Genomic DNA, 72,089 nt, shown 5'->3' with positions numbered 1-72,089 from the left:
GTTTCACAGGATATATATATATATATATATATATATATATATATATATATATATATTTGCTGCGAATGGCATCTGTTAGGACTTAGTTTCATGCAATGATTTGCTGGACTGAAATGGGCATCTTTTTGTTAATTTACTCTGAATGGAGGACTGTGTTTGCGACCTCCAATCCATCCCTGTGAGAACCAATCAGAGACCAGCAATGGGCATGTATAGTGTGCCTCTTCCTGCCTGTTCCTGGAATTATTGTTGGGTGGCCTTGGGAACTGTAGGAGGTCACCCCGCGGAGACCGCTTCCCAGTCATTTAGCCAAACTTCCGCCCTCTGAGGTCCAGGGCGTGGTGACGGGCACAGCCACACTCTGGTTCTTCCTCCTGGTTGGCAATTCCCGCCCATCTCAGAGAGTAGGGCCACTGAGCCGAGCCGTGGACACGCGGTGCTGACTATGTCCTCCCGTGTTAAATATATCCTCTCATTGTCTCTCTCATTCTGTTCCTCTCAAAGAAAAGCTATCAATGTAACTATTTATGCATTCCAGAAATGCCCATAATCAGGTGTCCAATGCTGAATATTATGTTGCCGTAGAATGGCATTCTCTAAAATTAGCAGAAAATGAGATCGGCATTAATACGTTTGTTTCTTCAAGTTCTTCAGTTTTTGGAAACAAAGAATCGGATCTGTGTTTAGGGATTTGCATGATCAAATCATCCTAAGTTATAATGACTTGGAAATTGTAAGCCAAGGCATTTATCTGTCAATACATCTTTGTCCATTTTAAAGTACTTAGTTCCACTCCGGTCATTGTTTCCAATCCAGTGGGAGCCGTGGGACATTCTGAGAGCATCTTCTGACTGTGGTTCTTGGTCACCGGGACCGTGCAGGGAGTCAGAGTGGCTGCACCAGGACGATCACCAACAAGTCACTCTGTCTCACTGTCCTTGTGGTCATCACTTTGATGCTTTTTCTAGAAAAATATTGTCCTTTCCTAATTCTGTCCCTTAGGCCTGACTCCACAGCCTCAGATTTGCAGAAACGATTTCTGCTGGAAAAGAAATTGAATTAAAGCATTTATCACCTTTCCTTTCTGCGAAGGGCTCAGGTAACAAATGAGCCCCGTGGCCCACCGCGCCGGGGACAGATGGGAGGTGAAGCTGTAGAGCCATTTATTTTAGCTGCGAACTTGGGAGGAAAGCGCCTGCTGGGCTTCAGGCCCGGGGCCTTTCGGCGACGATGGCAGCCCCAGCGGCTGGGCCATCCACCCGTCTGTCCAAAGCGGACAGATCGCTGTTTCCTGACCCTTATTCCAACCATTCACCCAGGCCTAGGGAAACCCAACACTTCACATCACAAGAAAAACATGCTCTGATGGTTTTTGAAAGATAAAGTTAATGTTGCATATAATATCAGATTTCAACCTAATCTTATGAGAGAATGAGATGTGTTGGCCTGCAAGTAGAAAGACAGAAAAACAGTGCACACGATACAAACACTGTACATTATTTACTGAGAACTTCAGCTCATGTTTACAAAATCAGAGACCGGGTGCCACAGCTTGTGTGCATCTGACGGGTCCTGTGATTACTTCAGAAACAAAGGCAAATGCTCAATGGCTACTCCAGGGGCACAGAAACCTAGCCGCCCCGTTCATCATTCTCCTATAACATCATCTTCGCTATTCAGAGCACAAACTCAGGCAGGCGGCGCTTCCTTGCCAAGCACATAACTTCTACATAATTGTTCAATCAACGTTCAAATTCAACAATCCCTCATTTTCTTCCTTTTTTTGGGGGGGTTTGGTTTAGAAATTGCCACCCCCCCCTCTTTTTTTTATGGAGAAAGAAAAATGTTTTCCATCTTTTGACAAGATGTATGAACACTATACTAAATACAAGCCTGGTTGTCTACCTAGAGAGACATACACCAGAAATACACAGTCTGTTAAAATTATAACACACGTCAAAAGCATGCTTGTCTGCAAAGAGTGATAAGAAATCATGCTAAGATTCAGAAGAGAAAATTGTCACTGAGGGTACCGTGGTTACAAGGATTCATCGGAGGGAAGACCTGGAACTGAACTGGGAAGAAGTGCAATTGGTGTGAGTGGGTGGGTGGGACACCAGGTGGAAAGAACCATTGTTGTATCTGTGGTCATTTCCGTGGCTTAGCACCAGGGAAGTGGCAGGGCAAAGCTGGTGTTCTCGGTGGCTTTCTACTCTGTGGTCACTCAGAGGCCAAAGGCCCTTCCATGTTATGGCTCTGACATCCTGTAGGCTCCTACCAGTGTTAGAAATAAGGCAGAAGGAGAAAGATGTCAACCAAAAAATCACACACTTGTCTTGAAAGCCTTGATACAGACAGGACACATGCAACTTCTGCTGATGGCCCATGGATGTAGCCAGTCACCCAGCCACGCCCGGTGCTTGGGCCATGTAATCTCTGCTGACACCCACTTTCAGGGACAGGAACTCAAGGGCACGTGTGTGGACAGAAGCCACTGGCTGTTGGTGTTCTGGGGGTCTCTGCTTGGGGTTCTCTCTTCATTTCAATCCGAGTGCTCTTCCCTTAGGAACTGCATCCACACACAGAGATTCGTTAAGCCCTAAATGTTCTCTTTAGCTCAGAATTTCCTGGAGATCAAGGTCCACAGATCTACTCTTATTGAACCTGCCTCTCTGCTGCACACCCGTCAGACGTCTAAAATCCAGCTTGTGTACGCGAAACCCTTAGCTTCTTCAAAGTGTGTTCTCATCCCTGTCTTTTGCCCTGAAGAATGGATAAATGTCTTGCCAATTGCTTAACCTTGGAGGTGCAGGGGTGGGCAACAGTAGGTTTGTAGTTGTGAGGATGTGAAACACAGAGTTTATTCTTGTATTGTCATTTATTTAGTAATTATTGCATTATGTGTTATTAATTTACTTTTGCCCACCTCCTCTCAATCACTCACTCTTTTGTACCCATATGTCTTATCCTTCCCCTCACCCCTATTCCTTCATTTCCCCGTGGATTTAACCACGAACAGCCCACTGGCTCTACAGTGTCATCCCAGCTGCCCTTATGCCCTTCTACTCATCCATCATCATTTTCGCAGGGTGACATATCCCAAATATATAATATATATATATATATAATATATATATAATCTTATATATATATATTATACATATATATATATAATCTTATTAATCCCTGTTGAATCTGGCTACTGATGAATGTGAGAGAAGAAACTATTAGAACTATATAATGGAAGAAAAAAGAGAAAGCATATAAGTAAATATTTACTAAATACCAACTCAGTGTTAAGTATTATATTGTATGATTGAAATATAAGGGATTTTAATAAAAATAAATAATTTGGAGTTTATTCCAACCAATGGGCAAACTTAAATATTTCTTTTTTAAAAAATATGGTTTTATTGATTTTTGAGAGAGAGGGAGAAAGAGAGAGGGAGAGGGAGAGAGAGAGAAACATCCATGAGAGGGAAACATCAATCAGCTGCCTCCTGCATGCCCCCTACTGGAGATTGAGCCCACACCAGGCATGTGCCCTGACCAGGTATCCAACCGGTGACCCCTTGGTGCAGGGAAAAGTGCTCAATCAACTGAGCCACACCGGTCAGACCTTAAATATTTCTTGAAAGCCCTTAAATATTATATGGGAGTCATGATTATAGTTTGAATAACACTAATTAATGATGGTGTGCTAAGTGAACTCAAGTAAGGTGTGAAGGGAGTGAGATCAGTAAAAAGTTAATAATTTAATGTTGATATTAATTGAACCAGAAATATTTTGTAGTTTATTTTTATTAATAAATGAATATATTTTCCTCAGTGTACATTTTGCCCATCTTTTAAAAATAACAACAACATTTTTTAATTGATTTCAGAGAGGAAGGGAGAGGGAGAGAGAGAGAATCATTGACCAGCTGCCTCCTGCATGCCCCACACTGGAGATCAAGCCCACAACCTGGGCATGTGCCCTGACCAGGAATTGAACCCTGACCTCCTGGCTCATAGGTCAATGTTCAACCACTGAGCCACACCAGCCAGGTGCCCAAGCCTTTTAACACTAATTTGCAGGTGTGACTTCACATCACTTCAGGGCGGGTGCCGGTGCGACCTGCTGGTGTTGGTCTCTGAGCCGATCTGCTATGGTGCAGACAGTGATGGTGCCATGATGTGATTGGCCCACGTGAGCGAGTGAGTCTGGAAGGAGGTGGAGTGGCATACACTTATGCTGAGGAGGGAAATGATGGAACAGGAACAATAAAGAAAGTAAAAATAAAAGAAGAACCATTTTTAAAGTGCTCCTAATTTCAGTGAAGTCTATGATATTTAAATGCCACATCTTAAAATTCTGGAAAGGTGATTGGCATTTACTAGTAATATTTGTTGAGTTAATATTTGGCATCTTTCCTATGTTTTAGTCTGATGAATTTAAAGGTCAAAGAGATCAAGATTGATACGTTCAAACACCAAGCCAGAAGCCAGTGTCCCACAAATTATAAAGGCCCGAGTTGCTCAAAAAGAATGGAGCTGAGATTGGTATGGTGGGGAAAGGGCTATAGCACCTTACCTATAGCTTACTGCTTACTTTTCTCCAAATTCTCTAATTAACAGGAACAAAAACCCTGGGCTTTACTGAGGAGCCACTGGATTAACCATAGCGGAAAGGCATTCTCCCTCAGGGCTTTCCAGATAAGAGAATACAGGCCTACGACTGCCCTGCTGTCGGCCCAACTGTGGTTTGTGACACTTGCTACCCTGTGGTGTCTGGCACATCCTGAACGGATGCCAACCTCGTCGTGGCATTGATATTCTCGACAATTACACCTAACTGTGAACCTGGGAGCCCTGGCAATCCAAACATCGATGCCTAATTCCCTGTGTAGAGTGCAATGAAGGCATGGCTACTTTATTAAAAGGTAATTAATTTGGCCCTGACTGTTTGGCTCAGTGGAGCATCAGCCTGCAGACTGAAGGGTCTCAGGTTCAATTCCGGTCAAGGGCATGTACCTTGGTTGCAGGCACATACCCAGTAGGGAGATGTGCAGGAGGCAGCTGATCGATGTTTCTCTCTCATCAATGTTTCTAACTCTCTATCCCTCTCCCTTCCTCTCTGTAAAAAATCAATAAAATATATTTTTTGAAAAGGTAATTAATTTGGAAGCTGTCTTATGTTATGTGTTTCCTGAGGCCAGTTCTCAAAGTAAAGGCGGAGACACACTTTCTTTTCCTGTAGTTGATTCAATAACTGAAATATATAAAATCTCAAACAAAAGACAGAAAATGCCAGGTTGTATTGAATAGACAATGATGCCAAATAAATAAGAAATGTGTTGTGTTTGGTAACCAACCTATTTGTTTACCAAGGAAAGAAGTAAGACAATAGGGACTTGTGTGTGTCACATTCCCCCACCCACAACCCTACTGTTCGCCTCTGTGTGGTCACCAGTCCTTGCTTGCAGCAATATGCCAGGAATGCTACAGAAGTGGGGCAATGAATAAATTTGCATGGGTTTAAAAAAATTCGAGTTTCTATTGACTAAGGAAATGTCTTCCTAATATGTTTCCCAATGATTCTGTCACTCAGAGTCATAGTCCTCATTTCCTGTAGTTTGGGGAACTCACACATTATGCAGTTAAGAATATGTTAGGCCCTAGCCAGCTTTGCTCAGTGGATAGAGCATCGGTTTGCAGACTGAAGGGTTCTGGGTTCAATTCCGGTCAAGGGCAGGTACCTCAGTTGCAGGCTCGATCCCCAGGCCCTGTGCAGGAGGCAACCAATCAATGGGTCTCTCTCATATCAATGTTTATCTCTCTCTCCTCCTCCTCCTTTCCACTCTTTAAAAATCAATGAAGAAATATCCTCTGGTGAGGATTGACAAAAAAAAAAAAAAAAAAAGGATATCTTAGCATGTATTTCTCCAGTTTCTCAAGTGGTGTGACATCCAGGAGAAAACAAACCATTATTATCTGTGTTCAGCACTCTCACTAAGCCTCAACAACAACAAAAATATTGTCACAAATAAATATAAAATTCCACTTTCGTAAATACTTTTAGATTATGTGCACCAGATAGTATCCAAAATAGGAACAGACAATGTTAGCACTTTTTGTGGTTGTTACACGCATATTTTTCATGTGACACAGAAAGTTCACTTTTGCTTAAAAAAGAGACCAACTGGTTTACCTACCAGTATTTCTGCTCCATCACCCACCCGTTCCCTCCATGCCCAGCCTCCTGCGCTCGCCTGCCTTGCCATGGACATGCAGTATCGGTATCCACACATGAGATTTCACTCAAAACACGCCAGCACCTGAGGCTTTCTCCTTGATCTAGGAGCCATGAGAACAGCCATCGGAGGCCGGATTTTAGGGGTACAGTGTGAGGTGGTCGGATCAGGCCTCTCCAAACGCAGCAATCTTGGGTCCCCTTCCTGTTTATCCTGGTGACCATGGAACTCATCCCTGTACCTCGATAAACAGAAAGAGACTTTTATTTCATAATTTAAGGAGTCCTCACTCTGGGGTTTTCTCTGCATGGAAGGCTGCTTCTGAAGGTCTTTGCTTTGCTCACGGCTCTCGTAATCCACGGAGAACCCCCTAGAGCATGTCACTCGCAAGCCCTGCGCCGCTGGTTCTATTCATTACTCCCTGAGGCACCTGTCGCCCATGGTTAGCCTCTGAGCTCCATGGACCAAGGACATTGGCCATCTCTCACCCAGCTGAGCCCCAGGGCGTCGTCCATCTCTCACAGGTGCTCTGTGACCTGCGATGGCCTCCGGGGTCTGAGCCCCAGCACCCTATTCACACATGGCACCCCGGGGGCTGGTGAGAGGGCCGCCTGCCTCCACAGCCACATCTGCTCCTGACTTCTCTGATCTTCCCACGTCCGCCTCCCAGCTCACCTTCTCTCATCAGCCATGATGTCTGCTTCATGAAGTGATCCTTTTCTATTCTCTGCCTTCTCCCTCCCATGAAGATACTTAGAAATAACATGTGTCCCGACTCCCCCTTCCTGTCTTCCATCCACAGAAGATGTTTCATTTTGATCGTAGAACACTGCGTGCGGACTGTCCCCAGAAGTCTGGTGGGTTTGCTTTTAACAGGCTGTGACAGGAGCAGTCCTGGACTGACGTCCTGACCCGTACCCGCCAGGGCACCGGGTCCGTGTCAGTTTACACACGCGCCTGTGTGGCTCTCCCAGGAGTGATGGGTGAGGTGCCGCAGGAGCCTGCGAATGTGTCCTCCTTCCCTCCACTCAGCCGCCTAAGAGGAAGGAGGGGCAGTGCCTGGAGGTGGGCTCCCCCATCCCCCCGGGACCTGGGCTGGTGGTGCAGGCAGCAGGCAGGCTCTTCACTGAGCACCTTTCCCCCAAGTTCCGACGGGAGTGCATAGAGGAGGCAGCTCGGTCCAGCTCCTGCCTCAGCCCCCCTTCCCCGCCTGCTCTCACTGGTGGGAATCCTGTTTAGTTCTAGCACAGAAAACAGACCCCTGCCCTGCCCAAACCACCCCTCCCACATTGAAGGAGACGTTATATTTAAGGTGCAATTCATATATATATATTATTGATTTTTTACAGAGAGGAAGGGAGAGAGATAGAGAGTTAGAAACATCGATGAGAGAGAAACATCGATCAGCTGCCTCCTGCACATCTCCCACTGGGGATATGCCCGCAACCCAGGTACATGCCCTTGACCGGAATCGAACCTGGGACCTTTCAGTCCGCAGGCCGACGCTCTATCCACTGAGCTAAACCGGTTTCGGCAAGGTGCAATTCTTTACACTAAGCACCTACTTCGATTAGTTCCTATGGCGATTAAGAGGGATACAATGGAACATCGTTTTCTTATCTTGAATATTATTTTAAATGTAGGGAGGTGTGTTTCTTTCCAGATCCAGTCATAGGATGAGAAAGGAGGACGACACTACGGGAACATCCATGTCCCATGGTCCAGATTTTCACTCTCATAAATGGCTGAAGTGAGGTTTGCCATGGAAATGTGGGGCCTCCGTGCCACGCAGTTCATGCGATAGATGAGAGTGTGTGTGTGTGTGTGTGTGTGTGTGTGAGTGTGAGTGAGTGTGCATGTGTGTGTGTGAGTGTGCATGTGTGTGTGTTTGTGTGTGAGTGTGTGTGAATGTGTGAGTGTATGAGTGTGTGTGTGTGTATGAGTGTGTATGTGTGTGAGAATGTGTGTGAATGTGTATGTGTGTATGTGTATGAGTGTGTATGTGTGTGTGAGTGTGTGTGTATGTGTGTGTGATTGTGTGTGTGAGTATGTGTGTGAGTGTGTGTGAGTGTGTATGAGTGTGTGTGTGTGTGTGAATGTGTGTGAGTGTGGTGTGGGTGTGTATGGGTGTGTGCATGTGTGTGTGTGTATGTGTGTGAGTGAGTGTGTATGAGTGTGTATGTGTGTGTGAATGTGTGTGAGTGTGTGTGAGTGTGTATATGTGTGTGTGTGTGGTTAATGTGTGTGCATGTGTGTGTGTGTTGATGTGTGTATGAGTTGTGTATGTGTGTGATGTGTGTGATGTGTGAGTGTGTGTGAGTTGGTCTGTGTGTGTTGTGTGTGTGAGTTGTGTTGTGTGTGTATGTGTGTGGTGGTGTGTGAGTGTGTGTGTGTGAATGTGTGTGTGTGTGTGTGTGAGTGTGTGTGTGTGTGTGTGTGTGGTGTGTGATGATGTCACACACACTCTAAAAGGGCGGCCACAGAGCAGTGTTTGCACACTTGCTGGTTTTAGTGAGCAGCTGTGAATAAGATCTTCCCTCGGGGTCTTCAGTCACGTGCTTATTGCAGGAACAGCAGACCCGTGGCCAGCTTGGCCACAGCCGCGCGGCTCACTCGTGAGAGGGGCTTGGGGTTTCTGGGCTGGGGCACTTTGATAAATGGAGATAAATGACTAAAAGCACTCAGCCTTCCTAAAGCTCGAGCGAAATAGGGCAGCATGGAAGCCTCCAAGAGATTTATGTTCGCTGGCACACCAGCTGAGCACGCTGCCTGGTCCCCGGGGGAGGGAGGGGAGTGGGGGGAGCCCTGTGTGCCCATGGACGCTGGGCGTGTCCGCAGCTGCAGGAGATTTCAGGCCCTTTAAAGTGTTGCTGAGGCTACAGAAACCAGTGTTTCCAGGGCCAGTGAGCAGGGCCCTCGGTGCTCAGAGTGCCCCGCTGCACCTGGCGGCTCACCTGGCCGAGCTGGCTCTCTGGGCCTTCACTGGGTCGGTGGCCGACATTGGGAAACGTCCCTGATGTCGTTGTGTGGTGCCCAATATCCCCTGCACGTCCACGTGTTGCCGCCAGCGCCAGAGAACAGTGAAGCCCAGCAGAACATCGCCAACAAGAGCATGTCTGTGGCCCAGCTCAGTGCCTCTGAGGAAGCCATGAGGCAGGAAAGTGGCTGTGTCGTGTGCTGACAGGAGGGGGCGCTGCAGAGGGAGGGGACAGGCAGGAAACCCTATGTGTTGGGCAGCTTTGAGTCCTAATGATCTCGGCTCCTGGTTGTCCAGCCTGCACCATGGTGGCCCAGCCTCTATGCAAGCGGTTCTCAACCTGTGGGTCGCGACCCCTTTGGGGGTCAAACGACCCTTTCACAGGGGTTGCCTAAGACCATCGGAAAACACATATATAATTGCATTATGATTCGTAACAGTAGCAAAATTACAGTTATGAAGTAGCAACAAAAATAATTTTATGGCTGGGGGTCACCACCACATGAGGAACTGTATTAAAGGGTCATGGCATTAGGAAGGTTGAGAACGACTGTGACGTCTGGGAAGGAGAGGCGGCCAAGACACGCTGCCTGGACCCCTTGTACCCAGCACGGTCATCAGAAGGGTGCACTTCCAGTCAGCCCGGCCCAGATTCCTCATGTCGGGGATTTCCGTCCCAGCAGAGAGGCAAATGCATGGCTGGGCAGCATGGCTAGGGCTGCAGGTTGCAGTTTAACAGCGACACCAATGGGGCTGCTAGAGTGGCGACAGCGCAGAGACCATAGGACCGGCTCCTTCTGTCAATGCTCAATCTAACCATTTACACGTCACAGTCTCACCCCATGGGCTCACCCTTCACCCACATCACAAGTGCTTCCCAAACTTGTATCCCAGCGTCTTTCTCATTTTCCTACTTGAGGGAGACATACAGGTGGTGGTGAGAAGCAACACGGATCTCCCAGCTCCCCAGGTGTGAAGGGCTCTCCCGCTGGGGAGAAGGAGGTCCCCCTGCATTTGCATTGGAATCTGGGCATCCTCTCGCAGATTTACTCAGGCGAAGGGAAGAGTTCAGTTCCTTGAGGTTGTAGAACTGAAACGCCCAGCTCTAGGCCGGCTGGCTCTGGCTCCATGCAGGTAGCACACTCCGTCTTCAGAGGCAGCGGTGAATGGCTCTCATGCTCCCACACTCTGTTCAGGGACATCTCTGCCCCAGGAAGAGCTCATGGAATTAGGTCAGGGCCACCAGATGGTCTCCCTTCCTTAAAGTCACCTGTGTTCCACAACAGAACCTAACTGGAGCATGAAGTTGGCCATGTTTCCTGTCCTGGGGCGACACGGGCATGGCCCCCAGGAAGTGGGGATACTGGGACCATCTTCGAATTCCATCTTCTACATCTGGAGACGAGACCTATGTGGTGGCCACGCAGCGGCTTCCAGGTCATGTTATTGGTTCTGAGAAGCTCTTTATAGATTCTAGACACGAGTCCTTCGTCAGGTACATGGATTTCAACTCTGTGCCCCCAACCTATGGTTTGCTTTCATTCCTTAGTGGAATCTTCCATTAGCAAATGTTTCTGATAAAGTCAAATCTTTATTTTTTTTCCTTTCATAAGTAGAGCTTCATGTATTGTGTTGAAGTGTTAAAAGTGTCGTCTAGTCTACACCAAGGTTATGACGATTTTCTGTGTTCTCCTGAGAGAACATTATATTTGAGCTTCCACGTTGATGTCTGAATCATCTGGATTTCTCTCTGGTGTGGTGGTGCACAGCAAGAGTTAGGGTTCAACTTTTTTCTGTGTGGATGTCCAGTCGCCCAGTACCAGTCCTTCTGCACCTACTTGTTTTTAATTGAAGCATTGCCTGTGCTCTTCTCGTTACACTGTCATTACCCTAACACGGTGGTTCTATTGCCAGGGCTGGAGCGAGTTTGGGGGCTGCCCACCGTGTGTTGCTTGCGATCCTGCACAGTCACGGGGCAACAGACGCCAGCCCTGGTGACTCCACAGGGAACTCCTCAGGGTCGCGTCAGCAGCCAGTGACCTTGAAAGAGGATGTCATTTTCCTCTGGGACAAAAAGAGCAGGCTTTCTTACTGCAGCTCACAAAATAGGGGGGTTCCTGAGCTGAGGGTACCCGGGCCGGGACGCCAGCCACGCAATGGCATCCAAGGGCCACACCGCACCACTCCCCAGGCTTCTGGGCGGGCGACATCAGCAAACCTGTGGGCGCGCATGCTGCTGGCTGTGCCGCCAGCGGGAGGTCCTTTGTGGGCTTTGGCGGAGGTTACACATTCCTGTTCCACCGTTTTCCCAAATGGGGTCCAGCAAACCATCAAGTGCCACTATTCACAAAACAATGGCACTGCTGTGTTTAGTTCTCTCACCTTCCAATAGCTTTTACTACTTTTGTGAACTTTGTTTTTTGTTTTTTTTTAATTTGCCTACTTCTTTTCACGGTACTCACATCTCTGAAGTTAGCGTTATTTGCTCGTTTTAAAAGATTCTTGTAGACAGTTTTACTTAATGGCTTTTGTGAGGCATTTTAGGAATTTGAAATGGAAGGGATTAGCTGTCAGAGGACTTACTCGTTTCCTTTTATTTCTCATCCCACATTACTCCCAGCCTGCTCCTCTTCCGTGAAGAGGAGGCCACAGGGCTCTCCATGCAGGCGCGGGCAGGGCTGGTGTCAGCGCATCCACCCACCGCGTCAGGATGGCCACGGAAGGGAGCATGCGGGGCAGAAACTACCAGTTTACAATTTTTCCTTTTCTCTCCACACCTGGCGAAGCAGAAACCCATCTGTTTTTATTGTTCTGGGGGAAAGAATGGAGACCGTCGTCATATTTCTGCACTTTTTTTCCCCAAAACTTCCTCCGAAGTTTGACAAGGTCATGGAATTTCACTGAATGGACATTGCCTCTGCGGCATTGCCTCTTGCCGAATCCCTGCTTTTGGAGGAAAATTAAAAGTGGGCGGATGTGAGTATGTGGGTTGTCATGAGGCAGATTTCAAACTAAAAGTCACTCTTTCGAATCCCAATTGAATTCCAGCCCAAGTGTCCCACCTTTTCTGCTTGGACAGAATGAGGGGAGCATTTCTTTGTGGGTCCCACTGGCACTGACGGGGCGCTGTGACCCAGCGGCAAGTAACAGACGTCACTGCAGACCTAGCGAGGCTTCCCGGCTTGGGCCCCAAATGCAGAAGATAAAACTAATTGGCAGCGGCTAAAACGCACGTGGATTTGCCCCCAGGTACCCAGAGTGCCGGCTGCCAGACCTCATGTAAGTCAGGGGAGGAAGACAGGTGCACGATGCACAGGTGTCTCACGTGAGGATTTATTACCTCGCTCCAAACGCCTTTGAAGCGAATGTGTGCATCAGCTCAGGCCCCACAGTTATACAGCATCCTATATACTAAAAGGCTAATATGCAAATTGTCCCCTCGGGAGTTCGTCCGCTCACTATGATGTGCGCTGACCACTAGGGGGCGGCGCAGAAGGAAGGAAGGCCCTGGCCAGCAGCCAGCAGCCAGAGGAAGGAAGGCCCTGATCAGCCCTGATCCCCGGCCAGGCCGAGGGACCCCACCTGTGCATGAATTTTGTGCGCTGGGCCTCTAGTTAATCAATAATGTTGTATTACTAATAATCTCACCTTCTGAATGAGGAAACTGAGGCTCGGTGACTCTCTCAGGTCACAGGGGGCCCATATTGGGGATCGAATGGTCTTCTCCTCACTTTTCTAACTCAGTCTTGTGAGAAGTGGCCAGAGGCAAGAGGCCCTACAGAGTTCATCCTTCTGACACGAGTAAAAGGCAAGCCTGCACATCCTGACGTCACAGTTCTGTCTACACAAAGAGCTTCGGATGGCTAATGGAAGCTGATATGTTGGTTTCTTGGATCTAGCAATGACCCGGGAAAAGGGGGAGCAGGAAAAACATGGAGCCATTGACTCATTTCATGGGAAGAGGCTTTCCTAATAGAACCCCAAGATTGACAATGCTCCGTGTGCTGAAATAAAGGAATCGCCGCATTTATGTGCCGCTACCTGTGAGGCATGGGATTAGAAGGACATTTATGAAACTGCAAATCATAGGTGTGCGTCACAGGCCTTATTTTTCCTCATGAAGCTGGAATGAGTGGCGGCTGGCCCGAGCAGCAGCCCTTGGCGTGCCCCAACGTCTATCACACAGAGCATCCGGGACCCCGTGGCGCTGGGTGCACCCCACGTGAGCGAAGACTGCCCCAGAGCCCTGCTGTCCTCCGCTGTCCACATTCTCATTCAGCCGCTCCCTGTCACTTCCTCCCTGCTCTGTGTAGAAAGCCCAAGGAGCCAGGCTTTCTCTTTTCAAAAGCAGTGATGTAAATCCTGGATTCTCTCCTTTTTCTTTTTTTGCATCCTTGCCACGAAAGAGTGCTCAACAGGCTGCAATGTTGGCATCACCCGGCGGCTGGTTAAAGGTGCGCCTGCAGCTCCCAGCCGGACCTGCTGATCCGAGGCTGCATGCAATCAGGTTCCCCGCCATTGATTGCAACACAGTGACGCTGGACAGAAGCAATGCTTGGCCCTGGGACAAGCGCATGAGGAGTGTCTGTGTTAGAAGGAGGGCTGACCTGCACCTCGGACAGCAGTGTACGGGGCTCGGTCTCCAGGCGGTGTCTGGTGGCCATTGATTGACCATAGACAGAGCCCCCTCTGCGCCTGCTCCGTGTGGAGAGGAGATGCCACAGGGTGCTGCACGGTGGTGTACCGCCTGTCAGGGAGACATTGTGGCATTTTTTCATCTTAAGTTTCAAACCTCTGAGTCTCTGTGGGGAAAGAGCTTTTTTTGTGTGTGCTGATGTTTTTTCTTTAGTTTTTGCCCATGGAGTCTGATGTTGGCTGTAGGTTTGTCATATAAGGCTTTTATTATGTTGAGGTATGACTCCTCTATTCCCACTTTGCTGAGAGTTTTTATCATAAATAGATACTGGATTTTGTCAAAAGCTTTTCTGCATCTAGTGACCATGTGATCTTCGTCTTTCATTTTGTTGATGTGATGTATCACGTTTATTGATTTGTGAATATTATGCCAACAGCGGGACTTCTATAGATTGCAGGTGAAGCTGGGCTGTGAGTACCCTTCTCCCCGCTCATCCCCGGGTTGGTTTCCTGGTTTCCACATTCACAGCTTTGCCTCTGGGAAGGGTTTCCTTTCATTGTCTTTTTAAGACCTTGCCATTCTTTTTTTAAAAAAAATATAGTTTTATTTATTTCAGAGAGGAAGGGAGAGGGAGAGATAGAAACATCAATGATGAGAGAGAGTCATTGACCAACTGCTTCCTGCATACCCCCCACTGGGGATTGAGCCCACAACCCAAGCATGTGCCCTGACTGGGAATTGAACCATAACCTCCTGGTTCATAGGTTGATGCTCAACCACTGAGCCACACTCAGCAACAAGACAAGACAGGAGGGGCTGGGTAAGAGAGGAGGGAGCCCCTGTCACTAACTTGTCAGCATCACCAAGCACCTGGCGTCTCCATCCACCGCCACGAGGAACCAGGAGGGAAGTGAAGTCTGTTTTCATTTTCTGGAAGGTTTGGGGGAAAGTGCCGTGAACTGGTGGCCTCAGATGAAGACTTTCCCGATGCCGTATTGGTCTTGTCCTCTGGCCTGAATGGAAACACATGTGGTTTAATGCTCCACCGAGGACTTCCAGGTCTGGTGGGCGGCATCTCCGCCCAGCTGCAGGTTAAAGCCGCCCCGGGAGCTCTCACACGCACCCAGGCTGCCCATATATCCTGACTTATTGTTCTGGGATGGGGACCTGGCATTCGATTCCCATGGACATGCGTGCATACCTCTCTCTATATGTGCACAACACACATACATATGAACTTGTGTATTCTTCTTATACAACATATACCATCATCTCCTTACTTTCTCCCTGTGTAGAGAGGTGTGGCTCTCCCTCTGTCTCACTTATACATTTTCTATATAAATGCACACAGACACCAGGACAGCTGTTTATTGGCACCAGAATTCTGAGCCATTGTTGCTTCGTTTTTCATAAAAATTGCCAGGTGTGGGGAATGGCACACTCATAGAGAACACTCAGAAACGCGTGCAGATGGGGGGCCCGGGGGATCTCAGCGAGGAGCGCAGTTGCTGTCATTAAGATGGGGAAGAGCCCTAGCTGGTTTGGCTCACTGGATAGAGCGTCGGCCTGGGGACTGAAGGGTCCCAGGTTCTATTCCTGTCAAGGGCATGTACCTTGGTTGTGGGCACATCCCCAGTAGGGGGTGTGCAGGAGGCAACTGATCGATGCTTCTCTCTCATCGATGTTTCTAACTCACTATCCCTCTCACTTCCTCTCTGTAAAAAATCAATAAAATATATTAAAGAAAAAAGATGGGGAAGAGGTGGTCGGGTGGCTGGGGAAACTCTGAATCGTGGCTGTGGGTGGATGGCAGTGGTGTCAGCGTCGCTTTCCGGCCGCGGGAGAGGGTGGTGCGGGTAGCAGCGGGCTCTCCCTGGTGGAGAACACAACCAAGGGGTCCCGGATTTGAATCCTGGCTGCGATCTTCATGCCGGGGCCCTGATGGTAGTGAGACAACCCTCCTGAGCTCCGACTTCCTTCTCGGATGAATTCAGATGCGGGTTGTGAGGGCGATGAAGTGACATTACGGACGTAGGCTGTGAGCCCGCCGGGCAGCCCAGTACATCCCACGGGCCAGCGTCTGGTCCTCTCTCCCCTCACTCCCAGGATGCCTGTCTGCCCTGCAGCTCTCCGCCCTCCTCAGGTCACTGGGTCTGAGGGGTCGGGCACGTGCAGAGTCCCCGGGGCAGCACACAGCCCAGCGCAAGGCCTTTCCTTGTCTCCTTCTGTGCCGCGTGTGACACAGGCCTGGCTCACACATGGTGCGTCCCTCTGTCTCCTCGAAGCGCACGGCGGGTCACCGGGCTGCGTGTTCCCTGGAGAGCCGCCCGCGTGGTGCTCAGCAGAACCTCCGGGCAGAGCCACACTGGGCGTCGTCTGAATCTTTGTCGTAGATCTCGGTCCGTTTAGAATCACAGGGAACCCACAGGAGAGCGAGGTTGTCTGCGGGCCGCCTCCTGCTCGCCTCCCTGGTCCCTGCCAGACAGGTCACAGGCAGCCTTGCTGAGAGTTCCGCACCGCGGCCTGGTGTGGCTGGAACCCATCAGTGTAAAATCGCCTTTAAAAAGCTTCGCAGGCGCTTTGCGCAAAGACACGTGCTTTCATTTAGAGGAGGGGAAACAGGAGGGAAGGAAACGTGCGGCCAGGCGGCTCCCGCGGCACCTGAAGCCTGGCCGACGGAAGGCTCAGCCTCGCGGGGTCTGTGCGCGGCTCCCCGGGGGCGGCTGCTTCGTCTCCTTGTGGAAAGCTGTTCTGAGCAAAGTAAACACAAGCGGCGTTCCCGAAACTTCTCACCTTGGCAGGAACCACTTCACCACCCACGGCCAAGCGCAAGCTGCAGGCTGACGCACGGGGCCCCCGATGGCCTCTCTCTCTCTCTCTCTCTCTCTCTCTCTCTCTCTCTCTCCTCAGCCCCCTGATGGTTCTCTCTCCTCTCTCACTCTCTCTCTCTGCCCTCAGATTGTTGGTCTCCTCTCTCTCTCTCTCTCTCTCAGCCCCTGATGGTCTCTCTCTCTCTCTCTCTCTCTCTCTCTCTCTCTCTCTCTCTCAGCTCCTCTCTTCTCTCTCTCTCTCATCCTATGTCTTCTCTCTTCTCTCTCTCTCTCTCTCTCTCTCCCTCTCCAGCCCCTGATTGGTCTCTCTCTCTCTCTCTCTCCTTCTCCTCTCTCCTCTCTCTCTCTCAGCCCTGATGGTTTCTCTCTCTCTCTCTCTCTCTCTCTCTCTCTCTCTCTCTCCTGCTCACTCTGGCTGCGTGTGTCTCAGAACGCTGCAGCTTTTGATGAAACTGGGAGGACATTTATCGGGAAGAGCATGTGGCTCCGAGGACTCTGCAGACTCATGCACATGAGTGGTTGGCGCCCCATGTTCTCCACCCGTGGGGCTCGGGGGCGCAGAGGAGGCCACATTTTCACGCTCACACTCTGCTCTCCTGGCAGGAGAGACGTGGCTTGTGGATGAAGAGGGGGAGTGTGCGTGGACCGGCACCGACCCCTGAGGCCCTCTCCCGGGAGCCCCGCCACTCACTGAGGAAGGAGGACAGAGCACTGGGTGGGGGGTTCAGACCCGGGGCCCGGCCCCAGCCGCCCCTAAGGCGCCTTGTGGGACTTGCCGGCCCCAGGCCTGCTCGGGCGGCCCAGCTCCCTCCTTGAGGAGGAATGAGTCTCGGGGGTCCCTCGGGCCCATTGCTGCGGGAACCGCCCCTCTTCCACCTTCAGAGGACCCTGGACATCGTTTATTACATCTCATTGTCAGGGGCGGGGACACATTAGGGTGAGCCTCCTTATTCTTTCATTATGGCATCCCCGGGTATTTTGTGGGGGTTCAGTGTGGGTCTGCTTGTACACCCCAGGGGCGGCACCAAGTCCCCCTCTTCCTTCCCCTCCCCCACCCCCGGGTCCTTACAGACCGCAGAGCAGGCGGGACTCAGGGTTAGAAGGCAGCGACCCCTGGGTTTAAATCCCACACTTCCTACTCCCATGCGCACAGCAGACACTCAGGGAGCTGAATGCGAGACGGGGGCGGGGGTGTGGGGGGGCAGGTGAGGGGATCCCAGGGACTGGGGTGCTCCAGGGACAAGCACAGCAGGAAGCCACTGCTCTCCTAGACCTGAAAAGGAGAAGAGTGGAAGGGCATAGAACCTTCAGGTACCACAGAACCTGCGAGAACTCGAGGCCCGGGGAACAAGGCCCCAGCAGGACTGGAGTCCTAGAGAGAGCAGCTGTGGCCAGAACCCAGGGGGCCGGGAGGGGAGGGGACAGCCCCGGCCTCTGACCTGGTGCCTCCCACTGGCTGGACCCAACTGGAGTCTGAGGGCATGGAGCTGGCGAGAGGCCTGCAGAGTTCGGACTCCCAGGCACAGACCACAGCAGAGGAGGCTGAGGCTGGATTTCGGTGGGAAAACGGAATACAGTCGCCTCCCCGCTCCTGGGGACACGGATCCATCACGGAGCGCAAGGTGACAGCAAAAGCTTAATGCCACCATCTCTCAAGGCCTCATGGCAATTGCAAAGAAAATGCACATGAAAGTGGCTCCCTTGTGGAGTTGCTCAGTAAACAAGTAAACGCCACCATTACGTGGTGACTCAATGGACACGCAGAGGGCCAGCGCAGGGCAGCTGGTGCACGCACAGGCCACGGCGCTGGCGGTCACACTGCCGTGTCCTCTGGGCACAGGGGGCACGATGCCCGGCAATAACAGCGTGACGCTGTGAATGTGGAGCGGAGGTCATCGGCAGGACTGTGATGGCAGGCTGCTCGGGAGGTGGGCAGTGGCAGGGGGTGGGGGGGGGACCCTTGTGCACGTGGCTGCCGGTGAATGCCTGTGGAGGGGTCTGCCTCTCCCCCAAGCCTTCTATTCATTGCTAAACACTGAGCACAGTAACTAACAGAAAGAAAACGGATGCCATCAGGTAGGGAGTCACTGTCTAAGGGGGAGGAATGGCGGGCGGTGGGGAGGATACGGATCCACAGGAGAGGGCTTTGCTGGCCCCACCCGTGGAGGGAAGGGCGTGAAAATGACATTTATCAGAGACTCAACCTCATTTCGGAAGCCTTAGGCCATGATCATCACCAAGCTCTCTGATGCGTCAGGGGTGTCTCATGAGATCTTCCACTTGGAAGCTTTTATTCATTGAAAAATATAACAACAATCAAACATGTTAAATGAGCAACTATTTCAAAAAATCAGGGTGAGGGATTCTTTATTTCTAGGCATCGCTGCAGTGGAAGAAGTTCTGTTGCTGAAGCTTATTTTGATTTACTTTCCATATCTTGAAACAATTACCACTTTTTTAAAAATATATTTTATTGATTTTTACAGAGAGGAAAGGAGAGAGATAGAGAGTCAGAAACATCGATGAGAGAGAAACATCGATCAGCCGCCTCCTGAACATCCCCCACCGGGGATGTGCCCGCAACCCAGGTACATGCCCTTGACCGGAATCGAACCTGGTACCTTTCAGTCCGCAGGCTGACGCTCTATCCACTGAGCCAAACCGGTTCCGGCCAATTACCACTTTTTAAACATAATTTAATTATGGAAGCCAGGGTTGCTCAAACTTAGCCACGTGGCATTTCAGACAAAATGGTTCTTGTGTCGGTGCCGTTTTGTGCTCAGAGCCCAGCGGGAGGGGTAGGTGTGATCACAGCTTTGTTGTGCTGATGACCAAAGTTTACATTTATTCCCTGAAGTGAAGTAGGAAGATGTCTCTCCGTCATGGTGACAGGGGTTGGATTGGTTTTTGTCATTTTGTTTGGATTCTTCCGCAGCTCAGCTAAGAAGGGACTGTGACGCATCATGGTCTCTGCATCTCAAACCCAGTGATCCGGTGCTGTGGGCTCTGAGTGACAGACTCAGACGGCTGCCTCGTCTCACTGCGTCCAGGGGAGACTGACAGGTGAGCCAGGAAGCCCACGTGCACAGGTACACAATGTGCAGGACAATCGATGAACTCTGAAGAGTGCGGCCATGGACCAGCGTCCTAACTCGCAGCCTGGTCCCTCCTCCAGGGTCAGGGCCGTGAACAGGGAGGCAGTGCTTCCTTGGAGGACCCTTTTTGACAAGGGGTAGAGCAAGGGCAGTGCGATGTGCAGCGGGGGCATCAGACTGCAGTGTCATCTTGGAAGTTAGACCTTCGAGTGGCTCCTGGTTCTCTCCAGCCTCTGGACTCAGCGCCCAGGCCTCCAAGGTGCTGGGCTCGAGTGGAGACTCCGGGTCCGTGACTGCTTTGTTCTGGATTCAAATGGACGCGCCTGGGTTCCATATCTGTCTTGGTTCTGTGCACCGTGCACATGAACACAGCCTGTCTTCATGGGTCCACCACCCTCGTTTCACACACACACACACACACACACACACACACACACATGATTCAGCCCTACTACACACACACACACTCTATCTCACACACAAACACTCACAGGAACGTGATTCAGTTCCCCAGCCCTGCTATACACACACACTCACACATACTTGCATATACACACACGTGATTCAGTTCCCCAGCACACACACACTCAGACACACACACGTGATTCAATTCCCAGCCCTGCTACATACCCACACTCACACACACTTACACACACTCACACACACACGTGATTCAGCTCCCAACCCTGCTACATACCCACACTCACACACACTCACACACAAACTCACACACACACACACACACCCGTGATTCAGTTCCCAGCCCTGCTACATACCCACACTCACACACACTTACACACACTCACACACACACGTGATTCAGCTCCCAACCCTGCTACATACCTACACTCACACACACTCACACACACTCGCATATACACACATGTGATTCAGTTCCCCAGCACACACACACTCGCACACACACGTGATTCAGTTCCCAGCCCTGCTACATACCCACACTCACACACACTCACACACAAACTCACACACTCACACACACTTACACACACTCACACACACACGTGATTCAGCTCCCAACCCTGCTACATACCCACACTCACACACACTCACACACAAACTCACACACACACAGACACACACACACACACACGATTCAGGTCCCAGCCCTGCTACACACACATACTCATACAAACTCACACACACACACAGACACACACACACACACGTGATTAGGTCCCAGCCCTCTCCTCCAGCTGCCACCTGGATGGTGCCTGTCTTATAGGTAAGTTGCTGTCTGTGGATACCAATTTCACTCTGTATGTGGCTCGTTTCCTAGTTAAAGTCATAGTTACGGAGAGTCCTCTCTTATTTCCGAGTTACACTGCCAATGTTACAGAGTAAAGATAAGGAAGTAATCAACAGCATGAGAGCAAAATCTTTTACGTTTTTATTACCAATAATTTCTAGACATTCTTTTTGGGAAGAAAATGATGTCTAAGAAATGCATGCATGTCAGTTAATAATGAATACACTCACTTTAAGTTAATAGATCGAGTAGCATTATAATACAAAGTAATATATTAAATAAAACACTTTAGGGATTGCTATTTTTGCTTTTTTAAAATGAGCATTATAAAGATGGATTAAATGGGTTCCACAGCGCAATTTTATATTAATATATATTTGTGCACATGTACATTTATTTATATTACTAGAGGCCCAGTGCAATTCGTGCACGGCGGGAGGGGGGCTCAGCCCAGCCTGCACCCTCTCCAATGTGGGACCCCTTGGGGGATGTCCAATTGCCGATTTAGGCCCGATCCCAGGGATTGGGCCTAAACCAGCAGTTGGACATCCCTCTCACAATCCAGAACTGCTGGCTCCTAACTGCTCACCTGCCTGCCAGCCCGATTGCCCCTAACTTTCCGCCCTGTCAGCCTGATCACCCCTAACCACCTCTGCCTGCTGGCCTAATTGCCCCTAAATGCCCCCTGCCCCTGCTGGCCTGGTCACCCCCAACTGCCCCCCTGCCAGCCTGGTCATGCCCAACTTCCCCCCCTGCTGGCCTGGTCACCCCACGCAGCCTGCTGTTCAGTTGTTTGGGCATTCCTCACTAACCCCCCCCTGCTGGCCTTGTCTCACCACACAGCCTGCTGTTTGGTCATCCAACTGGTTGTTTTGGTCATGACGGCCCCTGGCTTTTTATATATTAGGATATTTTTACATTAAGTATATATTTAAGAAAATTTTCTATTTCCCCACTTAAATATACACAGAATCTTATTTCTTTTATAGATTTGAAACATTTCATTGGGGTCAAAGTCATTTGCAAAATGCTATTTAACTCTATGGCTGATTACTGGCTTTTGTCTCTAAAACATGCACAGCATCATGAAGGCACCCGAGACTGTCACCTGCAGCTCATCACACACCATCAGGCAGACCCACACCCTGGGGCGCGTCTCTGCCGACATGGACTGGCCCCTTAGATAACTTCTGTCCCTCCTGTGTTTCCTTGGGTAAGTGTCAGAAGACGTGCTTTGCATATAAATGCATATGGTGAATATAAAAACATACATTAACTGTTTTCCCTGAGTGTCATAGCTCCAGGGACATGCAGATATTCACCTCACATTCTGTTGGCCCAGTAGACATTGTCTATTGATGGGGGCACATGAATTTAAACTCCTTATCAGGAGAATTGCCAAGTCTGGAGGAGACGCGTGGGTCTTCTTTCTCCCTTTTTTTCTGCCTTGCTCGGGCTCTCTGCCCCTTTATGTGCTGTGAAGTGAAATTCCTCATCAAATACTCTGCAGACTGGAAAAGCAAACGTGAGCGGGAATTACCCCAAATTATCCCAGTGCCCATCGGGAGACGAGCCACGGAGATGCGCAGGCCTGACCTACTTTGCATCGTGCATGGATGAGAAGATTTAAAATTTACATGTTCTTGTCTCAGGGATTTGTATTCCCCAACTGAACACAGTTTAAAATAGGAGAAGTGTGAGCTTATTAGCACAGTAATTCTCTCTAAGTTCTCACTCCCTGGCGAAGGTAGGAAGTGCTAATGAATCAATTGCTCAACTAGGAGCGGCTCTTCCAGCCCATTGGCCCCGGGAAGCAGGCAGCTGCCGGCTGGCTGCCTGGAGAAGCGGCTTGTACAGGAGGTATCCCCCAAGCGGGCCCTTTGGGGTGCAGCCCTCCAGGTAAAACTGTATTTGTGACGGAGAGGAAGTCTTCAGTTTTGAAGGTGAACTTTCTCCAATTACATATTATACATAGAAAAAAGGGCCCAGAGTTGATGCTCACTTATTCATTCATTTCCCAATTATTTGTTGAGTATCTGGGTACCTCGCAGAGTTTTGTGAAGATGGGATGATACGAGTAAAGTGCGGAGAGACAGTGATGTCCAGGAAAGAGATGTGTGACTGGGCAGGTATGTTCCCTGAGGAAGACACGCCTTCAATAAGGGCGTGTGGTCATCACTCCATCCACATATCTGTGTGAGCTTATTGACACGCAGGCGCCGTGTTAGGGACGGAGGACACATGGACCTTGGTCACAGAGGACATGGCAGGCAGCAAGGCCAGGCCAGGCTCATGTGCAGAAATGGATGATGGGAAACAGCCAATTGTTTTAAATTGTGGATCAATATGATCAGCCCCAGTTTTGGGGAAGTGTGAGGTTGATGTGGAACGAGAAGTGTGAGGCCACCGACAGACAGTGGGTCCAGGAAGTTACAGCGATGCTTTAGAGGAGAGACCCTGAGGGCAGGTTAGATTCTAGAACTCAGGTTCACTAGCCATGTGAGCACCTGAACGACCCAGCCGCCTCCAACTGCAGCTCTCTGACCCCTCCCCTCACAGCTGCACCCAGAGGACCCTGCACAGCTGCACCCAGAGGACCCCTCACAGCTGCACCCAGAGGACCCCTCACAGCTGCACCCAGAGGACCCCTTACAGCTGCACCCAGAGGACCCCTCACAGCTGCACCCAGAGGACCCCTCACAGCTGCACCCAGAGGACCCTGCACAGCTGCACCCAGAGGACCCCTTACAGCTGCTCCCAGAGGACCCCTCACAGCTGCACCCAGAGGACCCCTCACAGCTGCTCCTGGAGGACCCTTCACAGCTGCACCCGGAGGACCCTTCACAGCTGCACCTGGAGGACCCTTCACAGCTGCACCTGGAGGACGCCTCACAGGTGCACACAAGGGACCAGGCACTGCGCACAGGGTCCCCTTTGCTGTGTTCTAAGGCCCCTCCGGTTTCAGTGACGCTTCTCCAGCATTTCGCCTTCTGCCCGGATCCTGCCTCTCTCCAGCCACTGAGCAAAGCAGCGGGTTAGCCTGCAGTTGGCTTTTCATCCCGCCTCTCTGTCTTGGACTCGCCCTGTGTCCCACATCCCTGCTGGGCCCGAAGGGCCCACCCCTAGTCCAGAGCCCCAACCTAGATCCAACTCACTGGGAGCCCAGAAACAATGCAAACTACAACACTGATATTGGAATGTCATGGTTACTAATTTACCTTGTGGTGTCCAGAGGAAAATGGTAAATAACAATTAGAGATTTTCCTCTGATTCCATTCAAGTAATGCTAATAAACATCATACAACCCACATCAGCCACTTGCCAAATGAACTACACAAATAACAAGACCAAGCCACCGGCTCCCATAGTTACAACTTCGTCTAATGGTCTGCAGTGTTATGAGCACTCAGCAAGCATCGTCCCTTGGAAATCGTACTTCCCCTCCTTTTCCCCCTTCAACATTGAGTCAGTTGGTTACCAGCTGGGCTTGCACGATATAACTCGTCATCCACAAACTAACCGAGGACTAATCTGTGTCTGGTGTTGCGAGTAACTGCTTTCCCCCCTCCTGGTGTTTCATTCCCAGGAGGAGGAGCTCCATTAGTGTAACACTTGGTTCTCTGTCTTTACTTAAGGTGCCCTCAGCACTGTGAGCATGACGGGACCCCTGTCTCGGAATTGCCGGGAGCTCCCAGTCCATGGCGTTTGAGACTGATGGCCAACCATCGAGTGTGCATGACAATGAGGGAAATGGATCACACGGCGATAAAACCAAGCGAAGGAACCAAAGAAGCAAGCGGACACTAAGTCCGCAGGAGAGTGGAGCTCTGGCCAGTATCAATCGCATGCTGGGATGACTGTGAGTGTCCCTGGTGATGCGCTGGGCTCGGACATGAAGCTCTGAGGTGCCTGTGCCCAGCCAGGTGACAGGGTCACGGACCCCGGAGGCACCTCCACTGACATGTGTTGCCATCCCTGCATATGCACAGACCTGCGCTGTGGCCAAGGATACAAAAAGAGACTCCCGTTCGTGTGTTAAGTACCACTGGGAGGAAAATAGAAATGAAGTCCTGACAAGTTTCTTTCTGTTTTTCTCTTTTTCTTTATTTGCATATGATATTGTAAGTAGTATAAAAGAATAACACACATTCAAAACAAGAATGATTTCTAGCATTGTGCTGACATTGACAAAGAGTAGAGATGGATAGACTTACCCAGCAAGGAGCAATTCTTTGGACCTATAAACAAAAGAAATGCATTTTGTTCATTAACAATGTCTTTCTTTCTAATCATTTTCCAACTTTTTTCATGTGCTTTTCATCACCTACTTAAAATACTATCTTCACATTCCAATCTAAAGTGAACTCAAATCTTTGATTTTCAAGATAATTCAACAACACACACATTACAGATAAGTTATATTGTGAGTCACAGAATGTTTGCACATTGGTATGTGTTAGGTTAGGTGGCTCAGGAGGCGGCGCAAGAAATAGAGTCCAGTGAATCAGAAAAGAAAGGAAAGGAAAAGGTTTATTCTGCGTCCCCGGGAGACCCACGTACCCCAAGGACAGGGCACGTGGATTCACACCAACAGGGAGGGGGGCGCTTTTTTTATACTGCGGTTGGGTGAGGGGCGGGGACATGAGCTGAGGAATTCTCTGCTGCAGGGAATGGGCGGAATATTCAGGACAAAGTTCTTATCTGTGTGGGGGTATGTGAATTCAGGGAGAAGAAGCTGGTATCTGTGTCTGGCACCTTGATCTGTGAGAAATTCCAGGGGAAGTCCATTATCTTGTCATGTCTGCATGTATCCGATCCTGGGCTCTCTCCGACCTAACAGTATGTAAAATCCAAGAAACAGAGTAACCTAAAGATGGAGTGTGAAATGATGGGGTGAATATTAAAGGTGAGATTGAAAGAGTAAAGATTCAGCCGCCATTTGGGTCATTTGGTGAAGCTGAACTGCACGTGAGGCTGTGGGGCTGCCTGGTTGGGAGGAGTGATTGCAGACACGCAGGCAGAGCGTGCTCGTAGGTCGGCGATGGACCCAGGATGCTACGTGGCCGAGGACCCAGACCTCGGCTTCTTTCAGCTTCTGGATGAGAGCAGGGCTGGTCCCATAACCTAGCAGGAGTCGAGCTTGCGGCTGGACTGCCGAGACGTGGACCCTGCGGTATTACGAGAATCTTGAAGAATGTGTTGGCACCGCTGTCTGCAATCAGATTGCGCATCAAGTACGACTGCCTTAGGAACTGTGAACACTCCTTCCCAAAGCCAGCACATTCGGCTGATAAGACACAGTATAATGCAGTGATTCTCACACTTCGGATCATCTGGGAGCCTTAACAACATACCAGAGTTCAGATTCCAAGAGGTGATGATTTCATTGTTAGGGGTGGGGCGCAGGCAGTGGTAGTTTCAAGCTCCCCTAGAGACGCGAATGTTCAGCCAACACCAACGGGCCTTGGACCCCTGGTTACTAGGAGAGGTTAGCGTCACCCTCTCTGGGCTCAGAGTCCCAGCTCACCGCGTTCTCGCCGTGTAACCTGCGGGAAGTTATTCCCACGGCATTCATCTGACTGAGCGCCTTCATCATGGAGAGTGGATACACTCGGACCCACCCAGGGGCTGATCTAAACTGTGAATCTGCATCTTATACAGTTCTGAGAACTTCCTGTAATAAAAAGAATACATAAAGTATTAATGTAAACTTAGGTACAGAAATAAATTTCTGTTGAGGATGGTAAAGTACCTACCTGCTAAGTACACATTTATAAAAGCCAACAAAGTGGGAAGACCTAACATAAAATTTTTCTTAGCTGCTTAACAGTTCTATATATGACAGGGTGGGGCAAAAGCCAGCTTACAGCTGTTCATATGTAACACAATCATCTATATATATATAAAAGCCTAATATGCAAAGTGTCTCCTTGAGAGTTGACCGACTGGGACTTCAATTGCTCGCTATGATGTGCGCTGACCACCAGGGGGTGGCATGGAATAAGGGAAGGCCCCAGCCGACAGCTGGCAGCTACTAGGGACGCTACCCATGCACGAATTTCGTGCACTGTGCCTCTAGTTAATAAATAATAACACATGAACAAACTGTTTTGCATCCTCACCTCTGTAAACCTAATTTTTCGGTTTTTATGCCCCACCCTGTATATTTTCTTTCTTTTTTTGCCTGCAGACTCCAGGCCCTCTCTTCATTTGTCAGGGACTCTGCAATGTCATTTTTTATTGGGACAACATAAAAGAATTCACCGTCCATAGCATGAGCCATCAAAATTTATTTTATTTTGCTAGTTTAAAAGAGTTTTCTATGCTATCATAAGTCCTTATTGTCAATGATAAATATTTAAATATCTAGGGAATATTTAATATCAGTATCATAATTAGGACTACATTCAAAGTTTTTTTAGATAAGAGATGCATGCATTCAGGGTATTTGATGTTTTCATTGTTAGTAACTGTTTTTTAAATCCTCACCTGAGTATACGCTTTTATGACCTTTGAAAGAGAGGAAGGGAGAGAGAGAAACATCAATGCGAGAGAGAAACATCGATTGCCTGCCTCCCGCATACTCCCTGACTGGGGATCAAACCCACAACCTAGACTGGGCTAATTTTTAAAACTCTCTTGAACTGGTTTTCTGGGTTTTATATCATCTTCATGAACGTCAGTGTTCCAGGCAATAATTAGCCAAAACCAGTAGCGCTGTGATTAGACAAGGCCACCTCAGGCTGAGGGGAGCAGAGTTGGGATGTGTTGAGGAGGCAGGGAGCTGAGCTCGCAGCAGCCTGTGACCTGCAGGGCAGCACGGAGCAGGGCTGAGCGAGGTGAGCTGAGGGAGCCGACCCAGGGCTGGGGTGCAGTGGCTGCTGCTGGAAGAGCTCAGCAGAGATCACCTGCCTTTGTGCTAAGGGGTCAGGTCTGTGAGCAGATCACCATGCATGAAAGACAATGGGGGGTAGGCTCAGGTGGTGGCACCCTGAATCCCACAGGCTTGCCTCCTGGCTCAGCACTGCCACATCCTTGTAAAACCTTGCTAGGAGTAATTCCACGTGGAAGCCACAGCCAATCACATGGGCATGTCCCACAGGCTAAATATGCCATCTCAACTCTGCCTTAGTCAGACCTCAAAAATGTGTGATGGAGCAGATGTCAAAGGGGGGGAAGCAATATTAGTGAATTAATGTTATTTTATATTCTATGTAATGTCTACATAGTGAATTCAGCAAACTCATTATTTTATACTAGAGGCCCAGGGCACAGATTTGTGCACTGGTGGGGTCCCTCGGCCTGGCTGGCAATTGGGGCTGATCGGGGCCAGCCGGGCAAGGGGAGGGACCATCAGGGGGCAGCTTCTGTGTTGAGCATCTGCCCCCTGGTGGTCAGTGTGTCATCATAGCGACCAGTCAACTGGTCATTCGGTTGACCCTTCATAATGGTTGCTTAGGCTTTTATGTATATAAATCATATTTTATTGTATAACAAGTACCTTGACTGTAATTGTATTCTATTTACTACTTAATATCAGTGTCTATTGTATTATATTTACTACTTAATATATTACCCTAAAGTTTTATGCCTTTAAATTGTCAAAGAGAAAATAGCATTTTTTGTCTTTTCCTGGGAAAAGGTTCACACACTCTGGGCTTCCAGACAGGCCTGTGTGTTTGCAGGAAGCCTCCTGCACTTCTCTGGCTGGCACGTACCTCAGCAATGATGCCGGTGCCCCCAACTTCACCCCCCACTCCATCTGTGCAGTGAAACCTGCTCCAGGGAGAGGCTGTGGCCTCAGCAGAGTGGAGGCTGCAGAGTGGCTGGTGTGACCTCTGCCCTCCCCACTCTGAGGGGGAAATGTGTGTTTTCCTGAGTCGATACTAGTGGACCAGGTGCCAGGTCATTGGATGCATGTCGCGATGGTTAAACCGTCACTTTGTCATGGCATTTATGTTCCCATTTGTATGCACGACCTAGGCAGAATGTTTGACATTAGCAAGGCAGATGCATAAGACGGGGTCTCCCACTCATTTCCACTGGAACACATTAACAGGTAAATGTTAAACATTTTCCCTCACAGATTTACACACACATCCTATATAATAAAGACATAATATGCAAATTGACCATCCCTCCAACACACAAGATGGCCACCCCCATGTGGACAGAAGATGGCCTGCAGGGGAGGGCAGTTGGGTGGAACAGGTTGGCAAGGGAGGGCAGTTGGGGGTGATTGGGCCTGCAGGGGAGGGCAGTTAGGGGTGACCAGGTTGGCAGGGGAGGGCAGTTGGAGGCAACCAGGCCAGCAGGGGAGGGCAGTTGTGAGAGACCAGGCTGGCAGGGGAGGGCAGTTGGGAGCAACCAGGCCAGCAGGGGAGGGCAGTTGGGGGGGACCAGGCTGGCAAGGGAGGGCAGTTGGGGGTGATTGGGCCGGCAGGGGAGCAGTTAGGCGTCGATCAGGCTGGCAGGGGATTGGTTAGGGGGTGATCAGGCTGCCAGGCAGAAACAGTTAGGGTCAATCAGGCAGGCAGGCAGGCGAGCAGTTGGTAGCCAGCAGTCCTGGATTGTGAGAGGGAGGTCAGATGGGCAGTCGGACATCCCTCAATAGGTCCCAAATTGGAGAGGGTGTAGGCTGGGCTGAGGGACATCCCCCCACCCCAACCATGCACAAATTTCATGCACCAGGTGTCTAGTATTAGAATAATATACATCCACAGTCTTTCAAACTCCCTTGATCCTTGGGAGGGAAAAAACAAAGTTTCTTCTCTTTTTTTTGCAATGTAATGCCAAGTTTAGCAGCTCATGCAAACTGTGAAACCGCACTGGAAGCCCAAAGGCGCCATGAGCGAGGGGGTCAGACGGAGAGCAGGGTGGGAAGCGGGGTCACCCCTCCAATGAAACCAGGAACTCTGCAGTCCATCACTTGTCTCAACATGAGACACGCACGGTCCTTCTCACGTGGGACTTCCTGAGGCACCAGGAAGGAGATTGTCTTCATTATCTCGTTGTTTCAAGGATAATTAACATAACGGTTTCCTTTTATAAGCTTTAAAGCAGAAAGATTTCTGTATCAAGGGCCAGAAACTTCCAAAAGTCATCATTATTCCACCTGCCAGTGAGAAATAGGGAGGTAAAGGATTGCTAAATGCAAAATAGCAGTTTACTTTAAAAAACAAAACACACTATATAATTAGCTCTCAGAGACAAGCATCCAGCACATGGGGGCTTCCCCGTGTGCTCCTCCTCCACGCCTGCCTGGAAAGCACGCTGGACCGCGTCCCTGGGAGAGGCCTGAGATGCAATGTGGGAAGAATCAGAGAGCGGCGGAGGGCGGCCAGCCTTCCATGAGGTCACCAATGCTTTATGGTCTTCAGGAGACTTTCCCGAACTCCAGAGAAGGTCGTATAAACGTGCCGAGAGCACATTAGTCACCCTCTCCCTCCACACTCTTGCTAAGAGCTGATTTTCAAAGAAAGCTTTATCACTAACTGTGTCATTCTTAAATCCTGGATTTATCACTTTCCCCTATTTGAGGCTCTTTTTGTCTTTTAATGCATATTAACTTTAAGTCTCTCTCACACACACGCGCGCAAACACATATGTGCACACATGTACGCACACACACATACTGGCACACAGCCTAAGACAATAGAAGTCCCATGGGGTTAAAATAAAATGTCATCTTACTCTGTGTTCTCTCTGCTATGTGTGCACACACGTGTGTGTATGTGTATGTATGTGTGTTTTAAGTAGAAAACTATTAAAATTTAAAAGGAAAGCCCACCACCAGCTTTGAATTAATCCTTTTCCAATTAGCAAAAGTGACGACTCCACAGAGGCTATACCTGCACAGCAAGCGGGGGCAAGTTCGAGTTCCGACACAGAGTGGGGCCATGTGACTCCAGCAGACACCTGTGAGCCACGGCCGTGAGCCTCCGTCACCTGAGAGTCAGGGTCCAGACAGCGGACCACATCCGAAGCTGGAAGAGAACATTGGGTGGATGATGTGGTGCTTAAAAATGCCCTGTGAAGGCTGGGCGTTTCCAGCCCGCTCAGATCCCAGGTGGGTCCAGCGGGTCCAGCGTGTCCACACCAGCCTGCGCCTGCTCCTCCCCCTCCTCCAGGTCTTATCCCCCCCCCCCCCCATCCTCCAACCCCCTACCCGGCCCATCAGGATTCCTCCTGCCTTTCAGAAAGGCTTTCTGGATTTTCCCAGGTCTCTATGATCACCACCTTCTTTGAGAAGTCACAGCCATCTGCCCTTTGCCTACATCCCCAATGGGTGTTGTAGGCCTAAGACTACAGAGCTAGAGGTTCAATGACTCCACACAGGCAAGTCCGGGAGGACGGGCTGGGTCATCCCCTGGGTTCAGCTGCTGGAAGCTCGCCTTGCACGTTCCCTGCTCACAGGGGTATCCACGTGGATGGATTTCCCAAACTTCAGCAATCCAGCCACGCTCCTGAGCCTCCGCTCCGTCATCACGGAGAAGGAGCATTGTGTCAGGGCTCATGCTGGTGTTAGAACACTCACAGCTCAGGACCCGCCGGTGCAGAGAGAGCTGCGCTGAAAGGAATCGGGGGTGGGGGGGACGGGCGGGAGTGCTGGGGTGAAGGCCGCTATGAAGGGCTCACCGTGATGGATGTGTGGCTTATCACGCTGGAAAAAGAAGCGGTAAGAGAAAAGGTCACCATTCCCCGTAGCACTCCTTGTTTTTTTGGCTCAACTTCCCCAATGAGTCAGGGAAATATTTCCCCGGTATCTGGACCTCACCAATTCTAACTCTGGGGAGAGCTTCAGACTTTCGGCTCAGGATTCAGAATCCTGGAGGCAGCAGGTTAACCCGTAAGCAACTGTCATGAAGACTTACTAAATGTGGCAGCTGATAGGTTTGAGATTTTACTAACTCAAAATATTTTAAAATGTGTGTTTGCTGTGTGTGGAGAACCGTGTTGCTAAGATGGAAATATATAGCTCTGCCGCTAATGAACCTGCAGTTTGGAAGGTCAAGCCTTTCAATGCAACAAGAAATGGTGAAAGTCAAGTGCAAATGAATTGCTGAATATAAATAGAATATGCTGCAAATCTGAATGACTTTGAGTGATCAAAAATAAGATCATGCAGCCCAACTCTTGCAGAGGCAAATGTGACATATGCAGAATGAGATGGTAAAGGCTGCATAGCTAATAAGGGAACCAGAGCTGGGCCCGGGCATCCTGGAGGGTGACATTGTCATGGGCTGTGGCAATCAGGGGAGCTTATGGCACAGGTGACATTCTGGCTCAGCTTTGCGAAAGCAGCTGTGCAAAACGGGGAGTAACACGACGTGTCCAGGCAACAGGACCAGTCACTTCGGGGCCAGACCAACAGTTTGTGTTTAACAATAGAATGTGAAAAATTTGGACATGGAAATACTCACCTGTTTTAGAAAATGCATTCTTCCCGCCACCAAACCTCCAATTCGCATGTTCCTAGCATGTTAGTAAGAAGATGGAATAAACCAAAGAATCTGGAAATGCTTTATTTTTAAGGTGAGAAGTTTACATTGAAGTTTTGTTTTTATCATGTTCTTGGAAATAAATATAACGTAAGTTTTAACAAGTCATATTTTTTTTTCACACTCCAGCCTAGAGTTTGGAGAACTTTTTCAAGCCTTGGAAACAAATGCTTAGGGGCGTCCAGGGCCTTGTGGGACCATTCACCAAGCTGCCTTGCTCTCTGTGGATTGCATCTTGGTGTCTGCGGAACCAAGGAACTTTCCAGACCTCCCTTGCTCACCTCTCTCATGGCCTAGATGCCTTGATAGGCAAACTGTGGCTCACCAGCCACATGTGGCTCTTTGGACCCTTGAGTGGGGGTCTTCCACAAAATATCACGTGCGGGTGCGCATACAGAGTGATTGAAACTTCGTGGCCCATGTGCAGAAGTCGGTTTTCGGCCTGGGCAAGTCTATTTTGAAAAGTACTGTTGATATTTGGCTCTGTTGACTCAGTTTGCCGACCACTGGCCCTAGAGCAAAGGACTGCTGGGTGAGCTTTCTATAAATATCACTGTCTCGAGTTGCTCCCAGGCTCAAAATTTTGACTTACTATTGACAAACTAAACTCCCAAATCTGGCTCCAACAGAAGTCACGACCTCAACCCTCCCTCACAGACCTGCTCCAGCCGGCAGACTTCCCACACGTTGTGTTACTCCCCGTTTTGCACAGCTGCTTTCGCAAAGCTGAGCCAGAATGTCACCTGTGCCATAAGCTCCCCTGATCGCCACAGCCCTATCTCTCACTGCTTGGCCTTTCCGAGGTCGCCCCCTGCTCTGACCCCGAGGGTCTGGCTCCTGGGCAGGTCCAGCAGGTGTGCAGAGCCAGCCCTCTTCTGGGCACGGATGCCCCACCCAGCTCTGCCCTGGGAATCGACGAGTGGGCTGTGAGTGTGTGCTGTACGGATGGGGGGACTGTGTGCTGTATGGATGGGGTGACTGTGCTGTACGGATGGGGTGACTGTGCTGTACGGATGGGGGGACTCTGTGCTGTACGGATGAGGGGACTGTGCTGTACAGATGGGGGGACTGTGCTGTACAGATGGGGGGACTGTGTGCTGTATGGATGGGGTGACTGTGCTGTACAGATGGGGGGACTGTGTGCTGTATGGATGGGGTGACTGTGCTGTACAGATGGGGGGACTGTGTGCTGTACGGATGGGGGGACTGTGCTGTACGGATGGGGTGACTGTGCTGTACGGATGGGGTGACTGTGCTGTACAGATGGGGGGACTGTGTGCTGTATGGATGGGGTGACTGTGCTGTACAGATGGGGGGACTGTGTGCTGTACGGATGGGGGGACTGTGCTGTACGGATGGGGTGACTGTGCTGTACGGATGGGGTGACTGTGCTGTACAGATGGGGGGACTGTGTGCTGTATGGATGGGGTGACTGTGCTGTACAGATGGGGGGACTGTGTGCTGTACGGATGGGGGGACTGTGCTGTACGGATGGGGTGACTGTGCTGTACGGATGGGGTGACTGTGCTGTACAGATGGGGGGACTGTGTGCTGTACGGATGGGGGGACTGTGCTGTATGGGTGACTGTGCTGTACGGATGGGGTGACTGTGCTGTACGGATGGGGTGACTGTGCTGTACAGATGGGGGGACTGTGTGCTGTACGGATGGGGTGACTGTGCTGTACAGATGGGGGGACTGTGTGCTGTACGGATGGGGGGACTGTGTGCTGTACAGATGGGGGGACTGTGAGCCTGTTTCCCAGGATAACCCTCGCTCATGCCTTTCGTCACATAACCTGTCCATTTAGCATGTATCCAGGCTTTCTGCATGTTTGGCGAAGTGCGTATCATTATTAAAACTGCCCTCGAATGGGCCAGGGTAGGTGGACGGCCTTCCATTCACCACCTGCTTCCTTCTGCACGGACTTGTGAGCAGGGAGCAGTGGTCTCTCTACCACAGCCAGGTCTGAAAGCCGATCACACTCGTCATCTCTCAATTCCAACCCTTACAAGTGCAACGGGAGGGTCCGTGGCCCCTCTCCTTTAGGAAGAAGGTGTAGGGCACTCGTGGGCGAGATGAATGGCGCTCAGACACAAACTGAGTCCTGGGAGAGGAGTCAGTGGGGTCCCATCAGCCGTGCCATAGCAAGGCAGGGGGGCCCGCCATCCGCAAGGTGAAGAGCATGGGAATGAAAGGTGAGGGTGTGTGACCTGTGAGGGCAGGGAGGCTGCGTGTGATCCATACCGCAAACACCAGTACTCCCAGCGGATTACCACGGAGGTCTCATTCATGTTGCAGTCTACAAGAATTTAGTTTCTCCACTATTTGCTTTTTTTTTTTTTTTTTTTTTTTTTTTTTTTTTTTTTTTGCCATGAACTGTCTCAGCAGCCAGGATCTCAAAAAAGAGAAGCCTGGCCCAGTTGGCGTGGCTCAGTGGTTGAGTGTGAACCTATGAACTAGGAGGTCACAGTTTGATTCCAGGTCAGGGCACATGCCCAGGTAGTGGGTTGTGGGGCGTGCAGGAGGCAGCCCATCAATGTTTCTCTCTCATCATTGATGTTTCTATCTCCCTCTCCCTCTCCCTTCCTCTCTGAAATCAGTAAAGATATATTTTTAAAAAGAGAAGCATGTTTAATAAGAAAAAATTAGTCATGAATTTCTGTCTTTCAAAAAGCTGAGTTATGAACACATAACTTACACAAATATTTTATCAACATTTACTATTTCTAATATCACTGGCCATGAGAAAACCAGAAGATGTAAACCTGCAGAAAAAGTATGAATTTATGCTCCAGACGTTAGTATTATTTCTAGAACATGGTGCCGGAGGAGAACTATGTTACATGGCAGATGAGAACGGTGTGTCTGCATGCTATCTGTGGAGTGTCTTGTTCCAGTTAGCTCAAATGACGGTTATTCTAAGCAAATTCCACTTCTTTTTATTTCAAGTCTTCTTGTGCATGTATAAAACGTGAAGCAATAGTGGGTAGTATGTTGGCTTCAGCAACAGAACTTTGCAAGCATAAAATGATGTCACTTTTCTTCAGATGCTTCAAACAGAAAATTGATTAAATCCAAATATGACTCCATTTTTTTAATGAGATTCTTGGAATCACAGTAAAATTTTGGAAGATTATTCTGTTGAGGTAAACTGTCTGACATGACTATGAATTCAATAACAGGCTCAGCTTTGAAGGAAACGATAGCTGTGTTCTCTGTGAGAATACAGTTCCACCTGGGATGGAGGACACAGTCATGGGAAAACAACGTTCTAATACATTAAGAAACCAGTGGGGCAGACAGTTTGCGCTGGTTGTAGTGCACACATAATTCATAGTTGTATTCACCACAGCCGAAATAACTCACCAATCAAAATAGACGTTATAGTATTTAACCATAAAAGACCCCAAATGGCCAAAGCAATCCCAAGAAAGAAGAACAAAGCTGGAGGTTTCACACACCTGATTTCAAACTATACTCTGAAGTGATAGTAATTAAAACCGTGTGTACTAGAATGAGGATAGACATGTAGGCCAAAGGAACAGAACTGAGAGCCCAGAAACATAGCCCCGCATATACAGTCAACTAATACTTGACAAGGGAACCAAGGATGGCCTCTTTGACAAATGGTGTTGACAAAACTGGATAACCACATGTAGAAAAATACAATTGGATCCTATTCACACCACTCACAAAAATTAACCCCAAATGGAGTAAAGACTTAAGCAGAAGACCTGGACCCATAAAACTCCTGGAAGAAACCATAGGAAAGATGCTCCTTGACACTGGACTTAGCAACAAACTTTTGGATGTGGCACCAAAAGCACAGGCAACAAAAGTAAAAATCAGTAAGTGAGGCTAAATCAAAAAGCTTCTGTACAACAAAAGAAACAATGAACAAAATGAAAAGGCAACCTATGGAATGAGAAAGAATGTTTGCAAACTACGTATCTGATAAGGGTCAAAATCCAAAATATAAAAAGAACTCAACTCAATAACAGAAAAATAAAATCTATAATAATAAAAGCGTAGTATGCCAATCGACCCAACAGCCAAACAGCAGAACGACTGTCTGGACGACCACACTATGACACACACTGACACCAGGCCAGCGAAGGTGGGTGCGATGCGATTGGTCAGGGAGCCCCACTATCACTGCACAATCGCCCTGCAGAGGGAGGCCCAGGCCACAGGCCGGCGGGGCAATCGATAAGGGTGTGGGCTCTGTGATCACCCCAAAGAGGGAGACCCAGGTTACCCAGCCAGTGGCACTGCAGTGGGTGGGCGGGGCCTCCGTCTGCGGGGATCATCAATCGTGGGGCTCCTGGACTGTAAGAGGGCGCAGGCCGGGCTGAGGGACCAACTGCCCCCACCCCCGAGTTCACAAATTTCATGCACCAGGCCTCTAGTCTGATTATAAAATGGGCAGAAGATCTGAACAGAGATTTTTCCAAATAAGACATACAGATGGCCAACAGGTACATGAAAATATGCTCGACATCACTCATCATTAGGGAAATGCAAATCAAAGCCAAATGCCATGTCACCTCTCGCCTGTTAGCATGACTCCCGTCAAGAAGACAAAAGAACGAGTTTTGACAAGGATGTGGGGGAAAGGGAATCTTTGTGCACTGCTGGTGGCACTGCACACTGTTATACTCGCTATGGAAAACGCAAAGAGGTTCCCTCCAAAATCAAATATTGAACTACTCTGTGGTCCTACTTCTGGATATATATATCAAAAGAAAATTAAAACAGGATATCAAAACGATATCTGCATTTCTATATTAATTCTAGCATTATTCACCATAGCCAAGATAAGGAAACAATCGAAATGTCCATCAATGGATGAATAGATAAAGAAGATGTGATGCAGACACACACACACACACACACACACACACACTCACACACGCGAGTATTATTCAGTCGTGAAAAAGAAGAAAATCCTGCCATTTTCAACAGCATGGATGAACATGTAAAATATGTTTTTATTAATTTCAGAGAGAGGAAAAGAGAGGGAAAGATAGAAACATCTATGATGAGAGAGAATCATTGATTGGCTGCCTTCTGCATGCCCCTCACTGGGAATCAAACCCAAAAACCTGGGCATGTGCCCTGACAGGAAATCAAACCGTGACCTCCTGGTTCATGGGTTGATGCTCAACCACTGAGCCACGCTGGCCAGGCAGTGTCTACTTTCTTTGATAACCATCCTCATTGGGGTTTTAGAACTGGTGAGCTTTGATGAACTGTTTATAAATCATCCTACGTGTTTTATAGTCACATTAATCTCTTCCATAAATGAAGTTGGTTTGTACTTTTTCCAATAGGTTAGAAATTATTCACTAAAACCATCAGCCAATGACAGCTAAGACGACACCCTTTGAAGCATATATGTTGCAATTACTAAGTAATAACTTGAAAATAGAAACATATTAAATATTTTCATTATAAAAGCAAGGGAGTAACTGCGCAAATCATGAGTTCATATGGTATGTTTGATATAATTTTGAAATTCTAGAACTGTGCTTTGGAATATTATAACTTAGGGGGAAATATTTTGATGGAGCTTTGATTTTTAATGGAGCAAGTTTCTATTCTGTACAAATTCAAATAATGTTAAGGTCTAAAATATTATAGCAATTATGGTTCCAAATGAATCATGAATAGACACAACGAATTTAATGAGTTTCTTCTCATGAAATATCTTTCAAAGAAAGACACACTTAATAGAATATGTGTTTATATGAATTTTATATAAGGGAATTAACATTAAACTCTATTTAGCAGAATAATTTTATAGAGACTACTTTTTCAATTATAAATATTATGGTTTATAGAAAATAAGACAATGAAATTTGTTACCAATGTCTAATTTATTGACCATAATATATTAATTTGAAAAATATTGAAGTCATTTTTATGAAAAAACTTAAAACTATTGAAAAAAATTATTCTTTAGCAAAATTCTGATGACTTGGTATTGGAATTTTTTTCTGATGACATGGTGTCAGATTTGCTAAGTAAAATTAAGATATTAGAAAATATACTAACATGAATGTTTTATAGGGTCATATACATGGTTGCATGCTATTTTAATTTATTAAAATAGCTTTATTTTTACAATTGTTTCTGAATAGAACAATTTTATTTCCACAAATATAAATACTTTTATTATAAAACTTTTTCAAAACTTATAAATTTATCACTTACTTTCAATCACAAATGTATCCAAGTGTAGAAGATAGATTATATATTTCTCCTAATCACGTGACCAAAGTGAGGAGGGGTCCTGGCTAACATTAGTCCAATCAGAGGAGCTCCCCCACCATGTGGACGGAGAGAGGCATCATGGGTTTGATCCTGCCTGTATATAGTCTGGCAACTTATTTATACTCTGCCTCCATTTGCTCAGGTATACGGTAGGCCAGCTATGGTGTCTGCCTGTGTTGTAAAGATTGCACTAATTAAGCATGTGAAAACTTAGATCCTGGTCCTTAGTAGGCACCCAATACAATAAGTTAACGATGCTTAAGTAAACTGCATGGACACGTACAGAAAAAGCCATAAACAGTTACAGGCTTTGAGCAGCTGCATAGCATTTCAACACCTACTTATTTCTGACGTTTTAATTGTCATTTAAACCCCCAAAATAGCTATGAATCCTTGCCAGTAAAGAAAAAGAAAAGAAGAGAATAAAGGGACAGATATTTATTTTTATAGTCAAAGTTACATAAATAACAGAAAAGGCTTTTCCAACTATACTAATGGGTTCAATGCCCAAAGCCCACACTTAACATAATCCCCTCATCCCCTTTCTTCACCCCAGAGATTCTATAAATACCTATAATTCAAGAAAATCTCCCAGCATGTCACCCACAAAACTAAACTAATAGGAAACACAGGGAGAATGGCTTGAGGTCTGCACGCACAACCGTTATAGAGCATCACGATATCCGTAAGTGATGCATGGCTGTGAGCATTCATCAGCGTCGGCGGCCAGGTGGACCACTGCGGGGCGTTGCATTTGGCGTGGCTTCTAAACATGCTTTTGTGAGCAGTACGAAGGCTAAACATATTATTAGAGCACTTGGTCTAATGAATATACTGGCATTTCTCATTTTTCAGGAAGTTACCAGTTAACTACAAAGTTAATGTTTGCTATATTTTAGTTGACATTAAAGCACTGAGAAGAAAAGGGTGGATTTTTTAAATGACATTTCCAATAGAAAGCCTGAAGAGTAATGAAATGGCTTAATGAGTCAGTGCCTGTGAGCTTGAAGTCCGTCATTATTTCATATGTAGCAGCCAGTTCAGGTGATTCAGTTGTATAAATACATAACCTCTTTGATGTTTTTGTATATGGAACAACTAGGATAGATCTCTGCACTTGATGAAGAAAGAAGCGCATAGGTTTCTACCCCAGACTCTTAGGAGTTCATTACCAGGGTGAAAAATCAGTGATCATTCCTCAGCTTTTAGGATTTGGTAATTTTACTTTATTTAGGGAAAAATGGACTGTTTTCTCTGTGAGTAGTAAACAAAACAGCTTAGTCACTTGGAGAGCAGGATAACGTCAAGGTTTAGAAGAACCCAGAGGCAAAGGGTACCAGCCAGCGTTGGTCCGTTATGGAAACTGCCAAGTTCCAGACTTAGAAATTCTTCTCTTTGTTGTTGATGTTTTTCCTCAGGGTATGTTTTCCCCACCAGATTTTGCTTATGGTTTTCATTTATGATCATACAACAAAATGTGGCTGCATTGTAAAGCATTAGACAAGAGAAACCTGAATAATTTCTGAAGGGGACAATTAAATGTGGGAACCAGATGAAGTATGAGTAATGATAGACAGCACACAAAAAATCTAGAGCATTTTATTATAAATAAATAAAGATGGGTATAAAGATATATTAGTCAAACAAGTTTATACTCAGAAAATTGTATTCATCTACAAAAATGAGAAAAAGTTGTTAGATTCCTGTGGGTTATTGGAAGCCACTTAAATTCCAATATTTCGAGGTAGCCTCCAAAAAACACAGAAATCATTCATTAGAACATGTAAACCAATTGATGGTTCATGGCCCATACATAGAAAAACCAGGAAGCATATCAGCCTATTAAAATTTTTATTTTACGTACTAGAGTCCCAGTGCACGATTAAATCACACCTGTGTAGGGTCCCCTAGGCCTAACCTGCCAACAGGGCCATGTCCACCATCCCACAAAGCCTCGCACGCTCTGCGGACGCTGCCAGCAGCCTGTGATGCTCCAGAAGGCCCACCTGCCACGGCCCTAGCGGGACCCATCAATGCACCTCTTTGTGAGTCCAGTGGTTGGTCGTGATGGACCACAGGCCTTTTATGATATCGATAAGTAGGCAGATAAACAACTAAGTCCAGAAAGCCATCTCTAGAACCCACCCACACCAGATTTTAAAAAATCAGCAAAGATTGTGTGGGAAAGGGGATAGGAAAGTGGCGAAGGATCTACCAAACATTGACATGGTCACACTCAGAAAGAGAAAGTCCCAACCTGAGTGTGTTACTAAGAATAAGAATGAGACCTGGTACATCAGAGCACTTGGTGTATTCAAAAAGGAGGAGATAAGAGGGAATCCCACAAGGGGCAGTAGTCTAGAGAAGAATGGAGGACTTGGGAGAGGGTGTTGCCCTCAGAGATTTTGTGATAAAGGGCAAGAAGGAAGCAAAATATGGAAATCACATATCCCGAAGAAGAAAAAGAAAATCACAAAATAGACCCATAATATCCCTCTTCTTCCTATCCTGTAAAAAAAAAAAAGCAATCTATTAAAGAATACACATTTCACTAAACTAACAGTAGAGGGTATTCCCAAAGCAAGGGTCACAGTACACCAAACAAGATCTTACCCCCTGGTTTGTACACAATCTTATTGCTAACCTAAGAAAATAAGACTTTATGAAATAAGCAGTTAATGGCAGATGATAGTCATACAAAATTATCATCGAAAGAATACAGAAAATGAGAAACAAAACAATTTAGCTAAGAATTATACTTTCAATAGTAAAGCAGATACAAAAAAAAATTGAAACATAACATCAAAAACTGAATCAAGGTACTTGAACGAGAATGATTACCCATGAAAACGGCTCAAGTCAAATATTTAAACAGTCAGAAAAAAAAAAAACACAGAGAAACAAGTGAATGGCAAATAAATTTTGATTGACTTTAAGGGGAAAAGAACAGTAGAACTATTAAAAATCTAAAATTTATACTGCATTGGATGATGCTCAGGAGAGAATAGATTTGAGTGAAAAATGCAAGCAGAATTTTTAAAGAAAGGCATGAAAACTGACAAGATTATGACAATAAAATAGAAGAGGCAGAGCAATCAGAGCATATGATTGATGTTGAAGACAAAGAAGATCCCTTTATATAGTTGGAGTATCCAAAGAAGAAAAACATAATGGTGCAACATAATTGATATGTAAAACTATAATTTATTAAAATTTTCCAGAAATGAGTCAAAGTATGAATGCACACAATTAAAGGTTAATCGTGTAGTTAGGAAAATTGACCAGAAATAGTCAGCTGGAGACTTTAAAGACAGAAAAAATAATTAGAAACTCCAGGCAAAAAAGACCAAGTCACTTACAGATAAAAAGGAAAACACATTGGCATAAAATTTCTCAACAGCAACATACAAATCAAAACCATAGTGTAGCAGTGTTTCTTAAAAATCAAGAAAATAGTTAACCTAGGATTTTATACCCAGTTTGTTTTTCCAGTGTTCAGGCTATGGAAAACCAGTTTCAAATGTGCAAGAACTCAAAGAAAACTGAGCTCATCCTGACAGATCTACTAGGACATGAGCTTTTTTCAATGAGAGGATAACGAGAAAAACTTTGGCCAAAGGACTATTGGTAATTATTAGATACTAGAGGCCCAATGCACGGATTCATGCACTGGTGGGATCCCTCGGCATGGCCTGTGGGATCGGCGAAACCGGCCATCCAATGCCGCCTGGAGCTCCTGTCTGCTGCTCCCATTCATCCTGGCCCCACTGTGCCTGCTGCCGCTGCTGGGTAGTGCTGCCGCAGAGGCGGGAAAGGCTCATGCCACCACAGCTGCACTCGCCAGCGGTGAGCCCAGTGTCTGGCACTCCTCGGTCAACTGAGTGGCACTCCTGCTGTGGGAGCACACTGACCATCAAGGGGAAGCTCCTGCATTGAGCACCTGCCCCCTGGTGGTCAGTGTGCGTCATAGTGACTGGTCGTCTGGTCATTCAGTCATTCGATCACTTCGAGTTTTATATATATAGACTAGAGGCCCGGTGCATGAAATGCATGCACGGGGGGGTGGGGAGGGACAGATGGGGAGGTCCCTCAGCCTGACCTGCACCCTCTCCAATTCAGGAGCCCTCAAGGGATGTGCTACTGACAGCTTGGGCCTACTCCCCGTGGTTCTCTGCTCTCTGCGGGGCCTGCCTGCTCCACACCACAGAAATGGGCAAGCAGGTCCTTCTGGGTGCTGCCTTGGGGCCCCGATTGCATGCTCCTCAGTCACTGCCACTGCCACCCAGCAGGCCCTTGTGGATGCTGCCAGCTGGTCCCGATTGCCTGCTCCCTGGTCACCACAGCGACCGCCCAACAGGCCCTGCTGGGTGCTGCCTGTGGGCCCCGCTTGCCTGTCTGTGGGTTGCCACCACCACCGCCCAGCAGGCCCTGCTGGTTGTTGCCTGTGGCCCCGCTTTCCTGCTGGGCTCATGTTGCCAGGGTGACGCCGCCAGTGTCCTGCCCAGCCGCTTTGGGTGCCACCTTCTTTGCCATGGTGTGATGGTTAATTTGCATATTACTCTTTTATTAGATAGGATGGATAATTGTAAATTATTTTAAAAATAACCACCTGTCACCCTTTACTCTAGTTATTTTCATTGAAAACTTTTGTAAAATATGTATTTTAGAAAATATATTTTTATTGATTTCAGAAAGGAAAGAAGAGGGAGAGAGAGAGAGAGAAACATCAATGATGAGAGAGAATCATTGATTGGCTGCTTCCTGCACACCCCCCACTGGGGAATGGCACCCACAATCTGGACATGTGCTTGACCGAGAATCAAACCCTGATCTCCTGGTTCATAGGTTGATGCTCAACCACGGAGCTACACCGGCTGGGCTTGTAAAATATTTAATGAGTTAAAAGGAAGAGAATTAGCATGTTTAGTTTAATTTAGTTTAGTTTAGTTAACCGTATAAGATGATTGGTTATTTCTTTGGTTTTATGCTTTCCAGATCAGAAAAAAATTACACAAAAATATGTAAAAACTGTACCTATACCTTATACTTAAACTTCAAATACAAAATATGTATTAATGATATCAAAGTGCATAAAAGGATTCATTGTGTGGGTGAAATTATGTAGTTAAATCCTTTCTTCCAAGTCTATATAGTATGATTTGGGATCCCTTATTGAACAAAGATATTCTCATACTGTTAATAAAATGCATGTTCACAAATGTAAGTAGTCAAAAAGCATCTCTTAATCTTCTTTTTATATTTAGTATGAAAGGTCTTAATCATAGTAACTTGATAAGATATACAGGAAATGATTAGGCAAGAGTAAGATGTGTGTGACCAAAATGAATTGGTTCCAATAACTCTGAAAGGAGGAAGGAAAGAAAATGTATGTACTGAAATGTGTAGGTTTTCCTTTGCATTGTTCAGCACCAACAGATTGAAGTGAATAAGGACAGAAAGAAATAATTTACTGCCACTTCAAAGAAATATGACTTTAGTGCAAGAAGAAAAATATGGCTGACACATTAAGAGTAGTTATTAGAAAAACAATATTGGTCAAATTGCAGTTTGCACATAATTCAGCCAGCTTCCTTCTTTCATCATAAGATATGCATGCTTTAACATTGCAGCTTTGTGGGATGATGAAGTTTTTTCACTATTCATCTTTGCCACTGTCTCAGAATAAAAGGCTTATTGGTGACAAAAAGCCAATTAATCACATTTATGGTGACAACCATGACTGTTACAAAACAGGCATTCTTAGAAAGTGTGCCCTTTTCTCGACACCCAAATCTGTTGAATGTCCTCTTCCATCCCTTAGGCTCAGAAACTTAGTTGCTGTTCTTCAAGGAGAGGAATAAAGAACGCACATCTATAGTAGCCATTGTCCATGGCAGATGCGAACCTACGTCCAAATTCTACATTCTGGTTGTTTCGCCAATTATTGTTTCTGCTACCTATTTCATCATTTGTAAAAGATATCCTATATAGCCCTAGATGGTTTAGCTCACTGGATAGAGCATCGGCCTGGGTACTGAAAGGTCCTAGGTTCAATTCCTGTCAAGGGCATGTACCTTGGTTACAGGCACATCCCCAGTAGGGGGTGTGCAGGAGGCAGATGATTGATGCTTCTCTCTTGTCGATGTTTCTAACTCTCTATCCCTCTCCCTTCCTCTCTATAAAAATTTAATAAAAAATATATATTAAAAAAAAATATCCGCCGAAACCGGTTTGGCTCAGTAGATAGAGCGTTGGCCTGTGGACTGAAAGGTCCCACATTCGATTCCGGTCAAGGGCATGTACCTTGGTTGCGGGCACATCCCCAGTGGGGAGTGTGCAGGAGGCAGCTGGTCGATGTTTCTCTCTCATTGATGTTTCTAACTCTCTATCTCTCTCCTTTCCTCTCTGTAAAAACTCAATAAAATATATTTAAAAAAAGATATCCTATATAATAAAAGCCTAATATGCTAAGTGTCCAGCTCTTCATTCAACCATTCAACCAGTCGCTATGACACGCACTGACCAGCAGGGGGAAGACATTCCAACTGGTAGGTTAGATTGCTGCTGGGGTCTGGTGGATTGGGACTGGGCAAGAGGGGCCAGACATGCCCTGGAGCCCTCCTGTGGTCCATCACCAGCCTCTAAAATATTTCTTCTAATTAATTTCCTTTCAATGTGCATGAAGCCATGCACCGGGCCTCTAGTATGGATATAATTCATTCTCCAATAATTCATTCACTCAATCACATTCTAACACTGTGGATTGTTTCCTATGGGCTTAGAGAAAGAAACTCAAAAGAAGACAAAATTGGGACAAATGTTGAGTTTATGCATTAACTGATGTTTGAAACTAAATATAGTCAAGAGATAGGAAGTTATCATCTGAATCACATTCGTGAAAACCTTCAGAAATGCACATCATGGGTTTAGTTCAGTGCTTAGAGTTGTCTTTTTATTTTATACAGTCAGGCTTAGAAATGGGCCTTACCAGTTGCAGAGTTCTTACTTTTTTAGTCAAATACCATTTCTACGTGGTGAATTTAGGGCAGATCTTTTAGATCTTTGGATATTAGAAGACCTGTTGAGTTTAGTGCAGGGACTTTCACCTCTTTCCTGCCCATACCCCTTCGTTGTCTACAGAAGATGATGGCTCAACCACCCCCCGACCCCCACCCCCCAAAAAAAAAATTAAATAAAATAAAATTTAGAGGCTTACAAAGAAAACAAATAGTACTGAAATAGTTTTTAAAATAGATTTGTGACATAGTACTATATTAACTTATTTTTAATACATTCTTGGCACCGTGCACTTCATAGGTATTTAGTTTCAGAACAACTCTTCGAATTGGGTAATATCACTACCATTTTCAGACGAGGAAACTAGCAGGTGGGAAGGCTAATCCAAGGACCGGGTTCTAAAGGTAGCAACCGCAGAGGCAGGATTCAAATCAACTCTATGCACCCAGAACGCCCAGGGTTTAAGGAGAAAGAAAGGAGGCGGGGAGGGCCAGGAAGAGGGATGATGAAGGAATGAACATGAACACAGGCTCAGACTACCATTAGGCAATTCTAACAAGTTACCTGGGATTCCTATGTTCTACACAAAAGGGATTTGTACTGGTATGTATGGATTAGACCAGTGGTTCTCAACCTGTGGGTCGCAACCCCTTTGGCGGTCGAACGACCCTTTCATAGGGGTTGCCTAAGACCATCTTGCATATCAGATATTTACATTACAATTCATAACAGTAGCAACATTACGGTTATGAAGTAGCAACGAAAATAATTTTATGGTTGGGTCACAACATGAAGAACTGTATTTAAAGGGCCAGAAGGTTGAGAACCACTGGGCCGGGCGGGGGGGGAGGGGGGGGCATAGGAAACCAGTGCCTTATGGGAAATGGGAAGGAGAGGCAGGAGAAAAGGTCAACTCTAGAGGCAGCTCTCACCAAGTTTTCTTTAGTGATTCAGAGGTCAATCTGACATTTATTATTTTCATTCCATGTATGGGGTTTTTTCTTGTGTTGTATGATATTTAATATTAGGCTACAGATTACACTTTAAGCACCTTAAGCATTTTTTACTTCATAAGATGCTCAACTAGAGGAACTTTAATGAATTTTCTATAGGAAGTTACACAACTGAAATTGTTGGGACCTATTATATCAGATGGGAAAAAAAAAAAGATTGAAATCATTTTTAATTTATTTATAGGTTTGCATTAAGTGGAATTCTGTGGATTCTGATAGGTTAATATTGTCGTCAAGTGAGCAGCTCATTAAAATAATTCACCAGGCAGCATCTCCACGCCCAAGCTATGCAGCATTCACCTACCATCTTCGAAGTTGCTGCCGCCAGCTCTGAGTTAGTCGTAGTTGATACACACTTTTTATTTGAGTTGGAGACATGTTTATGACTAACAGTGTATTTTTTATATTGAGACCAATTTGCTGTGTTTCTTGGAAGGGTGGTTGAGAGGAGCAAAGGGAATAGTGCCTGTCCGCTGCTTGGCAAGGACATACATTCAATTCCTCGAAACTTCGTGAACTGGCACTTCATTATTCAACATGAACCACATGAGAAATGTTGGCTCAAGTGAGGCCAGTGCCACGATTTTAAATCCATTCTGTGGGCCACGGCCAAAAATGCAATCATGGCCAGGACTGAGAAAGCCGGACACTTGCTGATAGGTTGGCTGAGAAATCATAAAATACAGTGTTTGTGGCAGAGAGATGTCTTGGACGATTCTGGGACAGCCCAATGTGGTTGGCAAAGATACCACCTCCAATGAATGGCTGATTAACCTCTCGACCATCTTAATAAAAGTAGGAGACTTTGCAAGTTCCGAGTTTCTAATGCTTCATCAGGGTCAGTGAGACAAACGCTCAATGTCTGGGTTTCTCACTCTGTCACTGTTGGTTGCCTCTATGCAGACGTCGTTGCTGACAGAATCTGGATTTTGGTCGTGAATTCGGGGGGTCATGTGTTTTAGGAGAAACTGGGCACCTCTATGGTTCTAAGCTGAAAGTCCTGATTAGTTGTGTTGTCATTGTAATCCCTGTCATCTTGCCCGTGATTCATCCCATTATTGTCATGTGACCCTATTCTAGCCAATGAACTATGAAGGGGATTTTGTCGAATATCTTTTGGGAAAGGAAATAGTATATATAATATTGAAGAAAATTGCTTCTTCCTCACTCTGGAAGTTATTCTATGAAGATGAGGTGTTTGGCATTCGTATATCCATCTTGTCGCCAAGAAGGAACAAGCTTGTAGCAAAAACTTAAGACACCAAGAGTGTCAGAGTTCAGTGTGACCCTTGGTGAACTATTTATGCGCTAAACACTTTGAAGGAGTCCTGTCTCCTAACTCCTTCATATGTCAGATATATTTATATTATTAAAGTCAAACTTCAGAGCTAATAATGTTAATATCATTGCAACTCGATACATCCATCTCCTGATAATCTCGGATTCCTAAGAGTGATAGCAGAAGTTTGCTAGTCATAGGCACAGTATTGCTAACTTGAGTTTCTGTCCCAGAATGCGTTCTGCCTTTCCTACCTGTGCTTGACCTCTTAGACTAAAACATAAAGAGTCACCTTTTTGCTATTCATAAATCATTTCCTACTCCATCTTGCCTCTTCAAACATAGATAATCTAATTCATTCATTCATGGAACCATCTATTGAATACTCATTCCGTTAGAAGCCCTAAACTAGGTAAGGTGATAGAGGCACAAATGAATTAGATGCAGCCTTCCTTCATCCTGAAGGCTCACACTAGTGCAGGAACAAATGGATAGTCCATATGAACAATATGCCACAGAGTGTACACCAAGTTGCTTGTGAGTAATCTACACTAATAAAAGAGAAAGATGCAAATTGACCATACCTTTGTGACGCCCACCAGCCAATCAGGAGTGAGTATGCAAATTAACCCAACAAACATGGCAGGTTGATTTGCATATGCAGGCACCCAGTGGCTGGGGGTGGGGCAACCTAGGCATTGTTCCGAACTGCCCCAGCCGCTCCAGGCCTCTGGGCAGCGTGGGAAGGTGGAAAGGTGGCTCTGGCCATAGCGAAGGAAGTGCTGGCAGCCAGGGGAAGGAAGGCCCATTCTTGCACGAATCTTCAGGTATTAGGCTTCTAGTATGTAATAAAGAGAATAGGAACTTTAGGATGGGTGGGTGTGAGGAAAGGACTTCAGGGTAACACCAACCCAGGCAAAAGCCTATGAATGTACATTATTAATGCCATCAGGCACTGAGCTCCACCTTTCTTCTCTGCCTCATCCCTAAATTGCTCCAGAATCACATTTGCTTCCTACCGGCGGCACCCATGAACAACATAAACCCTCTTGCTCAAAAAAGAAATGTAGGGCATCTAAAGGAAGAAAGAGGGAGGAATATGATCTATTTACCTAAGAAGGCTCTCCAGAATTCTTCCACTAGAAGCACACTACCTCATATTTTCCTGCTTAGTCCTTGCTCTCTCCTCCTTAGCTTTCTTCAGTGTGGGGGCCTCTGCACACACCAGGAACCTGAGGAAGGCTGTGGCATTCCGTCTGCCTTTGAAATGGTTAGCCTCCAGAGCGATTACACTCCCCCTTTTCTTTTGCAAATGATAAAAATAAGGCCAAGCTGCATTAAGTGACTTCTCCATTCTCACATAATTGGTGAGAGGCCCTCACACCCCTCGGTTTTTCCACTCTGTCATTCTACTACCCAACTATTGTTTCAGCAAAATAGGACATCTGTGACTCCACTGGACATGCTGAGCAAGAATCATGGGATAATATTTTCTTGAATAACCAAGTTTAAGACAATAGTCATATAAAACTCACTCATGCTGTAGACTGCAACATGTCAGTAACTAAATAGTATCTCTCCTGAACAAACCAAAAACATCATTCATTCGGGTTCTCCAATCAAAGAAGATGTGTTCCTGTGCATTCTCTCTCTCTCTCTCTCTCTCTCTCTCTCTCTCTCTCGCTCGCACTCTCGCTCTCACTCTCTCTCTCCCACACCTTTCCACCTCTCCTTCCCCAAGTGCATATTCTGTGTGTTCTTTGCCTTTCTTCTCCCAAGCTCCAAGGGCCCTTATTTTGCCTCTGTAACTTGTTTCCTGAGTCCATGCAGTCCAGCTGGCTGACTTCTCCTACCTCTGTGACTTTCTAAATAATCTTTTGCTTGCATTTGAGTCTTGGCTCTGAAAAAGAGAAGATAAAGAAGAATAACTAGGAGGAGAAGGAGAAAGAAGGAAAAGAAGAAGAACAAGAATAAAATAATGTATATTGGAGAATGACTGCTCATCTGAACATATATTTATGCAAGACTTTCATTTGGCACAGGAAGGATTCTACTTGAACTTCAAAGACAATGAGATAGCATTGATGATAGTTTAATAACTGAATGAAATGATCGGAACATTCTGATTTCTACTCCTATCATTAATATTTCAGAATTTACTTTCATAAAGTCCACCTGCCCATATTATGCTGATAAGTAATAAATCCTGAGCACACATGAGCTTTAGTTAAATTTCATTGTTTGAAAGGAAGTGATTTGGTGACCTTCTCTAAATGTTTTAGTGGCTCTAACTTACAACAATGTGAGGATCAGAACACAAATCCAACAGGATACTTTGGCTATTGTATTAGAGTGAAAAAACACACAACACATTCAAAGAGCTGGGGACCACCTACTTTACTACTTGGATGAGTTATACCTTTGATGGAATCTATATATATAAAAGCCTAAGCAACCATGAGGACCAGATGACTGGGTGACCAGAGTCTGGCCAATAGCTATGATGCGCATTGACCACCAGGGGGCAGATGCTCAATGCAGGAGCTGCCCCCTGGTGGTCAGTGTTTTCCCACAGCCAACCTCTTGTGGCTGGCCAACCTCCTGAGGTCCCTCTCCTTGGCCTGCCAGCTCTGATCGGCTCCGATAGCTGGCCAGGCCGAGGGACCCCCACCCATGCATGAATTCGTGCACCGGGCCTCTAGTTTGTATGTAATGAACATTAAGAAGTAACACTTGCCACGTACATGAGACGCGTCTTATGCAAACCTCACTGAACAGTCCACACCCACCAAGTGTGGTTACAGGTCTTCCAAAGTCCAACAGCCTGACTTCCAATGTCACCATGCCCTAGGTCACCTGAGGAAATTACTCCCCTCAGTCTTTTGCTCCCCTTATCTTCAAAATGGGGATAATATTAGTGCCTCCCTTGTAACTGCTATGAATGCTAAGTGACGGGTGCAGGTCAAGTGCTTAGACTAGTGCCCTGCACTGAGTTCAGTATTCGTTTGTTCTTCTTATTATAGTGTTCATAGTAAATATACATTTTATACTTAAAATGACACCCATGGAATGACACTTATGAAATTAGTCCTTAGTCCCTAGCTGGTCTGGCGCAGTGAACAGATCATTGGCCTGAGGACTGAAGGGTCTTGGGTTCAATTCCGGTCAAGGGCACATGCCTGGGTTGCAGGCTCAATCCCTAGTAGGGAACATGCAGGAGGCAGCCAATTAATGATTCTCTCTCATCATTGATGTTTCTATCTCTCTCTCCCTCTCCCTCTCCCTTCCTCTCTGAAATCAATAAAAACAAACATATTAAAAATAGTCCTTGGTAACCTATAGGGATGTATGTAGCAGTACTGCCTAAATACCTTTGACATGCAAGTCACAGCTCATTTGGAAACTTAGCACATTGGCTTGGTCCAAGGACTGCCATGGATTTGCATGGTAATATTATAGGCGATGGATTTAAGCAAGCCGTTTGGGATAATCCAAGCAAATTACCCACAGCTGAGGGAGAGCGTCTGCTCGCGTGGCTGCGTTTGCTCTGGGTTTCCTGCCTGTAGGTAGCAGCAAAATATCGTCTTAACTTCACCCTTCTGGCGAGCACCTGGCCTCCTCGCCTAGACTTCCAATGATGTCACCCTTTGATCTTTATTTCTAATGTCCATCTGCTGTGTGCCTTTCCCTTCCAGCCCGAAGCACAGCCCTGCGAGAAAGAGCAACCCCCCATTTAACATGAAAAACCGATTACTTCTATTAAATAATGTTTAAAAATAGACACGGCCTAATAATTTCAAGAGATTTGGAATAGATTCATTAGAACTTAAAAAAATCCATTTGTTCTCTTGCCTACAGTTGACCCAACAGAAAAAATGTAGCGTAATACCCCTCCATTTGTCATTGCCTCCATTTAAAAAACAAAAATACATTTCAAATGCCACAATTAATCCCCAGCTCTCGTGTTTTGTGAAGACCGAGGAGAGAAACGACTCGTGGGTCGGGCGGAAAAGCTGTTATGTAACAGCAGAGCTGGGAGGGGAAGGGCAGCATGTGGGTGACAAGATGAAAGAGGAGCGAGCGAGAAGAGAGGCTGAGCGCCCTTGCGCTCCGAGGGCCGGGCCCTCCCCCAGCCAGTTGTGGTGAGCGCCGCGGGCAGCACAGCAGGCCGCGCGGGCAGCGGCGCACATCTGGCGCGCAGGCGTCCAAGTGGAATTAGCCGTCACGCCGGGAAACAGTCAGATGCTCTCTCTAAGTGGAGATGGTGTGAGGACTGGTGGGATTCGCTATTAGATGTCAAGCGAACAGCATTTTCACTGGCGTCTGGGTTGCAGCCAGAGTTGCTGTTTGACATCCTTTTGGGTTAATTTTGCTCCGTTGAAAACGTTACATGAACACGAGGCCAAAACCAATTCCTTGCTCGCCCCTCAGACTCACATCTTCGGAGGAAAGCAGGGAAAAGCAGGCTGTTTTCTAGTTTCCAGCATTGAAAACCTAATTCAACTCTACGTAGAGAGATTGGATGCTCTTCTGGCTTGAAAGAGACAAAAAGATGACCAGAAAGATTATTGTTCACAGAGCTTTAACACAGACTTCCAAGAACCGCTTTATTTTTGACACAGAAACGAGCCCTTTTCACAATGGTTTCAGTGTGCTGGCTGCTTGATCCCTCCCCCGCCCTCTCTGGCTTCCTGGTGTCCGCCTTCGGTTCCTCTCTGGGAGACAGCTGGCGTTACAGGGCCCGTCTTACAGCTGGGCTCTCCCCAGGGGAAACCACGGGAACAGAAGCAGTGACAATGGCCAGTCCTTGCAGGCACCGGGGCCTGGTAACCTTCTGCGTTGGCACCTGGAGAGCAGCCCCTTGGTCTTTTCTCCTCCTACAGCTAAGCCGGGGCTGAGGCTAGAGCAGTGATGGCGAACCTATGACACGCGTGTCAGAGGTGATGCGCAAACTCATTTTTTTGGTTGATTTTTCTTTGTTAAATGGCATTTAAATATATAAAATAAATATCAAAAATATAAATCTTTGTTTTACTATGGTTGCAAATATCAAAAAATTTCTATATGTGACACGGCATCAGAGTTAAGTTAGGGTTTTTCAAAATGCTGACACGCCAAGCTCGAAAGGTTCGCCATCACTGGCCTAGAGGGTGCTGTGGGGTCTAGGATGGAGGCGCCCGCTCCTGGTCTTCAGGCAACTCAGTAAGGAACGTGAAGCAGCCTCTGCTACCAGGACGCTGTCCCGAGGACTCTGCTGACCGATGGCCGGCAGCGTTCGCACAGCACGGCCAGGAGCGGTGCGATGTTTGGCCGACACGTTGAGCTCCCTGCCTTTCTCGGCTCTTCCTTTAGACCAGGCTGAGGCCCGCTCCCTGCTCCCTGGGTCTCTGGTGTGCCCTCTGGCAAGTGACGGTAGCCGGGAGACTGTGCTTCCCCTCTGAGCACGGACGCTCAGCCCCTTTAACCCTAAGCCCCTGCTCTGGGGCTCCACTGAGACCACATGGGCCACTCAGGCTTCCCATAGGCAGACGGTGATTGCTACCCACAGCGGCGTGTGCGTGTGTGTGCGTGCATGTGTGCGTGCGTGCGTGTGTGTGTGTGTGTGTGTGTGTGTGTGTGTGATGTTTAAAAATACAGCTGAGTCCCTGGGTCTCACAGTACATCAGGGTATCAGGGCATTGCCTGGAGTGTGGGCTGTCCATCCATCCTTAGTCATTTGTCCTTGGAGATCTGCCACCCCGTCATCCCTCACCGTCCCCTGCAGGGCCTCCTCAGTCCCAGTGTCTCGGACCCTCTGCTATTTTGGTTCTAAATCGGAGGGACTGAGAATCATTCTACTTCGATCCACCCTGGGGCTCCCAACGTTCTGAGATGCCATCGATGCTTTAATTGACTGGACCCCTTTTACAGCTACAACCTATCCAGAGTCATTTCTTTAAATGATCCCATGGTTGTTTTTAGTTCGGTTAAGGTGGTGGATTTCAGTGACTGATATGTAAATGCTAAACCAACCTTGCATTTCTAGGGTAAACCCTACTGGAGATGATGTATTATCTTTGTATGTATTGCTGAGTTGGATTTGCTAATATTTTGTTAAGGATCTTTGAATATGTGTTTATGAGGTATATTGGTCAGTAACTCTTTTAGTTATGTCTGTATCTGATTTGCTATCCCAAGGCTTGTGCAGAGAGTGAGTTGAACCATGTACCTCCTCTATTTCCTGAAAGCGTGTGTTCAAGATTGGTAGTGTTTCTTTCTCAAAAGTTTATTAGGATTCACCAGTGTAATCATTTGGACATGGAATTCTTTTTTGAGAAAATTCTTTAATAACAAATCTAATTTATTTACAATGTAAAGAGGTATTTATATTTCCTAATTCTTTTTGAATTGGTTTTTGTAATTTGTACCTTTCACAGGCTTTTTTCCATTTCAGGCATGTTGTGAAATTCATTAATATAAAGTTATTCACAATATTCCTACTGGTCTTTTAATGACTATAGAGATCCCTTAATTCATTATTGATATTAGTAGTTTTTTATCAATATTGCTAGATATTTAACAATTACATTATTTTTCAAAGAAAATTTGCTTTCAATGCTATTGTTTCTTCTCCTTACTTGGGTTTAATTTGCTGGGGATTTTGTTTTACTTCTTAAGGTGGAAATACCTATGGTGATTTTACACTTTCCTTATTTATAACATAACTATTTAAAATTATAACTATTTAAAAACACTACGTTAGCTGTATCCTGCATAATTTGCTATATGCTTTCATCATCATTTAATTATAATTTAGTTCAAAATATCTTCCAGTTACCTGTATGGTATTTTAAATTGCCTCATTGGTTATTTTTAAGTGTGTTGCTTAAATTAAAAGTTTTTGGAGATTTATAGATAATGTATTATTTATAATTTCTAATTAATTGCCATTGCAAGAAGGAAACATAACTCTGTATGTCTGCCATTCTTTGAAATATATTAAGACATGTTTATAATCTATCATATGGCCCATCTTGGTGAATGTTTCATGTTCATTAGGAAATGCTACTAAAAATGCCTACATATTATCTATAAATATGAGTTAGTTAAATTTATTGTTAATGTTTTTCAAATCTTCTGCCTGCATCCCATCATTCTTGCTGTAGTCTATGGTTTAAAGCAAATCACCACCCCTTAAGAAGAGAGGATCACATGTATGTGTGAACACCAGGAGGCAGGACTCTTAGGACTACTTTAAGAGTCTGTGTGCCACAGTCTATATGTAAATATTTTTTGTAAATATTATATATTTAGTTTTTGTGCCTTTATCAAGGCTGCGAATCTCTACCTTTTAGTTGACGTAATTGGTCCATTTACATTTAACATAGTATTGCTATCACTTTGTCTACCTTCTCTTTTAAAATTCTGTTTGTTCTTTCTTTCTTTGTTCTTCCTTTCCTAGAATCATTTAGGTGACACACATAACCTTTGTATTCTATCTTATCTCATATCAACTTTTAGATACATCTCTTTAAGTCTTTATGCTATTTTGTATTGCTCTATGATTATAACATATGTTTGTAATTATCACAGGCTGCCTTCTAATAACATACTATTTATACTTCAAGTAATATACTCTGCATTATATGTTATATATTATATACTCCAAATAACATACTATATTTCACAACCATTTTAAGAACTTGATAACAGTTCATTACATTTATTTTCCTACTTTTTGTGCTCTTCTCGTCCTATATTTTAATTCTATACACTCCAAAATCCTTTAGAAATTCAATTTCTCTGTCCAAACCACGGTTTTCAAATGTTTTATTTGAAACATTTGTATTTTGTGACGAACTGGTGGACCTCGAATGATTTCGCTCAGGTCTCCTGGCTTCTCTTCTTTCAGCAGGCTGCTGTATCACATTTGGTAAATATCGAGTGTGCATCAAGGGCAAAGTTGCATATTCATGGCTTGTTTCCAATCTTTGGATAACAAGCTCCATTGACTTGCTTGACCAATAAGAGAGTATTGTTGGTGCGTCCATACCTTCTCTGTGCCTGGGATTCTCTAGGGTTCCAATCTGTCAATCGAGCACATGTGTACCCATTAGAATTTCTGCTAATTTCTCCTCAACCCACCTATGATGGGCTTCCCTGATCCCATTTTTGCTCTTCTAAAGATAATTGCAGTTGTTGGCTTTTCTTTCCTAGTAAGAGTTAATTATGTTCTGGAAATCAGCTTAGTTTGCTTTCTTTGCATCCTAAACTAGCTGATAGTGTAGAAAAATCTATGATTTTCTAGATTACCTAACTTTTGCATTTCAGGGTGGGAGCAGTCATCTCTTGGGACTGTCTATAACCTAACTGGAAAAGGAAGTCCAAGAAGTTAGACTTTTTAAGAAAAATAAAGCCAGGAAATTCTTTTTCTTAATCTACATTCAGCCTTGTTATAATTTCCCCATGGGCAAGATCAAGGAAGCAAAAGCAGCATATGTTAATGTTTCAAAAATATGATTATGGCCCAAAGATTAAAGATCCAAAGAAATGCTTTCTTCTAATTAGTGAAGTTCATAAAAGTTTATATTCTTAGAAAATATGAACTTTAGAGTGGTTTGCTTGAATGGAGAGGGGAACTGCTGGACTTGTTATAAAGAGGACAAGTGGGAGCAAGTAAAATACAGATTTCTGAGAGTCTTACATGCAAAGTACTAAACATGTAACATGTGGGTCATAGAATTTTTTCAATTAATAAAGTCTCGATCCATGTTTACTAAGAATCTGTATGCTGTTTACTAAAAAGTATGTGAAACCAGATATAAATATAATAATTACATTGGCTGAATTGAGAAACACTTTTTTCTACATTTGGCTTTTCATACTACACTAAATAACCGGAAAAAATAATCATAGGTATCTACACTAATAAAAGGGTAATATGCTAATTAGGCTTGGCATCTTCTGGACTTTCTTCCAGACAAAGCCACAGTGGCGGGCCGAGGCAGAGGAGGTTAGGGGCAATCAGGCCAGCAGGGGAGAGCAGTTAGGGGTGATCAGGCTGGTAGAGGAGAGCAGTTAGGGGCAATCAGGCTGGCAGGGGAGAGTGGTTAGGGGCAATCAGGCAGGCAGGCAGGTGAGCCGTTAGGAGCCAGCAGTTCCAGATTGCGAGAGGGATCCCAGATTAGAGTAGGTTCAGGCTGGGCTGAAGGACACACCAACCCATGCACAAATTTCATGCATGGGGACTCTAGTATATAACTCCTCCCATTTCAAGCAAAGGGATTAATCTCCTTTTGACCTAAGTTCACTTAAGTTGAACGACTTGATTTTCTTATACTTTTAGCCATGATGTTTCCCAGGTAATAGTTTATGTTCGTTTGTTATTTTTAGATGATACTCCATGAAGATCACTGCAATTAAAAATAATGTCTATATGATTCAGCAAATGTTATTCAGACTCATTTTATAATTATAGAAGATATAATGCAGAAAGAAACTAAAATCTGAAAACTGCCTCACCTCTCATGAATTTGTTTTGCTTGATTTTTAACTCTATTTTATTTCTGCAGTTTTTCAGAATAAAATCAGAATCTAATCTCTGTACTTAAAAGAGGAAATTGATACATGAGGGCAGCAGAATAATATGTGGCATATTAATTCTTTCTTAGACTGTTTTGTACATCTATATTTTGTATTTTCCCTTATTTTTGGAAAAATTTAAATGAATATTTAATTAATCCCTCATGGCGTAGGTCTAAATAAATACTTACCACACCATTTCTAATGACTTCACATTGAACAACAATTATTCTAATATTAGTAAACTAGAGCCCCGGTGCACAAAATTTGTGCATGGGGAGGTGTCCCTCAGCCTGGCCTGTAGCCTCTTCAATCCAGGACCCCTCAGGGTATGTTCAACTCTCAGTTTAGGCCCGATCCTTATGGGATCGGGTCTAAACCGGCAGTCAGACAAACCTCTCGAAATCTGGGATATCTGGCTCCTAACTGCTTGCCTGCCTGCCTGCTTGATCATCCCTAACCCCTCTGCCTGCCTGTCTGATTGCCCCTAACTGCTCCCCTGGTGGCCTGATCACCTCTAACCTCCTCTGCCTTGGCCCTGCACCCAGGACCCAGGCTTCCCTCCCTCTGGCTGGTCACAGGCAACCAGGACCCAGGCTGGCTTCACCTGGGCTGGCCGCAGCCGCAGGTGCCTAGGACCACAGGTGGGCGGCTTCACCCAGACCACAACCGCAGCTGCTGGCACCCAGGACTGTGGGCAGGCAGCTTCTCCTGGGCCACAGTCACAGCCGCTGGCACCCAGGACCACAGGCAGGCAGCTTTGCTCGGGCCCGGCTTTGTCAGGAAGAATGTCTGGAAGACATCTGGTCTAATTAGCATATTACCCTTTTATTAGTATAGATTAATCAGATATAATGCTTCACAAAGAATGGTTGTATTTTGCTATTAATTCAAGGAGAAAAAAAATAAGTGTAAAATGACTTAGAATCCTCACTGTTTTCTCCTTAAATCTGAAGTCTCTTTCACACCGATAAGTAACTCTCAAAAATATCTGGAGGAACATGGATCCAGTTCCACTACCCTAATAGCATCCCACAACATGAAATTCATGTTTCTGAGCAGCCTTGCTGAATCAGCTTCATCAGCTCATCTCATCCTGTTTATGTAAAAACTAGGGGCCCAGTGCACAAAATTGTGCACCTTGAAAGGAACTGTGGGCCGAGAGGCTGCGGTAGGCACAGGGGCAGGCCTTGGCCCATCCCCCATGACCCTGCCCGGCCCCTTCCGCCACGGCTCCTGTCCCCTGTCTGCCTGCAGCCCTACTGCTGCTGCCACCGCTCCCACACACTGATGGCACTGGCCCAGCTCGCACCTGCTGATGATGCAGGGGTATTGGAGCCAGTGCCAGCAGCAGGTGTGAGTGGCGGCTGCTGCCCTGATCACCCCTCAGGAGAACAGGGAGATGGAGAAGCCCTCAGGGGCAATTAGGGCCGGCAGCCACTGCTCACACCTGCTGATGGCTCCAAGTGATTGGGACCAGAGCTGGGCACCAGCTGCGGGTGTGAGCGGGGCCAGTGCTGGCAGTGGGTGGGAGCAGTGACTCCGGTGCTGGCTGTGGGTGCAATCGGGGCCGGCAGCAGGTGCAAGCACCGGGCGGGACCGTGGCATGCGGGAGCAAAGAATTTTCAATAACCACCAGATGCTCGCCCTGATGACAGTGACCGGCACCCTGCCTTGGTCTGGTGCCCGCACTCACCTGCTCCACCATTCTGCTGCAGCCAATGCCCGCCATGTTCTGCATACACCCCCTGGTGGTCAGCACACATCATAGCGACCAATTGTTCGGTTGTTCGGATGCTCCGGTTGTTCCGCTGTTTGGTCTTTTGCATATTAGCCTTTTATTCTATAGGATTCTTCTAGGAAGTATGGCTTTCCCAATGGAGACTGTTTCTCTCCTTGAAGTCTGTCTGTGCTATGGTGAGGCAACACTTAAATTATGATGTTATTTTCACTCATGAGGCCTCTTGCCTGTGAAGGTTTTAGTCAGGTTAAAACCTGCTGCATCCCGCCTCACTCCCCCGCACACCTCCTTCTCCTGTCCACCCCCAGCGCCTTGGCCTGAGAGACGGATGTGAGCCCCTCCTTCCTCCTCGGCCCCTCCCTCCCTCACACTGTCAGACGCCTCGTATCAAAAATACACAACAAACAAACAAACAAGCAAGTGTCGTTGAGGATGGGAGGAAAGGAGCCCTGGGCACGCTCATGGAAAGGAAGTGATGCGGCCACTGTGGAAAGTCGTGTGGAAAGTCTTCCCTCAAAAAATTAAAAGTAGGGAAATCTCACCTCTGGGTGTTTATCCAAAGAACATGAAAACACTAATTGAAAGAGATATATGCAGCCTCATGTTCAGTGCAGCATTCTTTACGACAGCCAAGATATGGGATCAGCCTAAGTGACCACAGGTAGATGAATGGAGAAAGGAGATGTGAGAACATGTGTGTGTGTGCTCCCCTTGGTCCTGAGTGATCATTTTGTTGGCTGTAAATTATGAATTCAATTTTTTTTCAATCCAAGCAGAGAGCAGATTTCTTTTTTTTTTTTAATTTCTTTTTATTTTTAATCCCACCACCACCATACGTTTATTGATTGGAGAGAGAGAGGGAGGGAGAGAGAGAGAGAGAGAGAAAGAGAGAGAGAGAGAGAGAGAGAAACATGGATGTGAGAGAGAAACATTGATTGGTTGTCTCCCGACCCAACCAGGGATGGAACCCACAACATTTTGGTGTATGGGATGGTGCTCCAACCAATGAACCACCTGGCCAGGGCTATTTTTTATTATTTTTAAATGTTTGTTTGTTTGTTTGTTTGTTTATTTATCAATCCCACCGTGACTCTCCCCCTCTCCATTTGGGCGGTTGGAACTTCAGGCTTTGGGGCTGTGGTAGCCACAGTGGACCGGGCTCCCCGCTGCCCTAGCATTCTGCTTCCAGCTCACTCTTCAGTTCTAGCTCCCCGGATTTTCTAGTCATCTTGTCAGCACAGCTTTGCATTTTTAAAAATGGTTCTATTATCTCCCCCAGACTTCCAGGTGGTTTTAGCAGGAGGATTTTTCAGCTATGAAGGCCCTGTTGCCCGACGCAGTAATTTCTTCTCCTGCCCCTCTTCTCCTTTCCCCTGGGGCTGGGAGGGGCTCCCTCACCAGGCACAGGGACCCCTCTGGCACACACACCTCTCCCTCCTTACTCCCCTTGCTCTCCATCACGCTGCGGTGGCAAAACCCAGACCTGGCTCCCCAGTCTCATCTGCCTCATGAGCGCTGTGTTCCTCTACCATCCTGCTGACGGGGGTGCTTTCAATCCAGGACAGCGGACCTGCCGTGACTCGCCGGGGCTCAGCAATCTGTCCGTCTCTCCACAGGCAGTTGTCTGTTCTGTTCTCTGGGAAGACACCTCACACCTTCCTTTTCCTTAACCATCAGCCACTGGGAGCTGATGCCCTTGCTTGTCCTCCCATGGAATAAACAGAAGAGGGAAGAATGGCCTCGTCCCCCACCCCGCCCCACCCTGCACCCCTGATGTCCAGATCCCTGCCCTTCAGCCAGCCCGCGCTGCCCATGTGTGCACTCCCTTCTAGTAACAATAATGCTTCCCCTCGTGCATTGGGTCCCAACTGTGCACCTACTCAGAGCCCGTCCATCAGTCATCTCCTTCTCCGGCAGCATCAGGACCCTCTCCCCCTCCCAGCGGCCTGGGCCGTCTGTGAAGCGCTCTGCTTCCTGTCACGCTGGCCACCTGTTAGCATAGCTGAGCAGCGACAGCACGTGGCCGGGGGTCACTGAGGCTTGAGCCTGCCCGTGCGCCCCTGACGACTGGGGCGTGAAGGAGAAAATGGTCAGAAAGGCTTCAATGTGCTTTGCTTTTCTTTCTAAAAATCTTGACCGGTGGTCGGCAAACTGTGGCTCGCGAGCCACATGCGGCTCTTTGGCCCCTTGAATGTGGCCACGAAGTTTCAATCGCTCTGTACGTGCACGCCCACACGTGGTATTTTGTGGAAGAGCCACACTCAAGGGGCCGCAGTTTGCCGACCACTGGTTTAGACTTACAGGAAAGAGTCATCTTTCCAACAAATGGAACTGAGCTAACTGGACACCCTCAAAACAGAAACCATTTTTATAAAGCGCCTTGCTCCCTTACCCTTTTGAGCTGTCCTGGTGCTTTGGTCAAACCGAATGATAACAAATGCCAGGATTTATTTTGGACTCTCGGTTCGTTTCACTGACCTAAGTGCCAATACCACGTTGTCTTAATTACTGTGACTTGTGGGAAGTTTGAAATCGGGGAGCATAATTCCTCCAACTTTGTTCTCCTCCCAAATCATTTCACCTACACGTCCTTCGTCTTTCCAGACATGTTAGGATCAGCTGGTGTATTTTGACCAAAAAAAGGGAAAAGCAAAACCACTAAACCATGTAGCTTTTTCATAGGGATTGTGTTAAATGTGTGTATGAAGTTTGGTAGAATTGATATCTTGGTAATATTTCTCATCTATTTAGATATTCTTTAATTTATCTCAGCAACATTTTGTAGTTTTCAGTATAAAAGTGTTTTACTTCCTCTATTAAATTTATCCCTAAATTTTGTTAATGCTATTAGGAATGGAATTATTTTCTCAATTTTATTTTTAGATTTTTGTTAGTACTAGGATATAGAAATACAATGAATTTTTGTATGTGGATCATGTATCCCACAACCTTGCAAGATCTACATTTTTTTTTTCTAGTGCGTGTGTGTGTGTGTGTGTGTCTCTGTGTGTGTTAAATTCCTTGGGAGTTAACTAATAGTATCATGTCATCTGCAAATAAAGTTTTTCTTCTAACTTGTACGTCTTTCGTTTTTTTCCTTTTCTCTCTTCCCCCTTCCCTTTCTTTCTTTCTTTCTTTCTTTCTTTCTTTCTTTCTTTCTTTCTTTCTTTCTTTCTTTTTTTGTTTAATTACACTGCTTGTGCTTGAATCCTGGCTTCCCCGCCTACAGGCCTACCTGGGACAGTTACTTTATGTCTTGGGGCCTCCATTTCCCCGTCTATAAATGAGGTTAAGTGTTAGTAACACCTCCTTTCGGTGGTGTTAGGCGGATCAAATGGCAAAACACACATGACGTGTTAGGAGAATGCGTGCTCTCTGTACATTCTCAATAAATATTAGTTGCTATCAGGTAACAGCAAACATGTCTTTAATTGCGTCTGTAGTTCTCTTAAATGCCTTTGGCCTTGGCTCTAAAGCCTTCGTGCCGGCCTTGCTCACCCCTCCCCTGAAACGAGGCTTCGGGCTTCAGCCAGGGCCAAAGTCAGTGCGTGGGAGACCCATCTTTTCCAGCTAGAAAGGCAACCGACACGGGCAATTAAATACCATTTCTTAGGAATATTTGTAGTGTATCATAATTCAAAAATCCCTTGTATTTATGAATAAAGTCCACGGGTAAACTCCGAGAGGAAAAAACTGAAGTTTACCTAGAAATTCAATAAACTTTGCTTATTACTCATAGCAATAAAAGTAATACAACAAAAATATAAGTGTGTCTAATAGCATATAGAAAATAACAGACATTACATCACGGTAGCATTTGAATTAATGGCTGCAAATGCTGGACCCAGGAAAATGTAATTTTAATTAGGAAAACCAACTGAGCTTATTTGGAGAATTTGGCTCAACTTTTTCCTATTTTTACTTAATTTCAAGTATATATAAAATATGATTACAGCATGTCAGGTTGTTTGTAAGTAATACAAGACTATAGCCCTCGGTGTAACTTCAAAAACGTAGTGAAAGTGTTAACTTTATCTCCCAACAATAATGCTACCGTGGGTGATACACATCTGAGGCAGGTGACGCTGTTATGTATATGTTTTTAAGAGAACGGGTCTTCTTGGTGGAATTACTGCAAACAAAATTCTGGCTGAGACGAGACAGGACAGCTGTCCATGCTGCTGCATCCCATGGCTCGTCTATAGCGTGATTAGAAACCACGTGTTACTCAATCAGTGACTGAATCGGGCTCCTGCTGTGACTCGCAGAGTATAAGTTCCAGCGTGATTATTGCAGCTGATTGATAGGGACTAATGGTACTACAGCCAGACGAGCTCAGCTGCAGCAAAGAGTGTGCCTAGTTCCCAGGTAAACACAGGGCAGCGTCTGTGCTTCCCGCTCCCCCTGCCCCCCCCTGCCTCCCGGCTCCGTAAAAAGGGGAGGTCCCCCCACTCTCTCTGGGAGGAAGTGAGTCCATCGGGCCTGACCCTGCCGCCTGGCCCACGACTCCTTGGGAGACGCAGATGATGGATCTGCTCGCTGCGTTTGGGAGCAGGGACCAGGGTGCTCAGCTAACCTGCCCACGGCCGTCTCTCTGGAGTCACCTCTGCTGCTCAGCTGTCCTCCCTCCCTGGGCTGCTGGTCACACAGACAGCGCAGCCGCACCACCGCCAACAGCACAGGGCGCCCAGGCAGACAGCACCTCGGTGTCCTGAGCCACACCTGGCGGCCCCTATGGCCGAGCTTGGCTGGGCCTGGCGGGTGCAATGCCCACAGAGGGAGGCCCAGCTCCTGAGTGAAAGTCGTCAATCAAGAGGGTGACACTGATGACAGGACCCTGTGTTTCCACCACCTTCCACTTCACCGTGTGCAGGACTCTTCGTCTTGACTGCATTCAAACTTCGTCTCATTTCTGATGCTTCCTGGTAAAAACAAGCAGAGCCAGGCAAGCCCCGCTGTTCCATGTGCATAGAGAACGTGAACCCACATCAAGGAGTCCTCCCCACAGAGGTCAGGGGAGTCTCCCCACGGAGGTCAGGGGAGTCCTCTCTGCAGAGGTCAGGGAAGTCCTATCTGCAGAGGTGAGGGGAGTCCCCCCTGCAGAGGTCAGGGGAGTCCTCTCTGTAGGGTCAGGGGAGTCCTATCTGCGGAGGTCAGGGGAGTGCCCGTGGAGCTCAGGGGAGTCCTAGGTCAGGGAAGTCTTGCCCGCAGACCTCTTTAAGGTCTGGCTGTGTAGGCAGCATGCAAAGATGTACAGGTGGAGCACGTGCAAGGGGCCAGGTGCTGCGTACACATAAGACATCATCATTGTTATTCAGCCTTTGTTCATAAAATTATTTGGACCATTTTTCATTCAAAATAGCTGCTTAACTGTGCTGTTTTGAGCTGGCGTCTCCCAGGGACTTAGAGCTGGCAGGAAAGGCCCGCTGGCCCGGAGGCTGTGCTGTGGGGCTTGGACGTGGTCAGGCGGGTTGAATCGGAGCCTCCACTGGACTCGGCCCGGGGCCCTCACTTCCCGGCTCCGCTTGGGTTCAGAGATGTGTCAGGCAGCAGAACTGGCAATCCTAGCGCAGGAACCGTCCCAAACTAAACTGAACTGGGAATCTCGCAGGGTTTCATGGCCAGGACTTGCTGGAAAGGGAACAAGACCAAAAGCACAAAAACAAAAAAGGGCAGAAGAGCAGCTTTCACTCCTGGGCAGAGCCATCCTTCTCCCACCCCTTCCCCCCACGCGCACACTCCTTCAACACGAGTGCATTGCTTGATCATTTATTCTCCTGGATCCTGAGCAACCCAGCAAGAATAATGCAATTAAGTACCGGGACTGAACGCCAACGGGTATGATTCCACTGGAGTGATATGTGAAGGGAAACCTTTTATAAATAAATAGATCGCAGGAGACAGCTCCGAGACACACTGCATGGAGGGGCCAGTGTGCTGCCCACGAAGGCTCGAGCCCCGTAGGTTTTGCTCTGGTGGAAGCAACGAGGACCAGATTCTCAGCGTGGACATGTGGAATGTGACCTGCTGAGCACAGGGGACAGACCCGGCCATGCCGATCACAACCTTGAACCCGGCAGCGGTGGCTGTTACAGACCCGAGGAGAGTCCCAGGGAGTGAGCTATGGCCCTCGGCCCTCGGCCCTCTGCCAGGGTGGGCGTAGGGTGAGGGCATCCCCTCCTGCACCCCTCACCGCATTCTCTCTGTGGGTGTGTTGGGTGTGGAGCCTCTCTGTCCATCTCTGCCGAGGATGTGGAACCGAGTGGCTGGGCACCCGGCAGCCTCGAGGAGCCCACTGGTTTCTTACCAAAGATGCTCAGGGACCAAGTGTGTGCCATGTTACAGTCCCCGCCGCCTCTGGTAGAGTGCCAATGAGATGCAGAAGGTTTGGGCCCCCTCTCCAGGGGGCCACCTGCTTCTGAGTGCAGGCCGTGCCTTAGGGAGACCCCCAGTCAGTTCCGGGGAGGAAAGGGCCCCACAGCTGGCCATCAGACCCGTCCTGCGAGCCCTCTGCTCTCCAGGAGCCACGTCACTGTGCTTGGGCGCAGTCACCCCCCATGACAGTCACACGCCACTTTACGTGGCCTTTCAGTGAATGCTTGTCCCTCCTGTTCCTTTTCTCTCCCGTGAGGGCTCCCCTCTCTCCCGTGAGGGCTCCCCTCTCTCCTGCAGTCTCCAACAGGTACAGGCGCACCGTGTGCAAAGCTCCGTGACAGCAGGTTCTGTCTGCGTGTGTCCACCGCTGCCGCCCAAGTGCATGACATGTGCCAGGTGTTCCGTGAACACTTGACGTGTATTGAGTCATTCATTCAGTGCACGTGTTATCTATCCTCATGACCATCTTCTTTCACCACCAGGAAGTTTCTGCCCTTCCCCACTGGATTCATTCTCCACTCCCCCTGTGGTGGCACCTGGCACTCCGCGTGGGCAGGCCTGTGGGAACCCAGGTGGGCTCTGCTAGCGCACCTGACCTGGCCTGCTCTAAGGGGAATTATGCTACAAAGACCGACCCTTATCCTTTTCTACAAATATTTGTCAATGACAAAGCAATATTTGAAATAAACTAAATGAACTTTTGTAACTGGGAGAATGTTAGGCGTCATCTAATTCAAAACCGTCCTATGGATGAAGAAGTCAGGTATGGAGAGCTTTAAAACGTGATCGAAAGTCACACCACTGCTGGAAACTGTTCAATGAATAATTGTTGCCTAACTGACCCTAGAAATAGAGAAGTGCCTCCCTTTTCTATGTTTCCACAGATTCCAAAACATTTGTGAAAGCCTATGCTTAATCGATACATAATCTCTAGTTTAGCCAAGTAATGCCAAGAACTAAATGATTTACATTACCTGCCCGTTATGTGTTATAAGAATACTAGAGGCCACCTCACCAGTTTGGTTCAGTGGATAGAGCGTCAGCCTGCGTACTGAAGGGTCCCAGGTTCGATTCCGGTCAAGGGCATGTACCTTGGTTGAGGGCACGTCCCCAGTGGGAGTGTGCAGGAGGCAGCTGATTGATGTTTCTCTCTTATCGATGTTTTTGACTCTCTATTCCTCTCCCTTCCTCTCTGTAAAAAATCAATAAAATATATTTTAAAAAAAAGAATACTAGAGGCCTGGTGCATGAGATTTGTGCACTCAGGTGGGGGTTGGGAGTCCCCCAGCCTGGGCCTTGGGGGATGTTCAGCTGACAGCTTGCAGGGGGCAGGCCTAAGCCTTCAGTCAGACATACTTAGCGCTGCCGCGGAGGAAGGAGAGAGCAGAAGGAGAGGCTCCCGCCACTGCTGCTGCACTTGCCAGCTGTGAGCCCAGCCTCTGGCTGAGCAGCGCTCCCCTTGTGGGAGTGCACTGACCACTAGGGGGAAGCTCCTACATTGAGCGTCTGCCCCCTGGTGGTCAGTGCACATCATAGCAACTGGTTATTCCGCCCTTTGGTCTATTTGCATATTAGCCTTTTATTATATAGGATAGGAGTTGAGTTCAGAAAAATTCAGTGAAAACTCAGCGCCTGACTCTCCACCTCTGGCTTCTAAGGCTGCTGGCCATTTCCCTCCCCCTGGGGAGACAAATGGTTGCTAAACCTCTGCAATTAGGTGTAACGTGAGGATTTAAGTGGACTCTAATTTTCAAAATTGTGCCTTAATTTTTTAGTTGGTTAATGTGCCTCAATTCAATAGCACCACGTGTATTTGCTGGTTCCAGCTGGAACAGGAAAGCGAAGTTGAGGGCAATTCAATCTATATTTAAGAAGAGTTTCTGTGCACTAAGTCTTACATCAGGCTCTAAAAGAATATGGAGATGAACATGTGAAACTCTGTTTCCGGAAGCTTAGAATCTATTAGCTCAGATAAAGAACACCCACAATGACATATAAAACAGAAAGTTGAGCTGTGTATGGCTTGCGTGGCTCTAGTTTCATGGTGAGCTAAGAATAAGTCTGGGCACATGGAAGGCCGGGTGCAGCAGACGGAAAGGAGGAAGGAGAGGGAAGAGGGGAAGCCCAGTTCGTGGCAAGGGCATGACCAGTGGCTACTCACAGGGCTTCTGCTCACGCTCTGTTGGCAGGAACGTAGTCCTGTGGCTGCTACTGCCAGGGCCACCGGAAGCATGTCTCCAGCTGGCAGCCCAGTGGCTGGCCAGGAGGGCAGGGTTGAGTTTTAACTGAGGATTTCTCTGCCTCAATTGAAATGTGCACATTTGTCTTATAATGTGGTTGCAGTGAGTTGAATGAACAGGTATGTTACTTGGAGCGATTATGTATGTCTGCAATAAAACTCAGGAGATCATAAAAGTCTATTGCAGTATCACAAGTAGTTATACTCAATTAACCCAACAATTATTACTCTAGTGCAGTGATGGCAAACCTTTTGAGCTCGGCGTGTCAGCATTTTGAAAAACCCTAACTTAATTCTGGTGCCGTGTCACATATAGAAATTTTTTGATATTTGCAACCATGGTAAAATAAAGGTTTATATTTTTGATATTTTTTTATACTAGAGGCCTGTTGCATGAAAAGATTCATGCAATAGGCCTTCCCTTCCCCTGGCTGCCGGCACCGGTTTTCCTCTGGCACCCGGGACCCAGGCCTTTGCTCCAACCAGAGCAGCCTTCAGTCTTTGCTGCTCTGGCTGGAGCCACCTTCAAGCCTTCACTGCTCTGGCCAGAGCCACCTTCAAGCCTTCGTTCTGCCGCTTTGTGCCTACATATGCAAATTAACTGCCATCTTTGTTCGTGGTTAATTCGCATATCTTGCTGATTAAGCAATGGGAGGTGTAGCGAAGGTACAGCCAATTACCATGTTTGTCTATTATTAGATAGGATATTTAAATGCCATTTAACAGAGAAAAATCAACCAAAAAAATGAGTTGGCGTGTCACCTCTGACATGCCTGTCATAGGTTCGCCATCACTGCTATAGTGACTACTCTGTACCAAGCTCTGTGCCAATTCTGTCCTCAGCCAGTTGGTAGTTAGATGGAGACTTTTACAATAAACCCCATATTATCTGTCATACGTATGTCTGGATTTGGCTTGCTAATTATTTTAGAATTTTGCATTTCTGCTGATGCTTTTGATCAGTTAGATATATACTTTTTCTTGTTGGCCTCAGCAGACTAAAGAAAAGGGCAGGCCTTTCCCACTCGCTGCTCCTGCCAAGGCCAAGGCCGAGGCTGCATACCACATGTTTCCCCCTAAAACATAGACTTACACAGTGAGTGTCCATCTCACCCAGGGCACACACCCTCACTTCTGTCTGATGACTTTTGTCCGGCATTCTTTCTTGTACTTCCAATGGAACTTTTTTTGTAAGTTTTCCATGATATAGGCACACATTTGGGACATCTCCAAATATTTGGTCAAACCACCTACAGAAGTAACTTTTTTCTACAGAGATAACACCATCGGTGGCATCAGCTTCACACATTAAAGGAACCAGAGATGTGTACACATTTTTACTCCTTTCAAAACTCAGTTATTACTCTGTTATTTATTGGACTTCAATCCTCTTATGTTCATAATTTTTAGCTCTCACTTTTCCAAAGTTTTATGTTTGTACTAGAGGCCCAGTGCATGAAATTCATGCACTAGTAGGGACTCTAGTGGCTGCTGCTGCCAGGGCCTCCCTCCCTTCCCCGCTGGCCCCACCCCCTGGTCGAACTCCCAGACAACCTCCCAGTCTAGGGAACAATTTGCATGCTATGCTTTTATTATATAGGATTCACACTTTTGGCGCTGAAATCCTTCTCAGATAAATGAATAAATCTCTCCATCCAACTACCAACTGGTTGAGGAGAGAATTGGCACAGAGCTCGGTACAGAGTAGGCCCTAGAGTAATAATTGTTGGGTTAACTGAGTATGACTACTTGTGATACCGCAATAGACTTTTAGTATCACAGACTTTTAGTATCACAGAGCCCCCCGCAGAACCATGTCTGCTTACACTGACTCTGTGGGGATAGTCAGGTGACCACACCATCTCTGGGAAAGGGAGGGATTTGGGGGGAAATTACCATGAGCTTTGACTCTATTTTTTCATACAAGTGATTTTCACACAAATTTGTATTTTTTCATACAGACCTTCTAAACATGCATCTCAATGGTAACACCGAACAAAGCATGAAAGCTACCACAGAACCACCCTCTGCAGGCCCTGGGGGTGGGAGCCAGGCGGGGCCGCAGCGGACCTGGTAGGAAAATCATTTTTCATTGCCGGCTGGCGACAATAGGCGTTCTGCCTCTCTCTCTCCCTCATTCAGTTCCGCCATTCCATCCTTTTATGGGGTTTGAGAATGGGGGGCAAGGGGCACGACCAAGGGCACTCGCTGCCATTCGTCATCCCCTGGCCCATCTGAGGGCGATTCCCACGGAAGGAATGAGTGAAGGTAGAGAGAAAGGGTCAGAGTGTTGGTCCCCCCCCCCCCCATTTGATTCAAATTGAGTCCTTAGCGCTCTCACACTCAGCCCGGCTCATTCTGTCGCACAGTGAGAAGGGAGTTCTCGGCCCGCCCTGGGCCATGATGGACAGCAGCCTCCTGCCGTGCCAGCGCCTCCTTTTCTGGTCCCTGAGGCCGTAATGTGTCCGTGGGGAGGGCACCCTCACCTTTGCACACCCCTCCGAGAGTCCAGAATCCTCTGGTTTTAGCAACTCCTCTCCCTCAGCAGGAAGGAACCCCTGAGAACTAGCTAAAGAATAAACAAACCAACCGCCAAGGTGAGAGCTGCTGGTGGCCCTGAGCTCCCTTCTGGCTGGGGAAGGTGCGGGTTCTGTGAGGGGCCTCATGAATATTCACACAATCACGGAGGAAGGTGCTCTCCTCCCATTCCCAGCGAGGTCCCTGCCTGGGCTGCCACGGGGCTGCCACGCTGCGGCTCTGCCCATCCCTAGGTCAGCACCGATGCTCGCCCTGGGACTCCCCGAGCTCATTCCATGTGAAATGCTGTTCATTTTCCTGATGTTTGAAATAGAGACGTTTTCCATTCGCATGAGAACACGGCGCTTCACTAAGACATCAGCTTGACACGGTCACCTCTTGCCTCGGTGGCTGCCTTGGACTGACTTTGCCGACCTAGCATTTTGGTGGGTAATTTGAAAGCCAGCAAACCATTGCGTTTTGAGCAGCCCATGTTGCAAAGCTCGACAACCCTGCGCAGGCCTGCTTTTCTCAGGATGAGTCCGCACACACGCTTCCCCTCTGTCGTACCTTAGTGACCACACATGCTCCTCACTCACATGTCCATGACGCTCGTGTCCTAAGAACCTTCGTCCCTCCCCCAGATGAAACTCAGTGCGCGCTTCTCATCACTAACCTATGTGCTGCCTTTCCCAGCCAGTCCCTGCTCCAGCTGCAAAGGCCCTGGTCTGCCTGCCTGCCACCCAGCTCCTCCCTCAGGGCCTGGGGGAGGGAGGGTGCCAGCGGTGGGCGGGCTCTTTGTTGCCACTGCTTTTCTTTCCTGTTCATTGGAGGGCGCTGTGACCTGCTGCAGAGAGTGGGGTGGGAGCAGCCAAGCCCCTTTTCCGCCCCTTGGGCTGCAGCCTGAGCTGGAGGTCACTGGTGCAGCTCCCCCCCCACACACACACACTCCCTCTGAGGTCACCGGGGGGTCGCCGACAGCCTGGGCGATGGTGCTGGGTGTTCTACGCAGTCCCTCCCTGCCTGTGCCCACCCTGTACCCACCGGACTGCGGACACCAGCAAACCTGAAGCAGGGAAGAAGAACGAGTGTGCACCGTGGAACAGCCAATGCTCTCTTTAAGCATCAGGTGTTAACGAATCCCTGACGGATCCATGTTTCACCATTGGCCCCTGCTCTGCTCTCCCTCTCGCTGTGCACAGATCCGTCACTGAGTGTGTGGAGCCCATTTGGAAATGGCCCTTGTTCTGACCATGGTACATGAGGAGGGTAGACCATGGTTTATAACCTCACCAGCCGTCATTGGCTCCTGGGAAAAATAAACAAACAGGAAAAGCCAGACTGTGTCTCATCCACTCTTCACAGAAGTCAGAGCAGCGAGGCAAGGAGAAGAGAAACCGTGAGGCGTACCCCAGCGCCTGATGCTGATTGAAATACACACACTTCCCATCATACCTGACCAGGTGAGCGCTCCCCGGGCAAAGGCGGGCCGTGTGCACAGGAGAAGGAACGGTGCCCATGGTTCTGCT

This window comes from Myotis myotis, unplaced genomic scaffold, assembly GCF_014108235.1.
Source record: "Myotis myotis isolate mMyoMyo1 unplaced genomic scaffold, mMyoMyo1.p scaffold_m19_p_6, whole genome shotgun sequence".
Classification (NCBI taxonomy): domain Eukaryota; kingdom Metazoa; phylum Chordata; class Mammalia; order Chiroptera; family Vespertilionidae; genus Myotis; species Myotis myotis.
Note: the sequence above shows the minus strand (reverse complement) of the source record.